The sequence below is a fragment of the Trichechus manatus genome, unplaced genomic scaffold (assembly GCF_000243295.1).
Source record: "Trichechus manatus latirostris isolate Lorelei unplaced genomic scaffold, TriManLat1.0 scaffold00098, whole genome shotgun sequence".
Taxonomy (NCBI): Eukaryota; Metazoa; Chordata; class Mammalia; order Sirenia; family Trichechidae; genus Trichechus; species Trichechus manatus.
This window is the reverse complement of record NW_004444034.1, coordinates 10,123,937-10,187,400: the sequence shown is the minus strand read 5'-3', so window position 1 is coordinate 10,187,400 and position 63,464 is coordinate 10,123,937. Positions and strand designations below refer to the sequence as shown.

Below are 63,464 nucleotides of genomic sequence, written 5' to 3'. Positions count from 1 at the left end.
GGGGCTCTTGTGATTGAGCACTACTACCTAGCCTCCATCAAAGATATTGAAAAACCCGGTTCTGTCACTGCCTCTCCTACTCTAAGTTCTGGACTGCAAAAGTGAGCCACCACCCCTTAGTTATGCTTGTGCCCCTCTCTCAGCAGCACTTCACATTCCTGATGGCCTTATAAATGGTGTGTCCTCTGAGCTCTACCAGGAAGGACAATCTTGGTGGGTCTTCTGGCCTTACAGTAAATGACCATTCCAGCAAGCCTACTTCCCTCAGCCATTTTATTAATTTCTGTATCATCTCTAACAAAATAACTCAGCCATTTCCAAAATCTGCATTGGTTTTCTATTGCTGCTTAACAAATTACTACAAACTTAGTGACTTTCAAATAACATCCATTATCAGTTTATAGTTCTGTAGGTCAGAAGTCCAGACATGGTATGAGTGGGTTCTCTACTCAGGGTCTCACAGGGCTAAAATCAAGGTTTTAGCATGGTTACAGTCTCATCTGCAGTTCAGGATCCTTCTCCAATCTCTCGTGCTTGTGGCAAAATTTAATTGTAGTAAGATCAAGGTTCCTGTTTCCTGGTTGACTGTCAGCCAAGGGCTACTCTCAGTTCCTAGAACCCATTCATGCCATGTCTGGACTTCTGACCTACAGAACTATAAGCACTAGATAACTAAGGCACATGGGGTTGCTGTGAATCTTAATTGACTCGTCAACACCTAACAACAATATGAAACTTTTCACCAAAATGACATTGTAAGAGAAATCACTAATTATTCTAGTTTATGACATTTTGGCAGTCATTTATTGTGCCACCAAGGCTTCTTTCAGGGAGACCCTAGTGACCTCTGTTTAACCACCATTAATGACCTCTTTATGGAGCTCTGGTTGTGTAGTGGTTAAGAGCTAAGCTGCTAACCAAAAGGTCAGCAGTTCAAATCCACCAGCCGCTCCTTGGAAGGCCTATGGGGCAGTTCTACTCTGTCTTATAGGGTCGCTATGAGTCGGAATCAACTTCATGGCAAAGGGTTTGGGTTTGGTTTAATGACCTTTTTTGGAGCACTGGTGGTGCAGTGGTTAAATGTTCAGCTTGTATAAGAGAAAATTTCCTGTACCTTTGACCAAAATAAATGCCTGAACTAAACCAATGTTTTTGCTGCATTTCGTAGAATTAAAACTGAAGTTAACAATGCCTGTTCTTTAGGCTCTTTATCTGGCTAGCAACTATGGGTGGCTAGAAGGATATTTTCTAAAGTCAGGAGGTAGAAAGAATGCACCCTGAAGAGGGGGGTTTTGACACAGACGCATTTATGTAACATGGCCTTAAGAAATATTCCTTTCGAGGCAAAGCCAACATGGCGCTATAGACAGAAGCACCATGCTGTCCCTCCACAGCAAAGACCCAAAAAACTAAGTAAAACAGATACAAACATCAATCCTGGAACCCTAAGTGCCAAATGAAGGGATAGAGACTAAAGAATAAAACAAAATAGTTCTCGCAATCTGCTTCCAAAAAGTCACAACCTTGAAAACCATATGGAGCAGTTCGACTGCACACATGGAGTCTGAATGAGTTGTAATCGACTCTACAGCAACTAACAACATGGGCCTCGCAGCCAAGAGGTTAGGTGGGGGCAGCTGTTGCTTTGGGGAGAAGTGGCCTCTGTAGCATCTTCCAGCACAGCAGAAGTACTAGATTTTACTACTTAAGAGTAGGCTACTTCTGCGAGATCAGGAGTTCCAGTAGGGTCTTCAAACTTCTCAGGGACATTCAGCCAGATGTCCCCATGGCCATGTTTCAAGGTACCAGGTTTTACCTACCAGGGCCCTGACTTTCACAAAATAAATAGGCCTTGGCTGAGCATTCTAGTCTCTATAGCTCTACAATTCTAACAGTTAGATCTTCAACTTTAAGCTCTGTTGCTTCAGTCTTTCTACTGTAGGAGATAAGCCCTCATTGTAAGCTACCCCAGAGGTCTTCTGGTTCTCAGATTTAGGCATTAACAGCTTGAAAACAGCCCTGTTTCTTGTTATCCTTTTGCAGGGCATCAATACAACCTAGCAGTAAACAGCCAACTCTATTGTTCCTTATAGGCATTGTTCTCCCCATATTTTTCAAATGCCTACATCACTGCATCTCCTAGAAGATTTTGCTCCACTGGTATATTTTCCTCTAGGACACCCTGGGTTCAGTTATTTCACTAGGACTCACAGGACTAATAGTTGTACTCACAGCTATGATTTATTACAGAGAAAGGACACAGGCAAAATCAGCAAAGGGAAAAGGCAGATGGGGCAAAGTCCATAATAAACCAGGTGCAAGGTCTAAGAGTCCTCTCCCAAGGGAGCCACACAGGATATGCTTCATTCCCCCATCAACAATGTGTAACAAAACGTGTGAAGTGTTGTCTACCAGGGAAGCTTGTCTGAACCTAGGAGTGCAGAGTTTTGATCAGGGGTCAGTCATGTAAGTATCCTTTGCTAGCATGTTCCAAAGTTCTATTCTTCCAGAAGGAAAGCAGATGTTCGGCATAAACCCTGCTGTTTGTACAAACATTTTAGGCACAATAAACCACCCTTATCAGTTAGAGAATGGTGGAAACACCCCCGAAATGCAAGCTGCCAGGTGCCAACCAAGAGCCAACCTTGCAAGCAGGCCTTTCTAAGGTACAGTTTCAGGCACACTATCTTAGTTTCTTAGTGTTGTAACAGAAATGCCACAAGTAGGTGGCTTTAACAACCATGAATTTATTTTCTCAGTTTCAGAGGCTAGAAGCCTGAATTCAGGGCACTGGCTCTAGGGAAAGGCTTTCTCTGTCAGCTCTGGAGTAAGGTCCTTGTCTCTTTTCAGCATCTTTTCCTCAGTTCCTTGGTGATCTTCATGCACCATGTATCTTCCCTTCCATTTGTGCTTGCTTCCTTGTGCATAGTATCTGTTCTTTTTCTGTATCGAAGGTGGCTGGCTTACCCTACACTGATATGACCTCATTAACATTAACAAAGTCCTATTCCCAAATGGGTTTACATCCATAGGTCTAGGGGTTTAGGATTTACAACACCTATTTTGGGAGGACAGAATTCAATCCATCACACACACCACCTGTGAAATATTTAGCAAATGAGCCATACCTTGTACTAAGGACTATATGTACTCCATGTAGCTGTCCTTTTCACCCTGTGAGTGAGAGATGAGCCAGTTCCCAATTCCCATTTTACCATGTGTTTCTTCAGATCCCTCTCCTGGTCCATTTGTGTTAGTCCGGGTCCTCCAAGAAGCAGACTCCAAGACTACAATAGGATTAGCTGTACAACAGATTTATTAGGGGCAATGCTGGTCAGGAGAAATAGGGAAGGAGTTAGGGTTGGCAGAAGGCTGGGAGGCAATGAGACCACGATGCAAGTCTGACCCGAGTGAATAAAAAGAGGAAGGAAAGTTGGGTGGAAGCATCTTAGACTACAATGCAATCCTAAGAGTTTGGCAAGGCCGTCAAGGACTCCTTGAGTCAAAGTTGAGAAGTCATTATATCCCTGTCATGATCAGTCACTGGCTGAGAGCAGCCTGTGGGAAGTGTAGCCTCGGTATGAACGCAGTGATGGATTTCAGAGCTCAGCAGCTGGAACCTGCAATCAACGACGCTCCCTGCAGTGGGAGATCTGAGAGATGCAGTCTCATGGCTGCCGCAGCAGTGATTATGGCTTTCAAAATACACCTGAAAAAGATTTATTACTTTATTATCAAACATTTAGCACCAAGAGCACACGGCAATTCGTAAGTTACCATTATAAAATCCTCTAAAATAAAACACTGATTAACAAAGAATATGCAAGTATTTTTTTAAATCATAAATTCAACAATATCCTATGCAGATAAATCGTGGGGAAAGAATTTTTTTCCAAATGACTTGGTGAATTGGAAGTTTAAACCAACACACAATAAGCATATAAGTATTAGCACTAACACAAGGTTATTTAATGACAAAAATTAAGTATTTCTAAATGTTCATAATTTAAGTAATTTCCTTTAATGCAATTTGTATTAATTCTTAAAGTACCATTTTGTAAGTTTATCTTCCTGATTGCAAAGAAAAGGCATTCCCACACGTTCTTAGGTTAACTATTTATGACCACAGGTAAAACTTCCTGAGGCAAAGAAACTTAAAAAATGGATTAATCAAATAGTTCTAAAAATTAATTTTAAGCATAATTTGGGAGCTTCTAAATTATACATGCTTAGATGTAAAATGGAAGGATATCCTCCCTTAGACAGTATCTAGGATTGGTTTGCTATTTATCAATGTTATCTTTAGAGACCATCGGTTGTCAACAACACAGAATGAAGGCAAGATGACTAGGGTTTTCTCCATCTGCTAAGATTCAACAGAAAATTGGTCCCATAGCTGCTCTGGCAGTTCCTTCCAACCAACATGTCTTTAACTAACATTAAACAGTTCCTAATATCAAACAGTTAATTCCTACACACACACACACATCTACCATAGTAACTGCGCTCAACCTTTGCATGGACTTTATGCATGTTGGTATAAATATGAGAAGCTATTAGAAAGAAATAATAAACCAAAGTATTCAATGTGAAAGAAACATAAAATGTTTATTTTTTTAAAAATGAGATCAGTATCATTTTAATGTAGAAGATGCAATCTTTATTTACAGGTTAATAAAAAAATATTAAACTCAACCTAAGCAGATATACATTTGTCATAAGTCCTATAGATTTGAGGCCAACCCTAAGTGGAAGACTAGACAGGTAGAATAGTCAACTACATAATAAAAAAGGATGTCAAATAATGTTCAAATACATGAGTCAATATACCTTTTTGTTTCTAAATATAAAAACAAAACAAAACAAAAAAAGTCCACTGTGGTTGGGAAAAAAAACAGCACCAAGGATAAGCTGTGGCAACTTTTGACAACTCTTCAGTTATAATTACCAAGAGTCACAAAATTTTCATCTCTCTTAAATCTACTTTAACAATATTCCCATAACCCAAATAACACTTTTTCATCAAATTCATAACAGAGATACTGTAGAAGAAAACTTTAGAGGTCAAGGTGTAAATATATACACACATACCTGCAACTCTTACATTCTATTGAAAATTTTTTCTCAACTATTCTGTTTGTGTGTGTGCATGTGTGTATTTTTCTTTTCTTTTCTTTTTTAATTGTAATGGCTTTGTAATAGTTTTCTCCTTACCTGTTTGGTTTTGTTCTAGAAGCCTGAGTGTTATATTTAAGTTTCTTTCTTACATGTGTGAAATATAAAAACTTCTTAACCCATCCTCTGGGGAAAAAGTCTACAACAGTTAGTTCATCCCCGAAAGGCCATACATTCTAAAATGAACTTTTAACCAGGTACTTTCTAAAACATCTGACAGAAAGCTCACAGCAGTACCTGACCAACAGTGCTCCAATATAGGCTGACAAGCCCAGGAGAAGCAGGAATGAAAAGGGATCTGACCTGTGGGATTTTAAGCGACTTGGAAAATTTTTCATTCTGTTTATCAGCCCCTGAAAGAAATTTGTATCACAAGCATTTCATACCATCTTTCAAATTACACAGCATTCTCACAAAAACGTCAATTCAAGCCTCCAAAAAAACTCTTCATAGACTCATTATATGGTTTTATTTCCTAAGGTTTCAGTCATAGTTCATAAAGAATATTCTCTGGAAAAAAATGTGATGGTCATCCCATCCCAGGCTATGTTTTTTGAACTTAAGAATACCATGGATTCACATCACAGCAAAAAAAGCTTTCAGATCTGCCACAACAGAAATTTTTTCTGTAAATGAATACACTAATATCCAATGTGAAGATCATGCATGGCAGTATGTGTAGGGGTAGGGAGAATGCATGAGGACAATTTTTTTCTTCTTTTAAGAGGCCTAGCCTGTCAGAGCAAACAATAACATGTGACTTGATATTCAGCTGTACAATTAAATACTAGCTTTTGCTTAGAGGCATTATGCTACAAAGTATTTTAATATCAGTAACAATATACACTATGAAGTGTACTTCTATTACAAATTAACATGGTGATATACAGATAAAACCACTCAAAACAAACCACAGATGAGCAATAGTTAAAACATAAAATTTATAAATAGCTAAATCACCAAATAAAGTATATACATTTTATAGATTTATCTATGAACAAATATATAGTGCATCTGGGAAAGACAAGAAAATGTGTTTTATATCACATAACATCTGAATATTAGAAATGGAAGATACTGATAATGCTCTAAAAGTCTTTTAGGCTTTTTCCCACTTAAAATCCCTTAAATGTATATCCTTTAAAACAGTGATACTGGCAAAACTATCACCTCTTTAAATGCAACACTGTGACTTTGCCCAGCAGGGTACAGTGGCCTGCAGAACAGTAAATAAGAGAGCAAGCACTCCATGCTTAATCCTGGGATAGGAAAACTAGCAAATTCGGAGAGTTTGCATATGAAGGGTGCTTTAGTCAACTATATAATGACATGAAAAGCCAACCAAAACAATTACTTTATCAAAATTTCCTCACCTCATCCTGCCCACTTTTGCCCCCAGCTTTTTAAATAATTGACAAATCAGTTACTTTAAGAGAAAACTGCTGTTGAATACAGTGTATTTGGGACGTAGTAATAAATCTGAGATTTCCTTGCCAGGAAAATTTATCTTTAAGTGCCAACAAGATAAACACAAGACAAACTTTACGAACAACCCAAAACGTACAAAACTTTCTTTCGCGGATCCCAGAAAATAGGCATCTGAGACTAAATATTAATAGTGTAATGCTCTAGTACCATGTATACAGATCAACATAATTGAGGACAGATATTTCACACTCGCCTGCATTTCTTTTAAAAAAGATCTAAAATGTAAAAGAACTTTTCAGAAACTATTTCTAGTGCAGCATTGATTGATATAGGATTGCTTAAAGAAAACTATTTGTACTGCAGTGAATACAGCTGAAAGGAAAACTCATTACAATAAACGACCGTAAAGAATTGATTTAGATATCAGGATGCACGGTAAATTAAAAAAAAAAAAGTTATTTCAGTTAAAAAAAATTAAGTCAAACCTATATTTTCTGCAATTCACACTGAGTCAATTTCTGCCCTCTGAAACATCACATTTAACGTTCTGTAATATATCATATGATCTCATTTACTCTCTTGTATTTAAAGGTTATTTCTTATAAAATTTCAGTTTACAGTGTCCTTCTACTCAATGGAAAAGGAACCAAATAAAACAGCAGTGCTTCATTGGGTACTTAAGAACCTAGTAATATCCTTTTGGGAAACACATGCTTTGGTGCTTACAATTTTAGGAAAATCAAAATTGCTTTACATGCAATAGTTGATTATGGTATACTACAGAAAACGGGGTTTTATGCATTTAGAATTAATTGTTCCCATGAAGCCCTGAGGTACCAGCTTTCTTTTAGGCAACAAACAGCCTCCCTTGAGCTTGTATAGTCTTTGCCACCATCTCCCCTAGTGCCCCCAATTCAGAACAGTCTGATTAACAATCTTGTTTGGAGATACAGTCAATTTAATAAGAATTTTTATGATACAGACTGTGCAGATCATCTAATTTAGAATCGCTGTCATCTAGGGGAGTTTCGCTTGAAGTTCCCAGGTCTCCATTTTCATGTGCATCAGTTACTGCCTTCTTATTAAATCCTGAAAGAAAAAAATAAATAAAAGCAGATACTTTCTAGTAAAAGGAAAATAAATAAATAAAGACTTAGTCTTACAATTTTATTGAACGAGAAACAAAGGAATGGCCACTGTAATTAATAATACTAATACGAGGCAAAATAATCAGGCACTAGTATAGGGTTGCTGTGAGTCAACTTGATGGCAACAGGTTTGTTTTTTTGACGTTAGTCAGTTTAGCAATTTCTGACAAGGGAACTCTTCCTCCTTATATCAGCTATCAAACATAGTACAATTTTTTTTTTTAAATACTATCCACTGTACTTACCTAAATATTGTATAAAATGTCCTACCAAGTATTCTATGAGACTTAGAACTGATACATACAATTGTAAAATCCATTAATTCTACATACACAAATTTCTATTGAACTGTGAATTCTATTTTTCTTTGACGTATTTGCATTCAGACTTATTTACCTTCAGTTCACTGGGGTACCTACTGATTGATCACTAAAAATTTAGTTTGTTGGCAAGATAACATCTAGCTAAAATTGAAACCTTATTTTGGATAATCTGTTGTTGTTAGGTGCCTTCGAGTTGGTTCTGACTCATAGCAACCTTATGTATAACAGAACGAAGTGTTACCAGTGTTATCCTCACAACTGTTGCTATGTTTGAGCCAACTGTACAGAATAGGTAACAGGCTTGCAAATAAATAAGAGTTGGCTGTGTCACCTATTTAGTGAGCTATGAAGTATGGATATGTGCTAAGCAATAACTAATGAACGTACTTTATATAAGTCAGTTAACAGTGATGTATCAAAGGAGCATACATTTTTGGTTATTTGAGTCACTCTTAAGTAGTCTGCAACTTGTACAGGTGACAGAGAAAAACTTGTAGCCTCAACTGCAAAAAAGGAAAGGACAAGCCTTCCAATCCTGGTAGAAAATAGTAGAAAGATTGAAAGAAAGTGAAACCATAAGAAGAGACCAACAATGTAAGCTTTTAACATACTGCTGCAGTAGTTTTGTTCAAGATGCATGGAGTGAACAATAATTGCTACTACAGTCTTTGTGTAGATAATTCACAATGCATAAGTTTACCAAAAGGGCAGCAGTTCATCAATTCACCATAAAACTCTTTATGTCGTAAGTTCTCAAAATTTTTGGTTTCAGGACGCCTTTACATTCTGTTATATAACATTTTACTGTGCTTTAGGTGGAAGTTTACATAGCAAATTAATTTTCCAGTCAATGATTCTTACACAAATTGTTTCATGACCTTGGTTGCAATCTCCGCAATGTGTTAGCACTCTCCCCATTTCCTCCATGGATACCGTGTTTCCATTAGTCTGGTTTCCCTGTCCCTCCATATCTTCTCATCCTTGGTTTTGGGCAAATGTCACCCTTTTGGTCTTGTATAGTCGACTGTTCTAAGGAGCACATTCTTTACGAATGTTAATGTTTAAAATATATCCCGTCTATTATTTGGTTGAAAGGTGGCCTCCGGGAATGTCTATAGTTTCAAGTTAGAAGACTGTCTTAGGGCAATAGTCTTGGGGGTAGGATGCCTTTACATTCTTAATAAGTATTAAGAACTCCAAAGAGCTTTTTTATGTGGATTATCATTACTGATGTTTACCATATTAGCAATTAAAACTGAGAAATTTTCAAAATATTTATTACTTTGCTAAAAATAACAATAAACCCAATAAATGTTAACATAAATAACACATTTTAATAAAAAATAACTCTATTTTTCATTATTCATACTTAAGTATATAATATTGTATTATGAGAGAAGAACTGGTATTAAGACAAAGAGACTACATTAAGATATATTTATTCTAGAAGTCATGTTGATCTTTGTTTTAGAATCTAAAAAACTTAAATTTTATTTATTCTTCAAGGATCATTTATAGTCCAGTAACTAGTAATGTATTTTTCTTAACAGTTCAAGATGAATCTAGAAAACCTTATATATAAATACAATTTTCACATAGCTACCGGTATACAATAAAATTTTAAGCAAGGGAAAGTTAATCATTCTTTTGGCTTCCCTATCATTAAAACAGTGTTAGTGGAGAACATCTGATAGTTTTATATTTAAAAAATTTATTAATAATACATTTTAGAGTGATTTTTTTACCTTGTAACACTTTGATTTCCCCACTTGTGTCTTTGCAACTAGCACCAGGATTACCACCTCCCTCTAACTCATCAAGGTACAAACGGTAACGATGTCCACTCTCATCTTCATACTCTACATTTTCATCATCAGAATCCACCTCAGGAGCCACATAAACTACTTCAAATTCAATCTCTCCTCTCTAAAATGGGGAAAGAAAATGAGGAAGTCAAATTACTGTAATTTAAAAAGTATCTTTAAATTCTTTGGGGTGGGGGAAAATGAGCTGCACCTCAGATATAGCTCCTTTTATGACAGTAAGTAATGGAATTCTAGACTTTCAAGAAGAAAAGATCCATCAGACTAGACCAACCCCGTGAATCCTCTTCAAATAATTTCCCTTTAACATTACAGTAACTCTTTCTACTGATCATATTTTTCCTATTTAAAATAAAAAAAAGATACCCAATTATTCAATTTATAGAATTTTAGAACAAGTGTTCAGTTTAAAACCATTTTGTCATTTTCCATTTTACACAGCAATTAAGCAAATCTACCTAAACAGTCAGATATTAAATGCAGATGCACCCAAGGGCATCAAACAAATTTTCCTTAACTAAATCAAGAAACTCCTACACAATGATTTCTTGTTTCTTATTGAATAGCTCTTGAAGCTTCTGTTAACTTTCACTAACTACCATATGTAGTACTACTCAAGGTTTTTTGTCTACTAATAACAGTAGTTACTTTATTTGGTGAACAAAATTATATACTTCAATCCTCAGAATAACCATATTGAAGTCTCTCTTACATGAACGAAAAGCCTGAATGAGTCTTAGAGAGAGCAGATAACTTTCCCAATACAATAAACAAGTAAATAGAAAAATAGAAATTTGACTCTAAAGCCTTTGTTCTCTCTAGTATGCTGAACTAAATGTGTAATATTTGTACTGTTATTCTTTAATAACAATTTTAAATGTTCAAGTAAAAAGTTAGATTCTTTTATGCTAAAAAAAATCCCAATTACAATTATCATTTAATAAGAGACTACAATCACTATACACAAGCCTGATGTTTGCAACTCTCTGAAAATTATCTCTGCTTGTTATGGATTGAATTCTGCCCCCCCAAAATGTTTGTTAACTTGGCTAGGCCATGATTCCCAGTATTGTGTGACTGTCCACCATTTTGTCAACTGATCTGATTTCCCTATGTGTTGTAAATCCCACCTGTATGATGTTAATGGGAGCTCTGGTGGCACAATGGTTAAGAGCTACGGCTGCTAACCAAAAGGTTGGCAGTTCGAATCTACCAGCCGCTCCTTGGAAACCCTACGAGGCAGTTCTACTCTGTCCTATAGGGTCACTGCGAGTTGGAATCCATTTGACAGCAATGGGTTTTTGTTTTTTTTTTTTTTAATGATATCAATGAGGCAAGATTAGAGGCAGTTATGTTAATGAGGCAAGACTCAATCTACAAGATTAGGTTATATCTTGAGTCAATCTCTTTTGAGATATAAAAGAGAGAAGGGAGCAGAGAGACAGGGGGACTTCATGTCACCGAGAATGAAGAACCAGGAGGGGAGTGCATCCTTTGGACCCAGGATTCCTGTACTGAGAAGCTCCCAGACCAGGGGCAGACTGATGCCAAGACCTTCCCCCAGACATGGCAGAGAGAGAACGCCTTCCCCTGGAGCTGGCATCCTGAACTTACACTTCTAGCCTCCTAGACTGTGAAAGAATAAACTTCTCTTTGTTAAAGCCATCCACTTGTGGTATTTCTGTTATAGTAGCACTAGATAACTAAGACTGCCTTTCCTCAAAAAAGCAAAACAAAACCCTGAGCCATTTTTGATTACTACTCACTAATTTAGTCTCTTTGGTGCTCCTCTTTCCCAGTAGTTCCAGGTTATGCCTCAGAATATGCACTTAGTGTTTACCAACTGCCTATCTGTAGTTCCTTCACCAGTTTCCATTCATCCCACTCTTGTGCTATTGCACGGCAGCCAAGTTGGGTCTGGAAAAACACTACCTTATAGAGGCTAGTATAGCATTCTTAGATCTCTCATCAGATAATGCTTTAAAAATACCATTTCTGGGGCAGATAAATGGATAATGCAGAGGTTGTTAATACACTTCTAGATGACAGAATTAGATCTGTGGGTGGCTATCACAGAGACACATATTTCAGGCTTAATACTGAGAAAGAGCTTTCAAAAAAAGAATCAGCACTGTACAACAACAGAATGGACTACTTGATCATCAGGCAAGTCTTCCTTTAATGCAATTATTTAAGTAGTGATGTTCACTAGAGTTGAACTAAATGAGCTGTAAATTTACTTTCAACTCTTCAGATTCAATTCTACTTGGCATACTATACTGATGATCCAACAAACATCTCAATATACTAACAACCTCTCAAAGGGAAAAACAAAACAAACACTTTAAGTATATTAGATAACAAATATGAGTCCTAGGTATTAATCCCAAATCTAAATTTATTTGCTCTGTGACCTTGAGCAAATCGTTTAATTTCTATAAACGTCAGTTTACTCATTTTAAATAAGAAGCCTGGGCTAGATAATTCCTAAAGACCTTTCAGTTCTAACAATTTATGACTGTAAAATCAATCCAATTCTAGCATTACCTTTGTACAATACGGGCAGTCCCTGGGTTACAAACGTCCAACTTATGTACAATCTGTAGTTCCGAACCAACCTCCATAAAGCTTATTATATTAAAAATTCGAGGTACATACAATGGATCGTAGTAATAAACGGGACATCAAAACATTACTATTACTGTATTATTATGCTAAAGATGTCTTAGTGTATCTGGAAGTGTTTCTTTAAATGTTTTTTATGCATAGAAAGGTACACTATATACTATATACTAAGACAAACATTTGACTGACGTTAGATACGAACCATACCTGTTATGACTTATGTACAAATTCGAATTAAAGACATATTTAGGAACAGAACTCGTTTGTAATCCCGGGACTGCCTGTACCTTACATTTGTATAGTGTTTTAGTCATTAATGATGTTCTGCTTTCTAAGTACTAGGTCCTATTCTTACCATACTTAATCCTCACAACTCTGTTTCAATCCCTACTGCACGGATGAGGACACTGAAGCACAGAGGACTTAAGTAACTTACTGGGAGTTATGCAGCTATAGAAAAAAGCAAACAAAATCTTTTTTGGTAAATTTGGCTGAATGTCTTTATAAAAGCTCCAAATCAAAGAGAACTACATACTGTATATATAAACACTTTACTATTTGAGAAACTTTCTAGGAAGTATAAAGTATTCAACAGATTAAAAAAGAACCACTTGAGAGACACAATTTTAATTATGTAAAGGGAATTTACCTGCTGGGAAAGAATGGTTACAGCTTCTTTGTGCTTTGTGTCTCTTAAGTTAACTCCATTGACTGCCAGAATAGCATCCCCAACGTGCAGACCTCCGCATCTATCAGCAGGTTGCCCTGGGTGGATCTCAGAGATGAGGATTGGAACACCATGTTCTTTCCCACCCTAACAATAACAACAAAGAGCAGTAAATTAATCTACTCTTTGAAAAATATAGTCAAAGACTATTCTAAATAGACATAAAACATTTTCTTAAAAATATCTTTCAATAACCACCTATACTGTCTCCATAAATATTGGGTGACATCTTATTTGCTACTTAAGTAACAGAAAATAAGTTATTACAAGCATCAAAGAGTTACCTCTGAGTAAAATGATTAATTACATGTGCTTTGCTAAAACACATTCCAGAGCCACCAAAAAAAGTCCCCACACAAAACAAAAATCAAAAAACTGTAATTGGCTAAACTCTTCCAGTAAAAACGAATATTTAAGTCTTAGTAGTCCACAACACTACTATAATTTATCAAACCTAAATCACTATCAGTGGGGTAAGACACACCATTACTTTATGTACCACAAAAACAATCAATTGACAGTAAGATGGACTTCAATTTCAGAGATGTTAAAATGTGAAAAAAAATGTGCAACGCAGAATTGAAGAAATACAGTATTTGGTACTTATCACTTTCTAGGTTGCATTATACAATAAAACCTGTAAAAGCCAGAACCTGTGTAAGGCAAAAACCAGTCAGAGAAGGAAAACTCAAATATTTTCCACTGATAGAGAGTGAAATAAAAGTGGTAAGCTATACCCTGTCAAAGGGGGAAAACTTGCAAGACCAGGAAAAACAAGGCAGTCCCATCGACTTCTGGTTCTCACAGGTTTCAGTGTAGTTACTTATGTATGTACATGTATATCTTATCTCTCCTAGTAGAATTTATGCTCTTTGAGGGCAGTGTATTAAAAAAGACAGGTTATTCCATAAATACCCACTAGATCAATTTTTATTATAAAAAACATTCCTACATTAAGCAATATAGAAGCAAATGAATTTATGCAGTGCTTACGTATTACCAAATGAAAATTAGAGTAAAGCCACCTTACTCGTTCATCTGGAACAATGCACTCAGAATACAGGCAAAATGACTCCAAATATATGTACTTTATAATAGATTGCTCTCAGGAATGTTGCCCAATGTTTGTGAACATATCAAATTAAAAAAAAAAAAGGAAGAAGAAGAATATATATCGAACAGTCAGTGAAACGCGATAGCAGAGAAATGAGAGAAGAGAAAGATTAACACACACTCTAAAAAGAGAAGCAATATAATTTGGAGCCATTTAACAGAGAAGAAAAGAGTTGTATTTATTCCCAAAGGCTCCTAGAGGCATGACAGTATATGGCACAGAACTCTGACCTGAGTCATAATGAAAATGTGAAATCTTGCTTATTAAAGGTTTATTTAGCAGTTGTTAGGAAGATTCACATGTGCAAAAAAAAAAAAAAAAAAGTCTACATAAAACATAAGTTATGGTACCATGAGTATAAACTTTGTTATTAGAGAAAATGTATCCAGAACATTTTGTTCCCCAATAATATCTAACAAAAGAGCATGCTTATACTAGATAACTGTAGAAAAAGAGACTGGAAGCACTACTTCTTACTGTAATTGAAATGCCAAGGCCTTCATGATCTTCCTTAAGGAGGAGAACTTTTCTAATTGGACCAACACCTTGGCTTTTCTTTAAGGAGTCTTGATCCTTAATTGGGGGAAAAAAAAGAAGAAAAATTAATATTACCGTATAATACACCAAATGGAGTAAAACCATACTATAAAATTTGCTTTTAGAAATGTTTGTTAATTTCCTGGATGGAGTCACAGTATAGAATTAAGAAAGTTATATCAAAAGACTAACAGATAAAATGGAAACGTGAAAATAGCTGTTCTGTTAATATAGTGAAATTTATGTATGATTTTCTCACCTTTTAATCAATAATCTCTTTAATATTGATACTCTTTTTAAATTGTAGAACACTATAGAAGAAATTATTACAAGGAATTAGTTGATGAACTAATAGGTTCAAAAAATAAAAGTAGATAATTGTCTATCTTCACTGAAAAATTTCTTAAAGATCTTTATTTCAATTGATCTGTATAACTGAAAAACAAATTTCCAATTGGAACATTAATTACTTCTTTTCTCTTTGGTGCTCTAGAGTCTACCTCTTAAATAAAGGGCCTTACTCCATTAATACTTGTTTCTCTGGTACCTTTACTTTTTCCCTCTCTATTAAATTCCTTCCCTATTCAGAATATAAACAAATTCCAAGCCTCTTCCAGCTTTAAAGTACTGACCATGTACAAACACGAAACAAAAAAATCCAAATCTCTTCCCTTCAATTACCCACAATCTTCTGTAGCTACTACCCTCCTCCACTTTTCTGAAACTTCACACAAAGTTTATCCTTACCATATCTCCCTCCTTACCTCCCACATACAATGACTATAATTGGGTTTTGCCCCTACCCACTCCACTGAAACCGTCTCCTCTATGTTCACTGACAACCAATAGTGCTACATCCAGTGAACGCTTTTTAGTCACAACTCTACTTAAACCCTACAGAAAGAAGTTGATACTACTGACTACCCCCGCCCCCTGCCCCGAAACCCTCTCTTTTCCCTGGTTTCTATAACACTACTTCCCTAGGTGGCCTATATCTTGACAGCTCCATCTCAGTTTCCTTTCTTTGGTGATCCATTTCTATCCTTCACTCCACAAAAGTTTTCATCCTTGGTCTCCTATTCTTTTCTCTTTATGTACACATTCACTAGGTGACCTTTATCAATTCCATGGTTTCAATTACAACAGACGGATGATTTCCTTAATATTTCTTCAATGTAGATTTTCTCTCCTGAATTTAAGAGTCATATGTTCAACCAGATATATCCTGGATATCCCACTGGCAGCTCAAGCACTACATGTCTAAAACCGAACTCATCATGCTTTCCTCAAAACCTTTCTTTTCCTCATTTCCTTTATCAGTGAATGCCATCATCTCATTCAGTTGCCCAAATCAATAACCTACACATTTCCTTCTCACTCACCTACTCAGCCAAAGCAGTTAGTCACCAACTCCTCTTGAACTCGAGTAATTCTCTCAAACCTGTCCTTCCTCTCAAATTCCACTTTCTCCTGCCCTCATCGTTTTCTCCTATTACTGTAGTATCTTTCTAATATATCTCCTTGACTCCAGTTTGGCCCTAATCCAATATATCTTTTTTTATTATACTAAAGTAAGAATCCAAAACTGTAAATCTCATTAAGTCCACTATTTTATTTAAAAGTTCTGAATGTCAGGTTAAAGTTCAGATTCTTTTATTTAGCACAGAAGAATTTTTGCCATCTGCCACTGCCTAAAACTCCAGCCTTCTATTTAGCCACTTTCACAAGACTCCTTTTATTACCCTGACACACTCAACACAAACTACTTTGTTTTCCTCCTAACCTCTCCATTTCCCAAATCTACTGATCCTAGAAGTTAATGAAGATCACTAATATCCCAGAGAAGACAATGGCATAAGTGCTTATTGCAATCCCCAGTCCTCTCCCACCGTCATGTACATATCAATTCGTCTTACATTTCAAAGAGGCAACACATTATTTTACTTTGTTAAGGCCATACTTTATCTGTACTAAGATATGAGAGCCACTGGGTGAAAGATAGACACGCTTTCATTATATTAAGGTTTGTATTATCAAGCAGCTGTCGTAAAGAAATTTAATAAAGATTTACCAAGATAGAAAACTTCTGTAAATGGCGGCGACAGAAGCAATCAGACACAAACCTCAAATTCCATCTTAATTCAAGACCAAGCAAGCATAAATCTTAGTTCAAAATCTGCATTTGGATTTGTTGTTGTTGTTGTTTATTGTGAGGCTTCCAGTAGATTCCAACTCATAGCGGCCCTATATGCCAGAGGAGAACTGCCCCAGAGGGTTTCCTAGGATGTAATCTTTACGGGAGCAGATGACCAGGTCTTTTCTCCTGCAGAGCTGCTGGTGGGTTCGAACTGCTGTCCTATCAGTTCACAGCCAAGTGCTTAACCACTGCACCACCAGGGCCCCTTTAGTTACCGAAATTACTGTTAAAGAACTACTCAAAAATATTTGGCAATTTATCAATATGACCACAAATTCTAGGCTCAGCTTAAAACAAATGTAAGCATACACAATCATGATTCAAAGTACTACCAATATGTTTGCTAGCAATGGCTCATTGTCTTCAGAAATATCATTCTCAGGGAATTAGTAAGTCTCTGAAGAGCTACTGAAATTTCTAAGGGTTACTGAAATTTTAAATATGTAACTGTTTCAAATAAATTTAATTCCATTTTCACTTTTTAAATAAAGGTTTTAAATACTACTAGAACAAAAAACTGAATAGAAAGAATTCTAAGTAAAGACAAAAGGAAGAGGTTGAGTGGGAAGCTGTATCAGAGCAAACATACGTGGCCTGGTGGTGCTTGTAGTGGTCGTTTCAGGTCATTACGTCCTCTGCAGGCTCGGATAACAGTTTTGTGACGATGCAAATGTATTTCAGCTTCTAATTGGTTCCAAAGCTTATCATGAGCAGGTCCTTTCATATCTCGTCCTAGTAACTGTATTTGTTGGACCCTTCATAATGGGAAAAAAATTAATAGAGTTAGTTTCTCATTATGCTCACCAAAGAGATAATTCAACAGAATTACTGAGCATCAGCAGCTCTTGCATAAATCTCAATTAGTAATAAAACTAATACTCAGGATCCTCCTGATGTCTCTCAGATTTACAACAATATGAAAACTCCGAAAAGGACACGTCTTCAAGGGAAAACCAGTTTAAAAAACAAAAAAACAAAAACAAAAAAAAAGAATGAGACTTCATTTAGTCATATACTTAATTCAAATACATCTAAAAAATTATGAGATTAATATCAATTAATATGTGTTTCATGTCTGTACGTAATCAAAGTAGGTCACTGAACTCAGCCAGATACTATTAAAGACTAGTCTTTAGGTAAGGTTAACTATACAAAAACATTTCTTCTAATGACAGTTTCTTTTTACAAAATGATTATTATAAATATGGTAAAAAAGTTATTAGAAAATGTGTACTTCAAGATGATATAAATTGTTTTTACTTGCTCCACATCAGTTCTTAATGTGACATTAAAACAATGGGTAGAAAATGATTTAGTACTAATAATAAATCACCAAAGTTTATGAATAACTTATTTTAAAAAATTAAAGCAAGTAGAACCTGTGTATTATTATGATAAAATTACTGTCATTAACTTAATTACAATATGTTTTCTTGAGGGGCAAGAAAGATCAGGTTTTAGCGATCACAGAAAGAATCCCTTATGAAAGTTCTAATGTACATGTAAACGTCATCTATCATGGTGTCTAGGCAAGAAATGGCTAAAAAATGCCACTCTAAAGACTTGCCAGTATTTCAAGTTACTCTGTGTGTGTGTGTGTGTGTGTGTGTGTGTCTGTGTGTGTCTGTGTCTGTGTGTGTGAGTAAACCCAGTCATACTTATTTAATATGGATAAGCAAATCTGCAATATATAATGCTATCAATATTAATTTAACAACAGTAAACTATAACCAATTTTAAAATAATTCTTAGGAAAAAGATTAATGTTTCGTTTAACACAAAAGATTAAAATATAAGAGCCAATTTGTCACCTAATAGTCCAAGGGTACCCTTTTTTTAACATACCTTCCTGCCAGTTCCTTATCCAAGTACTTGGCAGCCAGTCTAGCCCCATAAACTTCAGCCTGGAGAACAGCTATATGTCTACGAAGGGCTTCATTCTCTTTTCTCAACAATTTTACTTCAGCTTCAAGTTGAGCTTCTTTCATTTTTTCTTTTTTGTTTGCTTCAAGCTCCCTCTCCTATTATGATTGTTCAAAAAATACGATTTAATGAAAATATTTTTAAGACTCTTCAGCAGTAGTTCATGTTCTTTAAAATACACAAAACCACACAATCTATAATACTGACAATGAAAGCATATAGTGAAATTGCCACTTCATTGTTATAAAATGGAACACAAAGATTTGGATCCTCTTCTTTTTAACCAGTACCGAAAAGTCTTCTAGACAACTGCATGCCTTGGGGCACCCTGATACTGAGGACAGAAAGAGAAGCAGTCTTCTCTAAGCTGATGTTATATTAATATGAGTGGTTTCAATGCATATTTGAATCTGTTGTTTACATTACTTTCTAAAAATGACTCAAGAAACTAGACTAAACTAAAAATCACTTATTTTATAAAATAAGTCAAAATCATTCAGTTACAGATAAATTTTATAGCTAATTTATCTCAGAGGAGTACAAGAAACTTACAATGCTTAAATTAGAAGAGACATTTCTCATTCTATGTAGAAATGTTATGATTATAGAGAAATACTGGTAACAGTTACGTTGAAACATTTACACATTGAGAAACTTCTATAGAGAAGCATATCTACAGTGTAGATTATGAGTAAACTTTGGGATGTGGCTCAACCAATTGTCCATATGTTAAAGCGGATGCAGAACTGTTTTCTCAGGAAAATACTGGCCTCCCTCACCTCCACAGAGGGAGGATGGTCATCCATTCTTAACTTTCACAAGACAATTCTATCCTATGCACAACTTGATGGACAGTCCATGTATGTGAATCTATAGGTGTTAGTCAGAGAAAATAATCTCAAGATCTTTCCCATCAAATTTTTATCACAAATTTACATGTGAGAAATGATGTTCAATTTACCCTAAAAGTATAGTCTGTCTATTCCTATAGATCAAGTGTTAGACATGTAAATGCCTTCAGGATCCAAGCACAGAACAGATAGGCAAGCACAAAACAAAGTAGAGTGGAAAATGGAAGGCACAAAATACTGTTTAAAGGTAGTCAAATTCAAATACACACACACACAAACACACACACAAACGGTATGGCCAAACAAAACCCTTCTAAGAGTTGAATAAGGGGTCAGGCTCTAACAGATATCTTAGGTGTTATTTTTGGATCAAGAAAACCATCCAAACACTACAAACTTGCATTTATCCTGAGTAGAACTGCTTTTACTGACTTACAAAATAAACAGCCCTGTAAAAATATGGTTATATATGTTGACGAGATGTGGAAGACATTGTTCACTACACCACAATGTCCCCTTTAAGAGCACTTAAATAAAAATATACCTTAGCACCAGGAAATAATGTTTCTCAGAAGCCAATGATATTCTATTGCATGGGCATTGATTATTTTAATAATTATTTCCCTTTTTATTCTGAATACTGAGACGCTGAGAAAGAAATTTAAGCACATTCCTAGCAATCCATGGAATATATTTTGATACTACTTTAACCTTCTGCCTTGGGCTACTGTTTTGTCCAACGTCAATATATAATATATTCAAATATGAGTCAATGAATGCCATAATCTTAAACACCCACACACACACAAGTAATAGTATACAAGGTAAAGCTAAGGACAACTACCAAACGCTGGATATATTTACCACTTCTTTGACTAAAAATACTTGTTATTATGAATGTGGCAAATAGAAGGATGATTAACAAGTGTTTTCCACTTCTGTAAAAAATACAACCACTAGAACACTATTTCTAGATACTGTTTTTAAAGGATTTGAAGAATAACCTAGAATCCTCCTTTTACAAGTTTGGAATTATAAAAATCTCAATTTACTTCAGAACTATTTCCTAAAAGGGCTGGACTGGTATCAGTTTCAAAAGAAATCACAGTTTGTTTACATAAACAAAAATCCTTTTTTATGACATTTATTGAGATTAATGTTGTTTGATTTAGAAAAGAGTTTCTAGAAGCCAAAGATTTCTTTGGTTTATTGGCTAAATAAATTTTACACTGAGTAGTATCTACTTTCAATTGCTTTAATGAGCTATTTATAGTATATTTATGAAATCTGAGAAACACATTAAGCTACCACTTCATTTTAATGATTCAAACTCCTAACAAGTCTGACAAGCTCTCCTGCCTAAACTTAACAGAGGCAAGCAAGGATAGGATTAAAAAAATGGAACGTAATCACTTCTAAATTTAAAGAAAAAAAAAATGTTTTTCTTAGTTAATCTGTTTCGTATTAGGTAACAACCAAGAGGTTCACTTTGTATTTAGATAGCAAACAGTATATTTTCAAAAGAAATAAAGCCATAAAACAAATCAGAAACTGATTAGGTTGAGGTAGTGACAGAAAATACTAATAATTTATATCTTGCTATTTTCTAAAGTAAAATCTGGCAAAGCGTTTCAAAATTCAGTTATTTCAAAGACCACACAATTATTCTCAAGACTGCTGAAAAGCTGTAATACATGCAGTGGATAAATAAGAAACCAACATGCACATTCTTTCTCTGGGAATAAATTCAAATAGAAACTCGGGGTGGATGTAGCTAGGCCTGTTGAGTACATCTTCAGTATACTCAAAAGCGGGAAAGCCAATGCTTCTTCTGAGCAGAAGTGTGAGGAAGTTACAGGACTCAGAAGTTGCCAAAAATTGATGGGCTTTGCAAATAACGGCTACAAATCACAAACAAAAGAAAAACTGTTAAAACATGCAGTGAGAAAAGAGCAATGGACCACCCACTGAACTTCTCAGGTGTTTGCACCCTAAAAAAATGGCCATCATTAACACCATTTTCAAATACAAAGAGTGACAACATGTATTATGCAGATAAAACACTAAGAACACTTCAGCACGACATATTAAAGCAAAGCTGAAACGGCATACTTACCAGCTCCTCCACAGAGGGGACAGACTTAAGATATAAGAAAAAAGTTTTACAATTAGAAAGATGTCAAACAAATGAATTTAACTAGTGGTATAATCATTACAAGGAAAACCCTTACATACTGAATATCGTTTGGTTGTAAAGTTCACTAGAATAAATGTATTTTTAAATCCATAAACAACAGTAACTATATTTATTGTATTAGACAAAAATGTTTATCAAGATTAGTCAATACACCGACTTCAGTGTTCTTACCTCAAGGCTAATGTTAAAATTTCAGATAAATTCTTTTCTAATGAAAATGCAGACTTTTTCTCAATGTTAACATCAAATATCCAAAAGAAGCAGTTACCATCTGACTTTTATTTCCATTAAATAAAACAACACTTGTAACTTAGATTCATAGAGTTCCAGAATTTAAGATGACTTTAGAGATTATGTAGTCCAATCCTTTGATTTACACATGAGGAAACTGATATACAAAGATCAAGGTAACTGTCTTAATTCACATTCTGGCAGAGAATAAAAGCCAGGTCTCCAGACTCACAGTTCATTGCAAATATGTTATATTACAACATATTCACAACATTATACACTTAACACATAGCTCTAGGAGACTGTAAATAGTCGTTTAAATAAATTCTAACATATCTGTATTAGAATTAATTAAGTATTCAAACAGGATGAACTAAAAACAGATAAAACTGAAAACTGAAGTATGCACTTCTCTCATCATCAACATCATTTCACCTCCTGCCTCTCCCAAGCTATGTGAGGGCAGGAACACTGTCTTATTTATTGCTGCGTTCTCCATAGTTAACAATGTGCCTAGTGCACAGTATACACTCAGTACACACAAGATTAAACTGAAGTGAAACTTAAAAAAAAAAACCAAAACATTTCTATTTAAGCACCTTACATTAACAGGACAATGGTTAATTACAGAAAATTCATACAATGAACATTATGCAGATACTACGAACAGTGGCAGGGAAAATGCTTACAATATATTAACAGAAAAAGAAAGAATGTGCTGTTGGTTGGCACCCAACTCCACTTCCTGTCTTCCTTATTAACAGAACTCCGATTTTATTGGAGGTAGTCATGTGCCCAAGATAGCGCCATTCAGATCAGGATAGTTAATAAGATTTCAGCAGCAACTGTTGAGGAGGATTTCATAAAAAGTTCTTTAAAGAAGGCTAACACAGCTAGGAAGCATCCTTTTAACCTTCTCTTAGATTCTTCCTTCTCCCTGCCTGGAATTTAGACATGAAGAAATCATGAGGATAGAACCCATGAGCTAAAGATGGTGGAACACAAAGATAGAAGAAACCAGGATACCTAATATCGGTAGAGTCACCATGTATCAGCTCGGATTGCTTGTTTCAGGGCTTCTTTCATTGAGAAAAAAACAACTTCCAGTACTGTGCAAAAATAACCCCAATGTTAACTTGGTATCTCTGTTATATGAGGCTGAACTTAATCCTAACAGAGTAAAGTAAAAAATTGTTTACACATTATAATCACAATATCTTTTAAATACATTTATACATGTTTTTAAAAAGGAAAAAAATTCTAAATATCAGCTGGTTATTTATATTATCAGTGATCATCTTAGGTAATGAGATTGTGGATGATCATGATAATCTTTACCTTTTCTGTATTTTCTAAATTTGCCACCATGAGCACATATTACCTTTTACAATTAAAAAAGCCTCATTAAAAATTGTCCTATACATCCTCTTAAATAGATGCAAGTATATGTCACCCTCTAAACTACTTACCAATTTCGCCTTAATGGTACCAGAGTCCACACTTTGACCAGTTTTAGCATGAAGCTGAAGCTGAACAGAATGCAACTGTAAAAGCTGCTCATGTACTTCTTTTTCCAACACAACTTTCTCCGCTTGGGTCTCTGTCAGTTCAGATTTCAGATCTACCAACTGTGCCTTATAAAACACAACAATGAAAAAATTAAGTATTTTGAATTCTCTTTATTTTGACTATAATAATTATGATTCAAGAATGACACAGAGCCTATATTTGAAATGAACAGATGAACACTGGGAGGTTATTATCTGACCAAGATATAGGTCATCTGTCTAAACTGACATAACATCAATAGTACAAGTGAGACACTTGAGACGCAAGAGAACTCTACTAAAGAGTATTTTCTAATGACTTAGAGTGCTAGTTCCATTTTACTTTGCTTACTACTCTTATGCCTCTTCACTGCTTCACCTTTTTCTAGAAAGCTTATGAAAATATACAGGTACAGGATGGTTCACCAACTTGTAAAGACAACATGTGCTACAGTGGTCCACTAACATTAAGAGCGTATTAGAGGAGAGGCAAAGATGGTAACTTTAAGGACTAAGGTGAGCCTGACCCAAGCCATGGTGTTTTCAATTGCCTCGTATGCATGAGAAAGCTGGACAATGAATAAAGAAGACTGAAGAATTGATATATTTGAATTATGGTGTTGGCAAAGAATACTGAATATACCATGGACTGCCAGAAGAGCGAATAAATCTGTAAGTACAGCCAGAATGCTCCTTAGAAGCAAGAATGGCAAGACTTCGTCTCACATACTTTGAATACGTTATCAGGAGGGACCAGTCCCTGGAGAAGAACATCATGCTTGGTAAAATAGAAGGTCAGCTTTTAAAAAAGAGAAGGACCCTCCACAAGATGGACTGACACTGTGGCTGCAACAATGGGCTCAGGCATAACAACGATTGTGAGGACGGCACAGGACTGGGCAGTGTTTCGTTCTGCTGTACACAGGGTCGCCGTGAGTCGGAATCAACTTGACAGCCCTTAACAACAACAAAGGAAAGGCCAGTAAGTGGTATTCTGTCCTCATTCCAGAAAATACTAGGCCCCAATCAGCCTAATCACTACCTATCAAACGGCTAACTAAAGGTGCTAAAAAAAGGTGTCAGCTACCAAGGCTACAGGGGGGCCTAAAGGTCAGAGTTAACTGCAAGCTTTCAGTTACAGTGTAGCTGAACAACTCATCAGGATCACTTATGCATTCAATTTGAAGTTTTTAACTTTTGCACAGTTGATACATTGTTTTACAGTTGTGCACAGATGTGTCCCTTGTGTGTGATTGGTCTTCCAAACTAGACATTAAAGATCAAGACAAGGCCTTTGTTTCCTATTCAATTCAACATAATTTTACTAAGTATCAAAGGGCCCAGAACTATGCTAAGCACCAGCAGAAAAAAACTGTAGATAACATTTTTAAAATTTGTAGATGAGAATCATTTATGCCTTTGAGAAACTTTCGTATCAGTTAGAGTGGTAAATTTGCATGCAACCAAATAAAGAAAAGAGATGTGGCAACTCTGGCACTGTCTACAGATCACTCTGTATCAGAAGAGGTTCCTCAGTCCCTTTTTTGTTTTTATTCATGTATAACTTCTTGTTGTTTGCTGTTGAGGCGATTCAGACTCATAGCAACCCTAAAGGACAAGAGTAGAACTGCCCCATAGTGATTGCTAGGCTGCAGTCTTTACGGGAACAGATCGTCAGGTCTTTTCCCTGCCCCACAGTGATTCCTAGGCTGAAATCTTTATGGGAACAGATTGGCACGTCTTTTCCCCTGTGGAGCGAATGGTGAGCTCGAATCGCTAACCTTTTGTTTAGTAGCTGAGTATTAAACATTGAACCAACAGGGCTTCATATGCTTGTGTGTGTATATATATATATATATAATATAAAGTATATATACAATGAAACCTGTGAGAGTCAGAGCTCGACAGGACTGCCTTGTTTTTCCGGGTCTTGCAAGTTTTCCGCCTTTGACAGGGTACAGTCTTACCACTTTTCTATTGCTAGTTTTAGTGGAAAATATTTGACAGGTTTCTTCCTTACACAGGTTCTGGCTTTTGCAAGTTTTACTGTATATAACTGGCCCAGTCCCAAGGAATTCAAAGTAAAAGAAGGTTTAGAGAAAGTTAGTGAGGAAAAGATTCATACTAAGAGTTTGGACGGGCTTTGAAGGAAACAACAACACGAACAAAATAAAAGCAGCAAAGCAGTCTAGGGATGGGAAGAAGACTAGCAAAGGCAAAGATGCAGAGAGAGACCAGAAGTCGTAAAATAAGTATCTTAGGTAAATTCTCTGAGTAAAGGGGCCAGAGGATTGGAATATATCTTTATATCCTAACTGTACCACCCAGTGCCTAGTACATAAAACATGCTCAATAAATGTTTAATTGAAATAATTCTAATACCAGCTCTGCCACTGACTAGCCTTGTAACTCTTGATAAATCATTCTGTATCCAATCAAGTTTCCTCAGTTTTAAAATAGTGATAACATCCTTGGCTTTGACTATTCTCATAAGATTATTACCTTATATAGAAAAGCATTTACTAGAATATGAAGATGTTTTCATCAGGGAGATAAGACTACCTACTGACACACTGGATAAGACTGGATAGGACAAACGAAGCCGGATATAACCAAAAGTGAGATTTAATCTGATATGAAATCACTACACGCTCTCAATAACATTTTTGTTTTTAATAACAGCTTTACCACAGATTCACCTTTTAAGTGTACAATTCAGTGGCTTAGTATAGAGTTGCACCACCATCATCACTATATAATTTTAGAATATTTTCTCTAAGTAACATTTTAGCAACATGATATTTGCTGGTAAGGGTGAAGTCAGGGACACTAGCAAGCACCCCACTGTAGCTTTCCAAATGAGATAGTATCACGGTAATTTTGTAAAAGGAAATAAAACATTTTAAAATGCTGAAAAGAAATTATCAGCAACAGTTAGTTACAGACTGACTAGTAGAAGATTAAGTCATACAATAACTCAAATATTTTAAGTTTGGAGAACAGTGAAACCATCGAATAGTAAGATTAGAATGGTAGTTTATTAGACATGAGAAAAAGAGATGAGTTCAAGTTTTAGACAAGATGATTTTGTGTCAACCATGATATAATCAACAAGAACTATCCCCCAGAATGTTGGAAATAGAGAAACAAGTGAAAAGTTGGAGCTGGGGTGGGAACTAGGAGCACAGAAATGAAAAATTAATATCCTAAAATTGAGTTACAGGGAGAACAGAGGGTCAAGGGCTGGGGCTTGGGTAATAACCAGTCAGGGATGGCCTGAAAGGTAGAAGAGAGGTGCCATGCTCTAAACCAAACAAAAATGTGGCATAATATAAACACTGTGCTGCAGCCTGCTTTTTTTCCCCGTCTACAGATAACTCCATTATCCACAGAGCTTCCACATTCCCTTTTTTATAACGTTTTTATTCATGTATAACTTACATCTGAGAAGTAGACAAATCATAATGAATTGCAGAAAGTAAACACACTCATGTAACTACCACCCAGATACAGAAATAGGCAGTACGAGGACCCCAGGATCCTCCTTGTGACCCCCTCCCAAGTACTACCTCCACTTTCCTCCACGTAAGTAATCATTACCCTGACTTCTAACACTATAGATAGGTTCACTTGTTTTTGAAAGTTATATAACTGGAATCATATTGTATGCATTCATTTATACCTAGCTTTCTGGCTCAAGAGTATGTTTATGAGAGTCATTCCAGTTGTCTTTGTAGCTATAGTTCACTCATTTTCATTGCTATACAGCATTATATGAACATACTATTAATTCTACTTTCTGCATCTCATTTGGGCTGTTTCTAGTTTTGACTATTAAAATGATGTTGTTATCAACCTGTCTTTTTGTGCTTACATGAATACATTCCTGTTGAGTAAACACCCAGGAGGGGAACTTCTGGATTATAGAGCATGCATATGTTGAAGCTCAGGAGAAAAGGCAAAACAGTTTTCCAAGTAATTGTAGCAACTGATATGGCCACCAGGTATATGAACTCAATAGTTTCACATCCTAGCCTTCACTTGGCATTGCCAGTCTTTTTAATTTTAGCCATTCTAGCAGGAATGTGGTGGCACTTCATTGTGGTTTTAATTAAACTTCCCTGATTGCTAATAAGATTGATTACCATTTCATGTTTATTGACCATTTGGATATCCTCTTTTGTGAACTGCCTGTTCAAGTCTCTTGCATATTTCTCAATAGGGCTGTCTACACTTTTCTTATTGATTTGTGGGAGTTCTCTCTCTCTCTACACACACACACACACACACACACACACACACACACACACACACTCTGAATATGAACCTCTATATTGGGCATGAGTTACAAATACCTTTTCCCATTCTGTGGCTTGTCTTTTCACTTTTTAAAAGGTGATTTTGATGAACAGAGTGCTTAACTTTAATGTAGTTCAATATATCAATATCCCAGGGTTATGAGATATTCTATGTGATCTTCTAGTTGTCATTTAGAGCCACACTGAATCTGGAATCAATTTTTGTGTACTGTGTGAGAAGTTAAGCTCCATATTTTTCATTATGGCTATCCAATTGACCCAGCATCACTTATCAAAAGTATCTTTTTCCCATTTCTCTGCAATGCCACCTTTGTCATAAATCAAGCATTCATATATTTGAGGATCTGTTTCTGGACTTCTGTCTCCTATTCTGCCAGTCCATTTATCTGTATTTGCATCAATACTATTCCTTCCTCCATTTTACAACTGAGTAGCACTTCATTATATGGCCATTCCTTGGTTTATTCAACTACGTCCTTATTGATGGACATTTGGGTGGCTTTTGCCAGTGAATCTTTGGGACAGATTCCTAGACATGTTCTTGCTATTGCAAAGAGTAAATAACCATATGTAATTTTACTAGATATTGTCAAATTCCCCTCCATAGAGGGTTTTACCATTTTCCATGCACACTAGCAATGTATAAGAATGCCTGTTTCCCCACAAGTCTTGACTATAAGAGTTCGTCAACTTTTGGATTTTTGCCCATCTTGATGGATGAGACGTATGCTATCTCAAGGTACTTTAAATTTTATTTCTCTTGGTAAGTGCAACGATGAGAATCATTTGCAATTCTTTTTCTTTGTGAAGTGTCTGCACTTATCTTTCAGTCATTTTTCTATCAGCCTTCTGATCTTTTTATTCTCAATCAGTGGCAGCTCTACCTATTAAGCATATTAGCTCTTTGTGATGTAAGTTGCAAATTTTTTTTCCACAGGTTTTCATTTGTCTTTTCTGTGTGCAGGAAGCCTATAAGATGGTTCCCAATGATCCCTGCTTCCTGATATTCACACCCTTGTGTAATCACCTTCCCTGGGCTGTGGACTGGATCTACTGACTTGTTTCCAACAAATAAAATGCCATTTCTGAGATTTGGTTACAAAGAGACAATGGCTTACATTTTATGCATTCGTGCTTGTTTGCTCTGATGGAAGCCTGATGCTAAGTTGTGAGCTGCCCTATGGAGAGGGCTAGGTGACAAGGATTGGAGGTCTCCAGCCAACAGCTAGAAAGGAATGCTGGCCCTCAGTTCAACAGCCTGTGAGGTAATGAACCTTGCCAACAACTATGTGAATGAGCTTGGAAGCAGATCATTCTCCAGTCAAGCCTTCTGATAAGACTGTAGCCCCGGCCAACACCTTGATGACCTGAGGTGTGTGAGACTGAGGCAAAAGCACCCAGCTAAGCTATGCTTAGATTTCTGACTCACAGAAACTGTGAGATAATAAATGTCTGTTTTTTGAAGCTGCTAAGTTTTGGCGGCAATCTGTTACACAGCAATAGATAATTAATATACTCAACGGTATTTTCTGCTTTGCAGTCAATTTTTTTTTAATGCAGTCAAATTTACCATCTTTACTTCTATTGCTTCTAGACTTTGAGTCATGTTTAAAAAAAAATCTCCATTCCCAGGTTATAAGGGATTCACTTATGTTTTTTCTTAGTGCTTGTAGTTTCATATTTTACTTTTAAAGTGCTTGTCCATTTTGCATTTATCCTGGTATACAGTGTGAAAATGGATCCAATTTTATCATTCTCCATATGGCTCTCCAGTTGTCTCAATACCAATTGTTTAAAAGTTCGTATTTTCCCAAATAATTTGAAAATCTGCCTTTATTTCACTTTATCTCTAGACTTGCTACTCTATTTCATTAGTCTATCTATTCATGTACCAATACTCTACTCTTTTATAGTGTCAAGAACACAGGATAAGGCAAGACCAGGGTCAAAGCATGACTGATTCAGCCATTAAACATACAAGGCACTTTTAGATTCATACAGTTTATTACTTACATAAGCAGTGAAAGGAACAGTAGCCAAAAATACTTGTCCTTCTACCACATACCAAAAACAACAGCACCAAAACAAAAGAAACAGATGATTAGAACACAAGTTGTAGGGAACACAATTCCACTGCTGAAGAGTCAATTCTAGACTGCAGTTAAATGGTTTTAAAATCTGCAGCTCTATTCTGAACGAGGCAAAGCAGAAGTCTCATACCTCACCAGAACCCAGGAAGCTATAAGAATCTCATGAGAGCCTTCCAGGGGAAATTAGAGGAGAGTGGAATATGGCCTTAAGGTAGTGCCACACAGGCCTTCCATCTTTTCATGTTCTGGAAGGATCGCAAGGCAGTCTGCCAAGACGCAGATTAGCTGTGTGGCTTATGTAGATACATGCAAGTTTGCCAGGGCACCACAGTGCAGCCATTCCCCTACACAGATGCTTTATGTTTTAGTATTTGGTAAAGCTAACCCTTCCGCACATTAAATACTTTTTGGCCTGAATTCTACCTTATCTGGTATCCCATTTGCAACTCTTGCTTTCATTTTACTTGTATTTACCTGCTATAATCTTGTCTGTTCTTTAATTTTTAACCTTTCTGAATCCTTTTGCTTTAGGTGTCTCTTGTATTAATCAAACTGAAAACGTTTTTCTTTCAGGATACATTAAGCCTGTTGACATTTACTGATGACACTGATATGTTTGGTCCAATTTTGTCATATTTTTCATGTTATATTTGTATATATCACACACAGAGACACAAAGTTTTCACTGTTCTTTTTGCTGGATTTAAAAATACATATTTTAATATTCAGGAAGCTTTGCATCTTTGTTCTAAAGATTATTTTTACATAATATCCTTAATTTCCTCTTTAGATACTACTTAAGATATCATCCCTTCTATGAGTAAGGAGCTCTGGTGGCGAAGTGGTTAAAGCCATTAACTACAAACTGAAAGGTCAGCGGTTTGAAACCAGCAGCAGCTCCATGGGAGAAAGATGTGACAGTCTGCTTCCGTAGAGATTTACAGCCTTGGAAACCCTATGAGGTCACTATGAGTTGGAATAGACTCGATGGCAGTGGGTTTTCTATGAGCAGTAAATAAAGTCAGCTGGTAATCTCTTCTCCCTTCCTTCACTCTTCTCCAGCATTTAGTGTTGTCCTTCTACTCCCAACTAATACCCATGACCAATTATCAAGTTTATGCTACTTTCAAATACGCTCTCTTTTCTCCATTTTTGGTAGTTGCACTATGTCTATATTGCAGAGTATAACATTTAAATATTATTCTATCACCTTTAATTCCATCATTTAATCTTAGTTCTACTCTTAAAAATATATCCTATGCTCACCACCAGACCTATGATTTCAGCTCATTCTCAAGTAGATTTCTCAGAAAGGTCTCATAAAAATATTCTGTGAGTTCTAGTATGTTCATGACTATTTATTTGTAGTCTTTATGCTCAAAGTCAGTTTGGCTGGATATAAAATCTTCGGCTCACATACTCTTTCAGTATTTTAAATATGTTGCTCCATTGTCTTCTGGTATGAAATACTGTTGTTAAAAAGTTTAATCCTAATCTTTTTTCCTCTCTCTTATAAGTGGCTTAGTCTGTATTTGGCAGATCCCTGGATGGCATGAACAGTAAAGCACTCCACTACTAGCCAAAAGATTGGTGGTTCTAAATGACCCAGAAGTGCCTTAGAAGACAGGCCTGGTGATCTGCTTCCAAAAGGTCACAGCCTTGAAAATCCTATGGAACAGTTCTACTCTGCACACATGGAGTCACTACAAGTTGGACTGGAATCAGCTCCATGGCAACTAGCAACAACAAGTTTTTATTTTACTAGAATACAGTTTGGTATTAATCATTCCAGGTCCATGTGTTCTCTCTCAATATGCAGATTAATCTGCTGTTATTTCAGGAAAATTTTGTGATGCTTCTACAGGAACTCAAATTATACTAATATTAATTACTCTTTTCCTTTTAAATTTATAATTTTCTCTCAAATCTTTTATTTTTGTTATTTATATCCTTTCTTTTTCTTGCTTTACTTACAGTACTATTTTTTGTACTCTTCTAGTTTAGTTTTTATTCTGAAATAATTTTTTCTAATTTTTTCCAGAGCTCTACAAGCATTCTTTTGATTTTATTTCTTATGCTGTTTTATTCACAGTTGAATAATATTATTAATTTATTTTATTTTACAACATAGTTTAGAGTTTTCATGTGCTTTGTGGCCATATTTTCCTGATATGCTTTCATATTTGTTATTTTATTAATTTTTATCTTATTTGTTGCAGTACATTTTTACAAGGTTCAAATGTAATCCTTTAACGTTACTAATGTTTAAATGATAGGGGCTTTCATGTACATTTAGAAGAAAGCCTCCCTGGAGGAGGAGGATGTGAGCCTGGGTAGCTTTCCTAGCTTCATGGCTTGAGGGCTCCCTCCTCTGGCCTTAAAGTAAACTAAAACCATAGCCTCTTTGTGTAGCCATAACCAGTTTTAAAATCTACCTATGTTTCCCCCTCTATCTTGAATACAAACTTTCTCTTCCCTTCAAACTTTCTGTTTCTGTCCTGCTCAATTAGATTCTACTTTTAGCAATGTTTCTTCAAAATTGGCCTCTATCCTTTTATAAAGGAGTTTTTGTTGGAAATTTCTGAGATTCTCAAAGTACACCCCAGTACTCTCTAATCTTCTTGCAGCATTTTAGTGTGCCACCATGGTCTGTTTTTCATTCATCCACAACCTGGAGGCAGTTTTGCCAGTTGTTCTCAAATTTGCTTGCTCAAATTTCCCACTCAAAGTGATATCCTCTCTTTTGGAGATTTGTTGGTGATTTCTGTGTTTCTTGGCTCCTTTTTCTGTAACTTCTACCATGCAGTTGCTCTTCCACATGAGATTTACGTGGGTCCTGCTATACCCATTTAAAAAACCCATTGCCATTGGGTTGATTCTTACTCATAGCAACCCTATAGGACAGAGTAGAACTGCCCCACTGGGTTTCCAAGGCTGTAATCTTTATGGAGGCAGACGGCCACATCTTTCTCTGAAGGAGTAGCTGGTGGTTTTGAACCTTTAACCTTTCGGTTAGCAGCCTAGTGCTTAACCACTGCACCATGAGGGCTCCTTCCTGCTACAACACCTACCCACATTTTGGAGTTTATGAGAATACCTCATCTACTTTTACTGAAGAAGCTGTCATTAAGTCTTCTTTTTGGTGATTTTAAGTGCTCTACCTGCTTTTACAAAAATACATTTTTTTAAATTAAAAAGTATGCCTTTATCATGACTTTCCTCAAACCAGAAGTCCTCAGCTCACATGTTTTCACTGTAACAGGAAGGCTGTGATATTCTAACTCAGCGCTGTCCAACAGAAACATAGTACCATTTACATATGCGATTTTAAATATTCTAGTAGTTACATTTAAAAAGTAAAATAAAGCAGGTGAAATTAATAACATTATATTTAGCCCAATACATCCAAATTATCATTTAAACGTATAATCAGTATAAAACAATTATTAATGGGATATTATATTCTTTTCTTCATGCTAAGTCTTCAAAATCTATTGTGTATTTTACACAGACAGTACATTCTCAATTTGGACAGCCACATTGCAAGTACTCAATAGCCATAGGGGGCTAGTGGCTACTGTACTGGACAGTGCAGGTCCAGGCCTTTTATTACGAATCTGAAGCTTTAAAATTTAAATGCTAGAAGAAATAATAGGTAGTTGAAGCTGTTCTTTAAATATAATAAATTTAAATACAAGAGATTAAATACAACAGAACTTTATTTCCATTGCTTTCTACAACAGTATATAAGCAAATTCTTATATACCTTTCACAAATCCTCTTAACCAAAACACATAAGGGGGAGGAAGAGAAAAAACTTACCCGTACGGTAAACATGTCTTACAGACTTTTATTCATTTAACAAATTGTCTACCAAGAAAAATAACATTTTAAATCACCTATCACTAGAAGATGTTCAGTACACCTTGAAGATTGCTCCTTTAGAGTCCAAATAAGCCTGTTCTAGAAATTCCCTGGCAAAAACAAAAACCACCTAGAGGGTTTTATGGTCATTGAAACAAAATAAATGCAAAAGGGAAATAAATGATTACATAATATGCACAGTCTTTTTGATTACTATGTAGCTTATGCTAAAGTCAACATACCCAGAAATAGTTTAAATTCGGCAATTTAATCTGTAACAAGCTTTGTAGCCCCCAGGACACTCACACTTAAGACCAACTGGCTCAAATTCAGGGGTTCCCACTACCCCTTCAAGACACCAGCTGCAAGCTCATGGGTCCCTAGGACTTCTGCATTTCTGACCTGTCAGCTACAAACCTGGGGGTTTCCTCTACTCCATCAGGGTTGATAATTCGCTAGAATGACAGAACTCAGGAAAGCACTCTACTTATGAACAGGGGTCTAATTAGATAAGCAGACTGATTGACTTATTGCCCATGTGGCTGAACTCAATCTCCAGGCCCCCTTCTTACTGAGCCCCACATTCTGAGTCTTGTTAGCAGAAACTATCAGGTGCGGTCTGAAGTCCTCCATGGATAACAAAGACACCCAATCACTCTGGAAATTACAGGGGTTTAGAGGTTACCTCCCAGGAATCAAGGACAAAGACGAAATTATTTGGGTAAAGTACTTTTTACCTTATAGTGCAGATCTTTTAAAAGTGATCTATTATAAACATGAACTCTTCACTATATCAAATATAATTTCTCAAGAGGTTGCTCAACTTTGAAAAATAATTCTTTAGAAAGAGAGGATACAGATATCAAAATTCAAAACCCAATTTTATTTTTTTGGAACAAAACAAGTCTTTCAAATTTAGTATAAATTGAGTAATATTTAACTTACTCTCTATTGATCTATGATGTAAGCAATTTTTGCTGCTCAGAAATCTGTCATTGGTAAATTCTATGTCAAATTAGAGATTTCTGTTTTTTAAATGCCTACCCTTCTAATACCCAGGGTTTTAGAACTAAAAAGGATCTTAGAGAACACAGATACTATAACTATGGTAATTAATACATGGATAATGAAACCAAGGACCAAAGAGGCTGCTTTTATTTCTAGGGTCACCCACTAGTCAGTGGCAGAACACTTGACTGATTCCAGAAGCAAGGTAGTAGAAGTATTATCAAGCAGGCAGGCATAAGGAAAAACTGGTTACTACAGCTACAGTGGCATAGTGGTTAACAGCTCGGCTGCTAACTAAAAGGTGGGCAGTTTAAGTCCACCAGTCACTCCTTGGAAACTGTATGGAGCAGGTCTACTCTGTCCTATAGGGTCGCTATGAGTCGGAATTGACTCTATGGCAATGGGTTTGGTTTTTTTGTTTTGTTTTGGTAGAGCTACAGTGAAGCCCTGGTGGTGAAGTGGTTAAGAAAGTGGCTGCTAACCAGAAGGTTAGCAGTTCGAATTCACCAGCCACTCCTTGGAAACCCTATGAGGCAGTTCTGTTTTACCCTATAGGGTTACTATGAGTCAGAATTGACTAGATGGCAACAGGATTTTTATAGGTACAGTAAGGAGCCCTGGTGGCACAATGTTTAAGAGCTCAGCTGCTAACTGAGAGGTTAGTGGTTCAAACCTACCAGCTGCTTCGCAGGAGAAAAGACCTGGCAATCTGCTCCCATAAAGATTACAGCCTAGGGAATCCACTCTGTCATACAGGGTTGCTGAGTCAGAATTCACTTGATGGCACACAACACACACACATAGCTACAGTACATATGCTTAACTTTCTACCAATACTCACAGCTACCCAGAGCAAGCATCTACCTACCAAATGGCAGGCATACATGCTCCATATGTTATCTTTAATTCTTATCATAACCCCTCCAACTTCTTTTTTAATAATTAAGGAAACTGGAAATCAGAGCTTAAGGAATTTGCACAAGACCATACAGCTAGTAAGTACAGACTCAAAACCATAAAAAAAAAGTCTGGGCACTTCCACTTCACTGTCTTACCCAGGTCATACTATATAACTACTTAAGAGTGAAAGCTAAAACAAAACAGCTGATTTCAACCTTCAAACCTAAGTTTTTAAGTAATATCCAAAAAATGTTAAGAAATACAAAATGAGACTCTATTACATATAGATTTTATTTGGTATACACTTTTTCATTTTTCTACATTTTATCATGAACTTTTGTTATAATATTTATAGGAACTATATTATCATACACATTTCATTTACAGAAAAATAAAACAAAATCGGCCACCAAGACATTCTTTCCCTAGAACTCATTAAGGATAAAACTATCTCATTTTAGGAGGGTCTCTGGGCCTTAAGACCATGGCCTTCACTTCACCCAAACCATTAAATCAACTAGGTGACAATAGTCTAAAGCAGTGATTGCCCAAGCGTGGTCCCCGGACCACTAGTATCAGCTGGAATCAAGTTAGGAGATAAGATAAAAATTCTGGGCATAATGGACAAAGTAGGAATGACATACCCCAAGAATGGAAAAGAGAAACAGAGAAGCAGTTTACCCAAATAACATTATAGGATTATCAACACCATTTAAAAAAAAATATTTAATGTAGTCTTTACTATTCTATTTCTCATCTCATACTCTTCAAAACATTCAAACTTCTGCACCAAGGTAATTCCATTCTAATATAATTCCTAACTACTGGATTTTTACTCTGTGGCACAAAAATTAATTTTTTAATTCAGAATTTCCTATTATTCCACTTTGTCTAGACGACCTTAATCCTCTGCCTATGTAATCTTCCAAAAATACACAGCAGCTGCAATGTTTTTGTTGTTTCTAGATGTAAGCTAGTTTTTCTTTCTTTCATTATTTTGTGGACAAAAATGCCAATTACTTTACTTTACGCATTCCTCAAAAACCTCTTATTTTTGGGTGAGGATCAAACTAAGGCAAGAAATTAGAGGGCATTAAGTTTCGTAACAGGGAACTTGGACCCATTAGTTTCATCATGCCATGCAGCTCTTTTAATAAAATTTTAGGTCTGCACCAAGAACCTAAAAAAATACAATAAAACATCTTATTTGCACATAAAAAATTGAGGCTCAAAAAGGTTTTTGTGCAATGTGTAAGTAGGAGGGAGGTGTAAACGGGAACTCTGTGCACTTTCTGCACAATTTTTCTGTAAACCTAAAACTGCTGTAAAAAAAAGTCTATTACAGAAAAAGATCATGTGAATATCCCCAAATTTTGTAATTTTGTAAACTGGATGGGATTAAAACTCAGATCTCCTAACATACTTTGTAATTGTGGCAAGAAATAGAAACAAATGGTAAGGAAGCAGTCCATGAGCTCTAAATTTCAGAAGCAGACCATGCTTGAAGCAAGAGATTCCAAACACAAATACTACCAACCACCCAAAACACACACAGACGTGCACAAGCACCGAACTCATGTACCTACACAGGCACGAACACACACAGACACACATGCAGGCATGTGAGCAGGAACATATGCAGGGCACAGTCACACTTGCACGGCACAGTCACACTTGCACACACAAGCACACATTGCCCAAGCCATTTAGGAATGCAAAGAAAATAAGTGATTCCAAATAGCAGTGTAACTGTAATGAACCACAACATAGAAAGCTACTAAAAAAGATGTCAATATCACTTACAAATGCTCCTACACCTTTTATAAAGTATGTGTACAAAAGGTAATCACTTCACTAAAGAGAAACTATCACACTTTTAAACATCTGTCTAGTCTTTCTGTTTGAATATGCAATTTAAGATGAAAAGTACAGGTTGGAATTAAAATCTCTAGCAGTCATATCATTTAATGCCAATATCTAAAATTTATCATCTATACCCACCTACTTCCCAAAAGGCTTTAAAGCTCAAATGGTCAATAAAACAAATGTTAAAAAATAGAAACCATACAGAGATGACAGGATATCATTATAAAAAATACTGACCTATTACAGTTTATTGAGTATTAAATTTAATACTGAGGTTCCTATTAGTAGGAGAATGTTAACTGTTATATAATTCTCCTTGTCTTATAAAAGGAAGCAATGCCCTTCTATTTTGCAAGTCTGTCTTTTTTCCTGGAACCAAACTTTTAAAAGAATGTATCATAGAGATTCTTATACAAGGCTTCCTAAACTACCCGACAGACAGGAGGGGCAAAACCATTCTTCACATGATCTTTTCTCCTATAACAGGGATAATGTAACTATAATGAAAGCGTTTTTACTATCCTCTTCCGTTTCTTCGCTGCCTTCAAAATATCACAACAAAGTCTTAAAAATCATTTAACTTAACGCACTCATTTTAAAAGAATCTTCTTCTATTTTCCCTATGCCTGAGGTCTTTAGCACTGCTCACGATATCCAAGACTGCACAAGGCCAATGTGCCCCTTTCTAAAACTTAAGACTGTGGCCAAACAGAGAATAAATATACTCAGAGGCAAAATCTGAAAATCTCTGGCATCTCTCAAGATAGAAAATAATGTTCGTACTTACTCTAAGTCAACTCTTGAAACAGTCTGCTCATTTGGCTTGTGAAAGTTCTATGAGAAAACACCACCTATTCAATTTTCTCTATCCAACCATAATGACCACTAACCTCATCTGTCATTATTCTTCCCCAAATTGTTCTGGCAGTCTGGGAAAATGGCATGGTGGCAGCATCTGACCTCCTCTAACTTCACAAGGAAGGAGAATCACCATTAGCACCAGCCCAAGGCTAATTCCCACGAGGTAGACGGCAAACATACCTCCTCTCTCCAACCTTTTTACCAAGACTGACACCAGCTGTCTTAGTTATCTAGTGCTGCTATAACAGGAATAACACAAGTGGATGGCTTTAACAAAGAGAAATTTATTCTCTCATCGTCTAGTAGGCTAGGAGTCCAAATTCAGAGCGTCAGCTCCAAGGGAAGGCTTGCTTTCTCTGTCAGCTCTGGAGGAAGGTCCTTGTCATCAATCTTCCCCTGGTCGAGGAGCTTCTCAGCTCAGGGACCCCAGGTCCAAAGGACACACTATTCTCCTGGCTCTTGTTTCTTGGTGGTATGAGGTCCCCATGTCTCTGTCCCTTTTCTCTTTTATATCTCAAAACAGATTGGCTTAAGACACAATATAATCTTGTAGATCTTATCAATGTAACTGCCACTAATCCATCTCATTAACATCACAGATACGATTTACAACACATAGGAAAATCATATCAGATGACAAAATGGTGGACAATCACATGATACTGGGAATCACAGCCTAGCAAAGCTGACAGATATTTTTGGGGGACACAGTTCAATCCATAACACCAGCCGTCCTTCCCATGGCACTCTCTACTTCTCTGTTGGCTTCAATAACTTGTTGCAATGGCCACACAAAACTCATAGACCATATTCACAGTTATGGGGCTTATTAGGGAAGTAAGAGGTCCAACTCAGAATACAGTTCTTTGATCAGGAAAGCTTCTTATCCAGCCACGCCCGCAGGCAGACCTCTGCCACCGGTTCCCACTGGAACCCATGTGGGGTCCTCTTGCTTGGCCTCCAGAGAACAGGCTCCTCTTGGCCCCCCGAGGACAGGGTCCTCTCGGCCCTGAGGACAGGCTCTCCTTGGCCCTCAGCCCTCAGCCTCGCCTGTGCCTTGCTTGCGTAAGTGTTACAAAGCTCTTTTAGCTCTGCCGATAAGTGCCCGGAGGCACCCCACTCGGCCAGCAAGCCTCTTGCCTGGAGGTACTCAGCTCTCTTGCTTCATGGGTTGATATGCCCATTGTAGTCGCCTCGCTCCGCTGGCTGGGAAACTCACATCACATGACATCTCGTGCCAGTCTCCTGATTCTGTTGCTGCCCGTTTCTCTGCTGAGCTTGCCACCACTTCTCACCGTCTTGAGCTTTCTCCAATATTACAGCTCTCTGTCTCCTGGGTCTAGGAGGTTCTCAGCACAGGGACCCTGGTCCAAAGGACATGCTCTACTCCTGGCTCTTCTTCTTCATTCAACAAGTATTTATTGAGCACCAACTCTATGCCAAGCACTGAATTAGGTTCTGGGGATATAATGATGAACAAAACAAATGTGGATCCTGCCCTGGTAAAGCTTATAGTGGCCTGCTGCATGAGGCAGTCCATAAAGAAAACAAATGACATGTAACAGTAGCATTAAGTGTGTGCCACACACTTTTTATACACATATTCATATTTTAATTCTCTTAATCCTCACAACAACCCTCTAAGAGATGTACTTGTAGTACAGATAAGGAAACTGAAGCAGAAGAGGTTAGGGAGCTTGTCCAAGGTACAAAGCTAGTAAAATATATAATTACAAACTGTAATAAACTGTTTGAAAGAAAAGAATTAGTGGGGTAAGGGTGTGTCATGGATTGAATTGTGTCCCCCAAAAATATGTATATCAATCTGGCTAGGCCATGATTCCCAGTATTGTGTGACTATCCACCCTTTTGGCAAATGATGTGATTTTCCTATGTGTTGTAAATGCTATCTTTATGATGTTGATGTAGCTAAAGCAAAAGGAAGAAATGATGAAGTAAAAGAATTGAACAGAAGATTTCAAAGGGCAGCTCGAGAATACAAAGTAAAGTATTATAATGACATGTGCAAAGAGCTGGAGATTGAAAACCAAAGGGGAAGAACGTGCTCGGCATTTCTCGAGCTCAAAGAACTGAAAGAAAAAATTCAAGCCTCTAGTTGCAATAGTGACGGATTCTATGGGGAAAATATTAAACAATGCAGGAAGCATCAAAAGAAGATGGAAGGAATACACAGTCATTATATCAAGAAGAACTGGTTGACGTTCAACCATTTCAAGAGGTGGCATATGATCAGGAACTGATGGTACTGAAGGAAGAAGTCCAAGCTCCACTAAAGGCACTGGCAAAAAACAAGGCTCCATGAACTGACAGAATACCAACTGAGATGTTTCAACAAACAGAAGCAGTACTGGAAGCGCTCAGTTATCTATGCCAAGAAATTTGGAAGACAGCTACCTGGCCAACTAACTGGAAGAGATCCATATTTATGCCTATTACCAAGAAAGGTGATCCAAGCGAATGTGAAAACTATCGAACAATATCATTAATATCACACACAAGTAAAATTTTGCTGAAGATCATTCAAAAGTGGCTGCAGCAGTATGTCAACAGGGAACTGCCAGAAATTCAGGCCCGATTCAGAAGAGGATGTGAAACCAGGGATATCACTGCTGAGGTAGGATGGATCCTGGCTGAAAGCAGAGTATACAGGAAAGATGTTTACCTGTATTTTATTGACTATGCAAAGGCATTCAACTGTGTGGATCATAACAAATTATGGATAACATTGCCAAGAATGGGAATTCCAGAACACTTAATTGTGCTGATGAGGAACCTGTACATAGATCAAGAGGCAGTTGTTTGGACAGAACAAGGGGATACTGCATGGTTTAAAGTCAGGAAAGGTGTGCGTCAGGGTTGCATCCTTTCACCATACCTATTCAATCTCTATGCTGAGCAAATAATTCGAGAAGGTGGACTATATGAAGAAGAACAGCGCATCAGGATTGGAGGAAGACTCATTAACAACCTGCATTATGCAGATGACACACCTTGCTTGCTGAAAGTGAAGAGGACTTGAAGCCACTTACTGATGAAGATCAAAGACTACAGCCTTCAGTATGGATTACGCCTCAACACAAAGAAAACAAAAACCCTCACAACTGGACCAATAAGCAACATTGTGATAAACAGAGAAAAGATTAAAGTTGTCAAGGATTTCATTTTACTTGGATCCACAATCAACACCCATGTAAGCAGAAGTCAAGAAATCAAATGACCCACTGCATTGGGCAAATCTGCTACAAAAGACCTCTTTAAAGTGTTGAAAAGCAAAGATGTCACCTTGAAGACTAAGGTGCACCTGACCCAAGCCATGGTGTTTTCAATCACCTCATATGCATGTGAAAGCTGGACAATGAATAAGGAAGACCAAAGAACTGATGCCTTTGAATTGTGGTGCTGGCCAACAATATTGAATATACCATGAACTGCCAAAAGAACGAACAAATCTGTCTTGGAAGAAGTACAACCAGTATGGCCAACATACTTTGGACATGCTGTCAGGAGGGATCAGTCCCTGGAGAAGGACATCATGCTTGGTAAAGTACATGGTCAGCAAAAAAGAGGAAGACCCTCTCACCAAGATGGACTGACACAGTGGCTGCAACAATGGGCTCGAGCATAACAACGATTGTGAGCATGGCACAGGACCTGGCAGTGTTTCGTTCTGTGGTGCATAGGGTCGCTGTGAGTTGGAATCAACTCGATGGCACCTAACAACAACAAGATGTTGATTAGATGAGATTAGTGGCAGTTATCTTAATGAGGCAGGACTAAATCTACAAGATTAGATTGTGTCTTGAGCCAATCTCTTTAGAGATATAAAAGAGAGAAGCGAATGGAGAGACATGGAGACCTCATACCACCAAGAAAGCAGTGCCAGGAGCAGAGTGCGTCCTTTGGACCTAAGGTTCCTGCATGGAGAAGCTACTAGACCAAGCGAAGACTGATGACAAGGACCTTCCTCTAGAACTGACAGAGAGAGAAAGCCTTCCCCTGGAGTTGGCACCCTGAATTTGGACTTCTAGCCTCCTAGATTGAGAGAGAATAAATCTCTTTGTTAAAGACATGCACTTGTGGTATTTCTGTTATAGCAGCACTAGATAACTAAGACAGAGTGTATGGCTATCCTTCTAGAAGAGTTTCAGTTACTATTAGAGCAGCAGTTCTCAAAGGTCTGATGGACCTTTTAATATAATCCACAAGGTCGAAACTATTTTCAGAATAATTGTATTTGCCTTTTTCATTGTGTTGACATTTACACTGAAGGTGCAAAAGCAATGGTGAGTAAAACTGCGGGCACCAAAGTACAAGTCAATGCACTGGCCTCAAACTATACCAGTAGTCACTGTATATTCTTCACTGCCATGTGCTTGCAGTTTCAAAAAAAAAGAAAAAGTCATTTAAGAATGTCCTTGATGAAGTAGTAAAAATTAAGAGTTGCTTAAAATTTCAACCCTTGAATACATGTCCTTTTAGTATTCTGTGTGACAAAATGGAAAGTATGCATAAAGCACTCCTGCTGTATACAAAGTTACGCTATTTCAAGGAAAAGAATTTATGAAACTGCTTTGAGTTATAAGATAAACATTTTTTTCATGAACACCATTTTTACTTGAAAGAAGGACAAACCATGGTTATTCAGATAAAGATATTTGGCAGACGTGTTCTTTTTTTTTTTTTTTAACATAATATTTATTGAGTTTTCGGTGAGTTTACGCAGTAAATTGGGTTCCTGTTATGGACTGAAATGTGTCCCCCAAAAATGTGTGTCAACTTGGCTAGGCCATGATTCCCAGTATTGTCTGGTTGTCCACCATTCTGTGATCTGATGTCATTATCCTATGTGTTGTAAATCCTAACCTCTATGATGTTAATGAGGTAGGATTAGAGGCAGTTATGTCAATGAGGCAAGGAACAATCTACAGGATTAGGTTATATCTTGAGTGAATCTCTTTCGAGATATAAAAGAGAGAAGTGAGCAGAGAGGAAAGGGACCTCCTTACCACCAAGCAAGAAGAGCCAGGAGTGGAGCATGTCCTTTGAATGCAGAATCCCTGTGCTGAGAAGCTCTTAGACCCAGGGGAAGACTGATGAAGACGACCTTCCTCCAGAGCCGACAGAGAGAGAAAGCCTTCCCCTGGCAGCGACACCCTGAATTCGGACTTCTAGCCTCTCACACTGTGAGAGAATAAATTTGTTTGTTAAAACCACCCACTTGTGCTATTTCTGTTATAGCAGCACTAGATAACTAAGGCAGCTCCCATTTGACAATTTCCATACAAATTGTTCAGTGCCACTAGTTACATTTATCACAATATGTCAATATTCTCTGTGTGGTCTGTTCCCTTTCCAGTACTCTAGTTTCCCTGCCCCTTATCTTCTCATCTTTGCTTCTGAGTAATTGTTGACCTTTTGGTCTCATACTGATGGTTTTTAAGCAGGGAGCTGACAGGGAGCTGATCTTACAAGTATTATCCTTTATTTTGTGTGCCACTCTGCTATTTCACTAAAAGCTGATCTCAGGGGATAAGCTCAGTTCTAGGTTTAAAGAGTGTCTCAGGGCATCATCTGTTCTCTACTGTTAGGATTTGAGTTCTGCTCCACATTTTTCTCCCATTCTATCTGGGACTAACTACTGTGACCCTGGTCAGAACGGTCAGTGGTGGCCAGGCACCATCACCATCTAGTTCTTCAAGTCTCAGGGCAGATGAGGTTGTGGCTCATGCAGACTTGTTTCTTCTCTGAGCTTTTGGTTACCTTCTTACTGTTTTGCTCTTCTTGAACAGAGACTGACAGTGTGTCTCAGATGGTCACTCGCAAGCTTTTAAGACCCAGATGCTACTCACTTCATTAGGATGCAGATCATGACTTCTGTGAACTATGTTACACAAACTCACTGAGTTGTCCCATGAGACTATGGTCCTAAGCCTTCAAACCCAGAAAACCAACCTTGGAAGGTCTTTGGTTATGTCTGAGGAGTATACATAATTGTGTCTTCAATGAAGCTGTGTGCCTGCACCTACATTTTACACATATCTATAGATACTTCTACCTGTTCAGACATGTTCTTGAAAAGGAGCAAAGTAAACCTGTTTCTTCAATGAAATCAACAGATAATATTTCTTGTCAATAATAAAAATTTGATCTTTCAAGTGGAAATTAGAATTTTAGAAAACTTGAATCCATCACCATGAGCTTGAGAGCTTCCCAAGACTTAAATACTTTTCTAATGAGATTGGTAACACAAACAAATGTAATTTTTTGATACTGTATAATAAGGTATCAACATTTGGAAGATCTGTATAACTTCATGAACTATTATTTTCAAAATGGATGATGTTATAAAATCATGCCTGGATAAAAAACCCATTCAAAGTGCTATAGAGATCAATGTGTTTCAATGTAACCGTGTACGAAAAGTTCACCGGTAATAGTTTCAGATTCCACATTGCAACTAACCTTTAAGAAACTACCACTTGACAATTTTTACTATCAAGGAAGAGTATCAACAATTATCTGAAAAGGCTATTAAAATACTCCTCCATGAACCACCTAGATGTCTCTGCTAAGTCATATTTCTTCATATACTTTAACCAAAACAACTTATCACAACAGATTGAAGGCAGCAGATGTAAGAATCCATCTGTATTCTATTATCAGACAATCAAGAGTTTTTAAATGTAAAACAATGCTACTCTTCTCACTAAATTTTTTTTCCACTTTGGAAAATAGTTGTTTTTTCATTTGAAAAACTGTTATTTGTATTAATATGGAATAACATAGTATTTTAAATTTTCTGAATTTTGATTTCAAATTTAGTAAATATCAATAGATATAACCTACATGAAAAAGCTCTTTGGGGTCCTAAATAATTTTTAAGACTGGAAGGTGGTCGGGAGACCAAAAGAGTTTGAGATTCACTTTTAGTTTCTGAGAAGAGGGCATATCAGAGTAAAGAGAAAGAACAGTAGCATATCCAGGGATCAGATCATGCAGAGCTTTGTGGGCCATAATAAAGAGTTTAAACTTTATTCAAAGTGCAAGTGAGGAATTTTAAGCAGAATATCATGATTAAAGTTATGTTTTTAAAAAGGCAGCTGTGTGTAATATGAGAGATCATGGTGACTGAACTAGAGCTGGGGGGCTTGAAATGGAAACTAGCAGATATAAACAATACAAAATGTTTCTGTTGTAATGTCAAAGAACTCCATTGCTGTGTGATCAAACTGGAAGTGGGGTAGGAAAGAGAATAAATCTACCCAATCTTTTAGGAATGTCACAAATATATTAAACCCACACTCAGTACTCTTATACAATGATGTTTAAAAGTTATTTTTAAACACAGTTTCAAGTTTTTCTTAAAATGGAATACCATGAAATATCAACTCACCGATCATATTTAGGGAAATAAATAAACCCAAAACGTTAAGTCATTCCATCCTGTGGCAGGCACTGTGGATACAGAGCTAACAAGATAGACACCATCCAAACTCTCATGACGCTTTTATTACAGATCAATTGTTGGTGATCTTTGAGGATTCATGGCAGAACACTGGAGATATTTTGAATCATTTATTCATTTAAATAAGCAATTACTGATTGTACATTGTGTACCAGGATCTAGGGACAAAAACTTGAGTAAGACATGGATTCTGCCTGTAAGAAGCTGACAGACATGTAGAGAGGACAGAGATAAAAACACATTTCCAATTTATTGCAGAGTGTGGTAAACATTCTAATGGAGGCATGGGTGATGAACCAATTAAAAAAGAAGTGAAGGGGGGCAGTTAGAAAGGAGTTTACCTAAGTGTTGAACAGCAACCTACTAACATGTAGAGTGAGAAAAGGGAAAAAGTAAAGGGAAAGGTTTGAGATATGAAAACCCCTCGAAGGTGAAGTAGGGATGAAAAATCAAAACGAAACCAAACCTACTGCCATCATGACCCTATAGGACAGAGTAGAACTGCCCCATAGGGTATCCAAGGCTATAAATCTTTATAGAAGCAGACTGCCACATCATTCTTCTGAACCTCCAACCTTTCAGTTAGCAGCCAAGTGCTTTAACCACTGTGCCACCAGGGCTCCTTGTAGGGATGCAAGTAGGTCAGAAAGGCTAATGTTTAACGTATGGGTTCCAAATTTTCATTTTTAAAAAGGGAGCAAACATCAACCCTGAAATTTATATATCAACCAGCCTGACAGCTATACTCCAAAGAATTTACACTCAATGTTGTTTGTGAGCACTGAAAAGAAAAACAAAACAAACAAAAAAAACTCCTAGAAAAAACGAGCTCACGAAGAGATAATGCTACCCTCTAAGGTTGGCTTTTAAGAAAGCATTTGACAGCACAAAGTATTTGACCTAAGAGATAATTTTGACCCTCAAAGAGCTTACACTGCAGAGATAGAAAGATGTGGCAACCACTAATTACAGTACAATGTAACAAGTCTAATTGTATAAGTGAGTTGAAGGCGTTATGGTAGCCTCAGCCTATAGAGGGCAAAGGGAAGAGTGGGGGGACTGATGTCTTCACCAAGAAGGTGATGTAAGTGAAGTCTTGAAAGATGAGTGGGCATTTGATACTGCAGACAAAGAGGACAGTGTGTGTGCATTACACACAAAAGCCTATTCCAAAGTAGAGATGCCATTAAACAGCAAAACCTATTTGGAGAACTATAAATAGAGCAGTTTTATTGAAGCAAAAACAGCTAAGAACAGGCAACAGGAGATAAGGACAGACAGGTACCTGGGCACTGATCACCATGCTAAAGAGCCTGAATTTTAGGAAGTTGAATAGGAAGGTACAGACAGAATTAAATTTGTCTTTTTTGTATGAACCACTAAAATTAATCCATTTCAATGATTTTGCTAACAAAAGGATGATTTGAAGGGGGGGAAGGTAAGAAGCAATTAGGAGACAATGTTAGGAATCTGCAAAAGAGAAGACCTTAACTACGGACAATTATCCTAAACTATTACCTCTCCTGTCTGATCTGTTCCTTTTCTCTAATTCCTTACTTCAATAAATTGTATGGTATTAATTTCCCAGGGCTACCATAACAAATTACCACAAATTGAGTGGCTTAAAATAACAGTTTAGGAGTCCAGAAGTCAAAATCAAGGTGTTGGCAGGGTTGGTTCCTTTGGGAGGCCCCAAAGCAGAAACCATCCCGTGTCTCCCTCCAGATGGTAGTTGCTGGCACTCCCTGGTGTAGCTTGGCTCGTAGACACACCACTCCAATCTCTGCCTCTATCTTCACCTCTCCTTCTTCTCTGTGTCCTTTTCTGTTTCTTATCAGGGAGTTGTCATTGGATTTGGGGCCCACTCTAACACAGTATGATGTCATCTTGAGCCTTATCTTTAATTATATCTGCAAAGGTCCTATATCCAAATAAGGTGACATTCTGAGGTGCTGGGTGGACATGAATTTTGGGGGGACATTATCCAGCTCAGTATAGGTATCAACCAACACATTTTCTAAACAGAAACCTGGTGTCATTTAACCCTCCTTCTTCCTCACCTTGCATGTAACTAATTATCAAATCCTGTCATTTTTTCTTCCATAATCTTCAGTTGATCTCCTTTTCTTCACCTTATTACCATTTTCATTTCATTAACACTCATCTATATAGCAAAGTCCTTTGATATTAGCACTGAATGAACCCAATTATTACTCTCATTACTGTGCCTGTATCTAAACAGGTAACTACTGCTGAAGAAAGTCATGCAACAGGGCAGACTGGTTGCACCATGAAATTATAATAACTAACTCCAAACAGGTCCTGGACACTGCCTGGCAGTTGTATTTCCCTGGCCAACTGGCTCTCCCTACTCTTTCATAACTCAAGCTCTCATGCTCACCCACGTTCAGCAGTCAACCTTGGCTCCTATTTCTCCTGTATCTATGTTACAGTCTTGAGGCAGAATTCCTTCTCCCTTTGGACACCTGTTTTGTTGCTCTTAAGGCCTGGCACTGGTTGGATGAGACTCACCCATATTATCAAAGGTAATCTTCTTTACTCAAAAAGAAACCATCACACGAAACACCCTTAACCTCCCACTATCTGCTCTTACCATCTTTCCCTTCCCTTTAAACCCAATTGCTGTCCTTCTTTCAATATAAGTCCAGTCTATCTTCTATCTGTTAACCGGAAGGTTGGTGGTTCAAATTCACCCAGAAGTGACTTGGAAGAAATGCCTTGCAATCTACTTACAAAAGACCTGTTCCCATTGCCGTTGAATCGATTCCAACTCATAGCGACCCTATAAGACAGAATTGTCCCACAAGGTTTCCAAGGAGCAGCTGGTGGATTCAGACTACTGACCGAACGCTTAACCATGATCACAGCCACCGAAAACCCTAACAAGCTCAATTTTACTCTGACACACGTGGAGTTGTCATCAGTTGGAATCGACTCAACAGTAACTGGTTTTTCTGACTACCTGTACTTTGGATCTCATCTTCACTCAGAAATCTTACTAATATAAAGTATCCTTCTCTAGCACATTCAACTTTTCCCTCAGCTAGATGCTTTTCACTGGCATATAAACAAGTCCAACTTTATTTTTTTATTTAAAAACAAAAGTAAAACAGTACCTCCGTTGAGCTCCACAATCCCCCATTCTAACTACAGTCACTTTCTCTGCCTGCTTTTCTTTCTACCTCTTCCCTCCTGCACCAGACATAAATGTGTGTTTGTTGAGAGATTGATTTCCTTTGCTCTGTAGCCTTGGCTCCTTACTTAATCCCTGTAAAATGGGAATAACAATATTGAACCTATCTCACAGAACTATTGTGAGAATTAAATGAATCGATACATGCACAAGACTTAGGGCAGAGGTTGGCACATATCAACTGATCGCTAAGGTTAGCATTATCATTATTAGTAATACTATCTCACATTTATTCTGCCAGCCAGCCAGGTGCACTAGACTGACACCTTGGAGTCATCCTGAATTCCCTCATCCTTCCATTCCAACCCATCCCTAGACTGTGTTGATTCTTACCACTCAAGTCTGTCTTGTTCTGAACACCTTCCTCCCTTTCCACTAACAGATTCCAAGCTATCATTATCTTGCCTCGTTAATTCCCTGCATTCACTTGTCATTCTCCCAGACTTTCTCTGTACAATAGTCACAGTGAACTATTTTAACCTCATATCTGAGGTTACCATCAGGTTTAAAACACTTCAATAGTTTCCCATTTTCGTGCAAATATATTATACTGACTACAAAATCATGTAGATATGGCCCCTGCCTACCTCTCGAAACATATCTAGCATCTCATTTAGTTTGCCCTCTCTCTCCATAGCCATATACCAATGACCTTTCAGTTCTTCAATTTCGCTATGCTCTTGCTTGTCACAGGCGCTTTACACCTCCTGTTCCCTCTACTGGAATGCTGAATAATATTCCCATTTCTCTTAGTCTAATTAATTCCTGTTGTTAGGTGCCACTGAGTTGATTCCGGCTCAAGAGACCCCATGTGACAGAGTAGAACTGCCCCATAGAGTTTTCTAGGCTATAATCTTCATAGAAAGGAGCCCTGGTGGCGTAATTGTTAAAGCACTGGTCTGCTAACCAAGAGGTTGGCGACTCGAACCCACCAGCAGCTCCACAGGAGAAAGGACATGGCAATCTGCTCCCATAAAGATTTACAGCCTAGCAAACCGTATGGGGCAATTCTACTCTATCTTATAGGGTCGTTATGAGTAGGAATCGACTTGCCTGCACACAACAACAATCTTTATGGGAGCAGATTGCGGGTCTTTCTCCCGCAGAACCGCTAGATGGGTCTGAACCGCCAGCCTTTTGGTTAGCAGTCAAGTACGTAAACATTGTGCCACCAGGGTTCTTCATCCTTTATGTCCTAGCTCAATGGTCAAGGCTCATTTGATTCCCCTAAAATAGTCTCTTATTACTTGATGTACCTTTCCTTCAAAGCACTCATCAAAGTTGTAATTTCACAGTATGGGATTATTCCACCAACAAATTTTCCCAGTGGAATCCAAGCTCCATAACAGCAAGGACTATGTCTGTTTTTTGGTCTGCATTGTATCCCCAGTGCCTAATACAGCATCTGGCACGTAAATGGAACTCAATAAATATATACTGGATCAACATAAACTTTCAAGTTCAGTGCTGCAAAAATAACCTCACTGCCTGTTTAAAAAGAGGGCAGATTTAAACAGTACAAGGTTAGTACGTCATCAGTTCATTATCAGTGTGGCTCAGACCAAAGTTAAGTTTCTCCACTGATGGTCGTGAACAGTAAATCACTTTAAAAAGATATACTGATTCAGCAACTGCTAAGGGAAAGGAGGATGTGATAGAAGGTGTATTGTTTTAAAGGAGGGTAAAGTGGCAGAAAACTGTATTTCAATACAGGGAGGTGAGTTTTTCTAAAGTACTGGTTCCAACCACTGTTCTATTCCAACACAAACCTACCACTGCTACTACTACTACCACTTCTACTATCCCAATCAGTCCCTGTGACTCCAGCACAGTCATTACCAACTGGCTCACCATACTTGGGGTTCTCAGGCAGGTAGGAAGTATGAGAGAGACGTGAGTAATTTGAAATAGCATCCTCTCAAAATATTCTGATATTCTCTGCCCTCCCCTTCCCCCTTATAGATACCCTTCTTCCCAAATACAATTTATAGAAAATAGTAGTCACGTGAACGTCATTCATATTTAACTTAGAAATGTAATCTATGATTTTTTTTTTACAACAAAATTGTTTTCCTAACTACTAGATTAATATGGAGCCCTGGTGGCTCAGTGCTTAAGAGCTCAGCTGCTAATCAAAAACATCAGCAGTTCAAATACGCCAGCTGCTCCTTGGTAACACTATAGGGCAGTTCTACTCTGTTCTATAGGGTCGCCATGAGTTGGAATCAACTCAGCGGCAATGGGTCTAGATTAATATTAAACCTGATGTCACCTAAAGACACAATGACTAGGCAGTAGAAGGCACAATCTGGAAGGTTACTCAAGATCTATTTAACTGTATTATAAATTACCCACATGGGAGGTATCTGTATCTTGATTATATATAAATTTTTTATTATGGTAACATGGTTTGAGGTATTAATTTCTAAAACCACTAGACTATGGTGCACATTTGTTATATCAAATGATAAGCACCCTCAAACAGTATGTCTTCAAGGCCATATACTTAAATCAATATAACTACTTAAATGTGGCAAAAAGTTATAGAAATATTTTCTAAGAATCTAGATATCTGAGGATTGATGACACTATATGGAGCAACCCCTGAAATTATGCAGATGGATACAGTAGATGTACTATGAAAGGCAATTCTGGCGTTGAACCTCTCTCCTCAGCAGTACACAACTGATTCCATATAAGTTGTAAAAAATCACTAAATTAGGAAAGATTAACACTACAGACAGACAAGTCAATTATAACTGAAAAAGCAAGTAAATAAAAAAAACAAATCAAGTAAGTCTCTCTCTCCACATTTTCTGAGACTTTAAATCAAGGGTTTCAAACATGTTGAAAAAACATGCTCACATTGTGATTCCCAAGTATTTCTTATTTTGAGAAATAACACCACCTCTAAGCCACGACATGAAGTCAGAATATGTAATTATAATTTCTGAGAAAAAGAACATGCATAATTTATTACAGCTTTGAATACTCATCTAAAACTTTTAAAGATGAAAAAAAATTGAGCACCATCTCCTACTCACAGAATGATCCTTTCTCCAAAATTAGATTTTAAACCTGACATCAGAATATCACTAATTAATGTTTCCACAAGTCATTTAAAAAGCTGTTTATCCTAAGTAGATCCCTACAGCTGTAAACGATATAAAAGTTCTCATGTGACAAAAGCTACTCTTGCTCTTTGTTATTCAAAGCTAAAATACCATTTCTAAGTACCATCAGATGCAATTTCACTACCTGAAAAAATAACTACCTTCTAGAAATTACCACTAATCAAGAAATCAAGAAACATTTTCATTTTACCTAGAAGAAGTGATTATTACCTTCACATCAACACTTTCATTCTTACTCTTTCAAACAGGGTGGAAGAAATTAACAGTCCATTCAGTGGAGAAAAGGCAGAAAATCTTAGATATGCAAACAAGTGTTAATCAGAGATTATATCACTTTTATCATGACTGACAGAAAAGCGAAAAAATGCTGACCACTAAGCAAAGAGAAGATGTGTATCTTATAGTCATATCGATTTAGATCCAACAGGTAGTCTCAAGTATTATAACTAGTAGCAACGATGATTTCTTAGGAAATCTAATGTTCAAAGAATTCTGCACATCACTGATTATCGTATTTTTAATATATTTTTAAAAGATTCATTCTCATTTAAATTGCCTAATTAGAAAATGCTCTTTATGTAATTATTTAATAACATTAATCTATCATGATTTCTAAATATTTTAATAATGCCCTAATTTCATTTTCTGCACAGTGTGGTAGGGTTTTTCGCTTCATTGTTGTTGTTGTGTTTGGGGGGCGGAAAAACCACCACTCACCCATGCCTACCCCAAGATTACAGACTAAAACAAATAATCATTCTTTACACACTCAAAAATAAATTCAGACTTTGGGAAACACAGTAAAGTAAAAATACACAAAGTTCAACGTTATAAGTCACTTGAATAACTGCAGGGAGCTCTGGAGCTGTCTGCCTGTAATTTAAGGACCAACTGTGGATGTAAACCGAGAAAGGCAATGATACTATTGTATTTATCCCACCAAATTTTCCTAAGAGCTTTGATCAAATTCCCCTAAATAGTTCATGCATGCAGAGAATAGTATGTCTCTGAAACGACAGACGCTGATCCGGAATAGTTCAAAAAAACTAACCAAGACTGTATCTGTCTGGTGATGTGCAAACCTGTTTTATCAATGTCTCAAATGTCAAAAGGTGCGCTAAGGTATTCATTCTTATGACAGAAAATCTTTGAACTTAAGTCTTAGCTGGTGTAATTAGTTCCTGTTTCTTCCTCCTTGCGCTAGGAAGGTGGATGACAGCATCCCGGGACACCCATACTTCGGTCTACACCCCTTTTTCTTCCCCCACCTTACCTAACTCCTTTCTTTACACACATACACACGCACGCTCCCATCACATTCACAGCCCAAGTGCCCCAGGAGGCAGTTTTCTGGGGTCGTTTCACTGGTGCATCTAAATGAGATCTGACGCCACCAGGCAGCCTAGGCTTGAATGTGACCCCGCCAGCGCCCGCTGCTCACCTCTAGCTTGTGGTTGATTTGGGACACAGTCTGGGCTTTATGGCAAAGCTGCGCAAAGCAGGAGCTCAGGCTGGTCATCTTCTGTCGCCCCTCATAAGTGATGTCCGCCTGGTCCGGATCGATCTCGCCCAGGAGCAGATCCACATCCACGAAGGCCTTATCGAACTCCTTCTCCAGCACCTCTAGCCACCGGAACATGGATACTCCACCGGGGGAGACTCCCACCGCGCAGGAGGCGCCTCCCGAACCTCCACCGGCCCCCGCCGGGCATGGGCCGCCTGCCGACATGGCGCCGCCTAGGGCCTCCCCTGCCTGCTGCTGACCCCCGCCACCTACCCCGCGCGAGGGGAACTGCTGGGACTATGGGGACCCCCGTGCACGCACGTTCCTCGTACCCCGTCTTCCCCTCGCGCGGCTAACGCCGGCAATGCAGCCCCGGAGTGGCAGAAGCAGCAAGGCCGAGGCGGCGACGGTGGCACACGGAACACCCGGGACCGTCCCACCTCCGTCCCGCTCCCGCTGCGCATGCGTAGCAAGGAGCCAGGCGGGCGCGGCTAGCCGAAACGAAATGGGCGGGGCTAGGATGAGACTTTGGCCTATGAAAGGCCTTTCCTCGGGACCGACTGTCAGCGGCCATCTTGACAACTGGCAAACTCCAACTTGGATTTCGGAGAAACAGAGGCGCGTGATGTCTCCTTCCAGTTTGGAAAGATCCGCGGGAGAGAGGATATCCACGTCGCAGAAAGGAACAGCTTCCGCCCGTTTGACTTCACAGTGGGCGGGAACTGTTCTAAAGTCCGGCAAAGTTGCTGCAGTAGAGTCCGGGGGCAGGGAATGAAGAACTTGGAAGGGTGGTGTGAGCATGCGCAATAGCCACGTTTTACTTTTTTTTCTTTCCAGTTCCTGTTTAGGGTGGGATGTTGGACACACTGGCTCTTTTTGGTAAACCAGGCCCTAACTTCTGGGTGGGAAGTGCTTACAGCTGCAGGTTGAGGAGAGCGCCTGACCAGGTTTTGCTGAATTAATAGAAGACCTTTTGTCTCATGATTAACAGTCAGGCAGGCCTGGGTTCAAGTGTTACCCGTTTCCCACCCTAGATGTACCCCCTTGGTTGTGTTACTTAACCTTGGAGCCTCAAAATTTACTTCATTCAGTAATAAGGTAAAATGCTTAGCATGGTTCCTTGCCACGTGGCATTAGCTCCTATCATTACACCATATATCATACATTCCTAAAGCCACTATTTGAAAAATGCAAGTGTTGAAGGAATCACTCTTAATTATTTAAAAATGGTAGTGTTCCCACATGTGACATTTCAGAAAAATAAAACAAGTGGCTATCCCCAAAGAATGGCTTGTTTTCCCCTACCATGATAGCGCTCATGCTGATTTCTTTTTGAAACCATATATTGGAATGCAAAATGATTATATATGTATGTATTAAAAAAAAAAAAACACGTTGCCGTCAATTCCGATTCAGCGTTCCTGTGTATACACACACACACACACACACCAGTCTCAGTGCTTTTGCTGTCAGATCTTAATCTGAAAGGGAAAGAAGCACTCAAAGGCATTATAGTAAGTCTTTATGAAGATTCACATATTCATAAATATATTAAATGCTGAGTCCTGCACTAAGGACACAAAACAAACAAGAAATGACCCTCATTCAAGCAGGGCTCATAGGTTAGTGAGGTTACTAGCCTTCACACCCACAACTTTAATTTGGTTTTTGCAGTACACCTGGTTCTTTACCATTCCGCCTACCTACTCTCAACCCTCTCTCACTGCAAGAGTAGCCCATTCCCGGAAAGGGCAGGACAAACCAGTCTGATTAGAGTAGGCTAGTAGGAACTTTCGTACATTGCCTGAGGGAATATTTTACTGGCTGACTACAGACGTTTCTGCCACCTGTTTAGGGGCCAGACCCTTCCAGGTAATCACTATCCAAAGCCTGCACTATGTGCCCCTCGCCAACACCAATGACGAGGAAGAAATCACATCTTTAGTTTGCTCTTTGGGTACTGCAGGGCAGACTAATTAGCATAAGTCAGTAAAGTCCTTTGGCTCTGGCAAACTTAGCTAAGCAGAACTAAACATAAGATCCTTGCCCTGAGCTTATATAGGCACCTTCATGCAAATTATATAAAACTAAGATTTGCATTCTTCCCGCTCCCTTCCAAAACTAACTGCGTTTATCTACAATATTCACAAGAACATGATTACTACAGCTACCGAGGTCCCAGCCACTTTCTCTATACGTAATATAGTTAGCAATAAATTTTCAGGAATTTCAAGTAAATAATTTGAAATTGGAGAGGGGCATATACATGAAACCATAATAACAACAATAATAATAGCTATCAATTATTGAGTACTTAGTATGTGGTAGGCATTGTGCAATTTGCTTAACTTCTTTGATCCTCACAAAATCCTGTGAGGTAGGTATTAGCATTCTTTTCTAGATGAGTAACAGCTTAAGTAGTGTCTTGGTAAGGTCACACAGCTAGAAAGTGACTGAGCTGGGTGCCAGTCCAGGTGTCTTTTTTTCTCCAAAGCTTTTGATGTTAACCAGGAGACATAGGAGGATGGGAAAAGCCATTTCTTCTTGTGTAAGTTATCAGTATAAAATAGCAAATCAGTCCAAAAGTAGTAACCTTTAAAAAAAAAATTCTTCCCAGTAAATAGGTGAATACAAATCTATTACCATTTAACAAATATTACAAAAATAGTAATTGTAATACTATTTTTTATTACTTATAACTCCCTTTAGTTTATATGGCCCACCCACACTTGCAAATAAATTTCATTTCTTTTAAATAACATCATTCAACTTCTGGCTGTATCGTGTAAGTGTGGCTGAAGTGCATTTCAAGTGCGTATATGTGTCCAGTGTTCTAATTGTTGATGTATAGCCCCATTTTCAGGATTGTAGAACCCAGTTGAATTTCTCTTACAAACTTTATAACTCCAAGTCACACTCTGTGCCTCATCTCACATTGTCCCTTCACCTTACCACACTATGGCTACATCCCTATGTGCTTGCCATTTCAATAACTATGTGACTATTTCAAGTGCTCATGAGAAGCCCTTTATGTAGATGTATAATCTGCCCACCTCAATTGGGTTGTTGTGATTTTACAAGTCACAGCCAAACATGGGCAAGGAAAGCAGGGTTAGTTTGATGTTCAAGTGCTGCCATCTGTTGTCAGTATACTAGATCTACATTTATTGCCTTCTCTACCTACTCTGGAATTTAGAATTGTAATCTCAGAACTTGTGGGATTTATTTTCCCAGAGCTAATAAAATCATGATAGTTGCATTTGCAGTTGGATTGGCAGAAATCTTCAGTAATTGTTTAATGAATCATGCTTATGTGATTTTTAGAAAGTCTGATATAACTTAAATATGACAATCTTGTTTTAGAAACTTATCCCTACAGAGTTCTACCTCAAGATATTATTAGGAATAAATAGAGTGGGAAACTTTAAACCAAAAATATCCCCCTGGAGTCTTCTTAAAACCAAATGATAGTTTAGCATAGCTAGTAAAGAATGTCTGCCTTGAGCATAGTGCTCTTCTAAGATCTATCTATATAGGATCAAATTGACAACAGGAACTCGAAAGATTAGATAGGAAACCTAGAGGGCAGTGATTTTATGTTAATTGGGGAGGAACAACTCTGAAAAGGAGGGTGTGAATTGTTGCCCAACTCGAAGAAAGTAATCAATGTCATTGAATTGTACATGTAGAAGTTGTTGAATTGGTGTATGTTCTGCTGTGTATATTCTCCACAACAACAATAATAAAATAAATTATTATTAAGAAAAGAATAAATAGAGTGAGAACTGAAGAAATTGGGGGAAGGAGAGAGGATGCTAAAAATTTCTCTGTTAGATATTAGTAATTAGCTGTGGGGTTAGTGTATAGTTCAAACATTTCTAGGGCACCGTTTAATGCAAAGGTACTATAAGGAATGTTGTTGTTAGTTGCCATTGAGTCAGCACCAGCTCATGGGGACCCCACGTACAATTGCCCAGTCCTGTGCCATCTTCATGATCATTGGTAATGAATAGAGACATGTAAGATTCACCTAGGACTAGGGAGAGAAACTATCGTTTATTGAACTCTACTTGGTACCAGGCCCTGTACTAAGCTTCACATGTTTCATTTAATCACTAATAACCCTACCAGGAGAAAGGAAAAGGGATCCAAAGGTCAGAAATTAACATGTGTTGAGTGCCTACCATGTATCGGTACCTTTGCTAAGCCAATTTATATTCATTATCTCATTAGCAACACTGTAAGGAAGGTATTATTATTTGTATTTCACAAATGGGGCAATTAGGCCTCAGAGAAGTGTATATTAGTTGTTCAAGTTTCAAGTTCACCCAGTGTTATGGATTGAATTGCATCCCCCCAAAAAGTTACGTCAAAGACCTAATCTCTGGTACCTGTGAATGTGACCTTCTTTGGAAATAGGGTCTTTGAAAATGTTATCAGTTAACATGAGGTCATACTGGAGTAGGGTGCATCCTAATCCCATCAGAGTGGTGTCCTTATAAAAAAGGCAGAGAGACACAGAGAGACAGAGGGACGGTCATGTGAAGATGCATCTACAAGCCAAGGAATGCCTGGGCCTACCAGAAGCTAGAAAAGGCAAGAAAGGAGACTTTGGAAGGAGCATGGCCCGACAACACATTGATTTGGACTCCTAGTGTCCAGAACTGTGAGACAATAAATTTCTGTTCTTATAAACCACCCAGTTGGTGGTATTTTAGTACTGTAGCCCTAGGAAACTAATACACCTGGCTTGTAATTGGCAGACTCAGTACTCAGTATTGGCTGACTGCAAAGCTGACTTCTAGCACCGCCATTTCCTAGAGAGGTAAACTTGAGCATATTGTTTAACCACCCTAGCTTCTGTTTCCTTATCTGTAAAACAGAGAATGTAATAGTAATAGTGTCTTACAGGACTGATGTGAGGGTTAAATGACATAATGCATACAAAGCACTTAGCTCAGTGCCTGGCACAGAACAAGTGTTCAGTTGGTATTGGCTGTTATTATTGGGAAGTATTTTTGGCAACTACCCTAAAAGTACCATAAAATAGGCACATTGTTATATGATCCATTTTATATATGTAATCTTTGTGTATCTATATGTCCCAGCTTTGAGTCTCTGTCCTTTGTGGGAGTATGTTTCAAGGTCCTCATCTTTCTTTCCTGGGACTGTGTGTGTCTCTCTTGACAATTCTATTTTCCCGTTTGCCCTTCTCTCTTCTTTCTCTGACTCTCTTCCTTAATTAATCACTGAATAGAAATATATTTTTATCTGTTGCAAGTATCAAATATTGTTACTTTTTCTTTGTTCTCAGTTTTAAAATCATGAAAATGGGACGGAATACTTTTTACCCATATTTCATCTATTTGATTTTTACTTATACTACCACCTTGATTTCTTTCCTCCTGTTTTAAGGAACTGGATAAATGTTTTTTCACTCTTACGATAAAACAAACCCAAACCCACTACTGTAGAGTCAATTTCTGTTCATAGCGACTCTATAGGACAGGGTAGAACTTCCCCTTAAGGTTTTCAAGGCTGTAATTCTTTATGGACGCAGACTGCCACATCTTTCTCCTGCAGAGCTGGTGGGTTCGAACTGCTGAACTTTTGGTTAGCAGCCAAGTGCTTTAACCACTGCACCACCAGGGCTCCTTACTTTTATGATAGACAGTACTCGTTAAAGAGGAAAAAATGAATGTGATTCTTTTTACCATAAAAATAAGTTTTGCTTCTGAAAGTTCAGTGTAAATTAGATTTTTTTAGTTAAAAAAAAAAGTACTAATATCTCTATTTTAAGGAGCCTTACAATTCCTACTTCTATGTAAAAAAATATCTTTGGCAAATGTGTAAAATTATTATATTTAATAAGGGGGAAAATTAAAGAGATGAAAGATGAAGGGAAAATAGGAAGGGAGGGGAGGGGGCACCAAGATGAAGCTAACGAGAGAAGAGAACCAAGAAAAGTTATGGAAATGGGAGAAGGAAGACAGAAGTAAGCAAGAGCATGGGACCTTGAACTGCCAGGCAGAGGCCTTCTTGTGACTTAAATGTTTACGAGAAACAAAAGTTATATATATGCTTTGCAATAACAGGTGATGATAAGGGGTGAAGATAAAGTGCATAGGCCTCTGAGTTCTTATCCTAGCATCCTGACACCATCTAGATTTTCTACTTTCTGTGTCTCCCATGAAATTATGTGCCAATGTGTGGGTGTATTAAGTTTTTCTGGGGAAATACTCCATGCTTCCATCAAATTTTGAAAAGTGCCCACAACACCAAAATGGTTTAGAAACAGCTGTATATTTGAGAAACTGCAAAAAGATAATGTTCCTACCTTTCTTTAATCCTCTCTATCTCTACAACACATCATTTCCTCCTCCCACCCAAGTCCATTATGTAGGCCACAAAAGGAGGAAGATCTCCTTCCTCAAGGGCTTAGTATTAAAATTTCTGCCATTAAATAAGTGCATTTGGTCACTATTAACTGTTGCATGATGAATGGAAAAAGTCAAGGAAAATCTACTACTGTCATGGACTGAAGTGTGTCCCCGCAAAATATGTGTCAACTTGGTTAGGCCATGATTCCCAGTATTGTGTGGTTGTCCTCTATTTTGTGATTGTAATTTTCCTATATGTTGTAAATCCTAATCTCTGCCTGTGGTTAATGGGGCAAGATTGGATGACGTTAAAGAGGATTAGGGTGGGACTGTAACACCCTTACTAAAGTCACATCCCTGATCCAATGTAAAGGAAGTTTCCCTGGGGGGTGGACCTGAGGTTCCGGCGCTGAGATGCTCCCAGACCAAGGGAAGACTGATGACAAGGACCTTCCTCCAGAGCTGACAGAGAGAGAAAGCCTTTCCCTGGAGCCGGTGTCCTGAATTCAGACTTTTAGCCTACTAGACTGTGAAAGAATAAACTTCTCTTTGTTAAAGCCAACCACTTGTGGTATCTCTGTTATAGCAGCACTAGATGACCAAGACAACTACCATTTTACTTGAGCAATGTGGAAAAAGTCTTGAAATATTGTGTTTATATTTATTATTTGAGATCTCTGGGTTGTGCAAACGGTTAACGTGTGTGGCTGCTAACCAGAAGGTTGGCAGTTCAATTGCACACAGAGGCACCTTAGAAGAAAGGCCTGGCAATCTACTTCTGAAAAATCAGTCATTGAAAATCTTATGGAGCACAATTCTACTCTGACACACATGGGGTCTTCATAAGTTGGAATTGATTCAACGACAACTGGCTTTATTTATTATTTACATTTATTGTATTTATTATTCATATTGACTAACAGTTTAAAATTTCAGATAGACATGCTAAAGAAATAATTTTGGGGATTCCAAAGTGATTTATTAGCCTCCCTGTCCTTTAGATAATTTCTTTTAAATATATAAATCAGACATTGCTTTGCTGCCTGGCTCTTACAACTTCAGAAATTTGGTACAGTGATTTAGGATTAGCTCCAACACCTCCTCTTCCAGAAAGCCTTCCTTCTTTCTCCTCATGTAGAGCTGTGGACTCCATCTCCTTCTAGTTTCCTGTAAATATCTGTGATATCATTTAGCATATTATTTTGGAGGCCTTTAGATCGTGAGCTCCTTGACAGCAATGATTATATCCTGCTTATCTTTGAATCCTCAGGTCCTTAACACAGGACCTAAATAGAGGAGGAGTCCTATAAATAGTTGTTGGGTCGGTTCAAGAATTAACATATGTCAATATTCTACTTAGAAAATTAAAAAATTCACCTTTCAAGTACATACCTTTGATATCTGCAAAAGAATATAGATAAACATATTTTTATATTGGCTCAGGGGTGAAGGATATCTATATTACACATGTTAACATTTAAAATTCAGGGAATATGTTCCTCAACCTAAAGAGAAAGATTTACTTAACAATGATATGGTTAATTTAATTACTAAATCCAGTATAATTTAGGCTTTAGTAATTATTTTACATATTCCATAGTTAAATTTGACTAGATAACTACAAAGTCATTCCTACATTTTGTATGGTGTTCCCAAACCTAAAAACAAAGCATAACAAAAGATAATTTAAAAAATCCCTGCTGCTCTACTCTATTTGTACTCCCTTACACTCTCCAGGAGTGACTGTAATTGCTTTTCCACTGTTACTTGATCTACATTCCGCATTCACCCTTTCCCACAGCTCCAGCTTTGGTTCAGCACTATCTAAAACCAGCATTTATCAACAACAGTATCAGAGTTTACTAGTCATTAATTCCTCCTCTTTCATCCCCTGTCAAAGCACTATTTGTTTCTCAGATTGTCAGACTTTACAAGTCAAACATAGACTACCCCTCCCCATCCTCTTTCATTTATGTTTCTTATAGATTAGTTTTGCAATGGGACCCGAAACAGTTGCATTCCAAATGCCCTTCAACATTAATTATCCTTTCTATGCACATAGATTAAAAAGCATAAAACCAAATCTGTTGCTACTAAGTCGATTCTGACTCTTGGCAGCCCCATGTGTTATAGCACAGAATTGCTCCATCGGGTCTTCTTGCCTGTGATCTTTATGGAAGCAGATCACCATGGAAGCAGATCACCAGGCTTTTCTTCTGTGGTGCTGCTGGGTGGGTTCCTTTGAATCACCAATCTTTTGGTTAGTAGTTGAGTGCAAACCATTTGTGCCACCCAGGGAAGTGCCTAAGAAGTATAAGAATCCTTCAAATTATTTAACTAGAATGTTCATAGTATTTTAACTAAGAAGTCAGAAAAGTATAGTGAAACAGTTACTCCAAAGCTATGTTACAACAGTCGAGAAAAAAAAAATTGTTTTGTCCCCAGTCGACTGTAACTCATTCAAAACTTATTTGGCTTTTGTGGCCATGGTGAGCGGAGGGAGTGAGGGTAAGAAGACTTCTATAGTAAGCATTTGTCATTTCAAATGGGGGACTTTCCATATTTGAACCCTCTTCCTCTGGTTAGGAAATTCCCCTTATATGACTTGGTGGAAGATCGTGTTCTTTTCCCATACTGAACTGAAAGTGTCAGATAATTGCATTCCCAGTTCTGTGACAGTCTGGGCATGGGCATATGACCTAAGCTCAGCTAACCAGAATCACTCACTTGAAATTGTTAACCAGGAGATAGCGAGACAAAGAGATAGGGATCAGGAGAGTGGAGATGGGAGTTGGGGTAGCATCACCCATTTTCAGCAGTAGCAGTGCCAGTGGTGGTATCCAATTTCTCATTCAGTGGTGGAGGCCAGGGTATCCATGTTCTGAGACGGCAGTAGCAATAGTATCTTCACTAGATGGGGGTGTGATTTTGCTTGTGTTTCTGGCAATATAGCCGTCCTTTATTTTTGCCTATTTCCAAACCTGGATCTCCA

The 63,464-nt window shown here is 37.6% G+C and overlaps 1 protein-coding gene across 6 annotated transcripts; it reads right to left on the bottom strand.

Moving 5' to 3' along the window:
* Positions 1 to 2,840: 2,840 nt before the first annotated feature.
* On the bottom strand, positions 2,841 to 54,534 carry GOPC (golgi associated PDZ and coiled-coil motif containing). 6 transcript variants are annotated; one of them, XM_023737191.1, is made up of 10 exons: positions 54,030 to 54,529; positions 23,769 to 23,933; positions 21,988 to 22,011; positions 18,943 to 19,118; positions 17,687 to 17,852; positions 14,841 to 14,936; positions 13,172 to 13,336; positions 9,820 to 10,000; positions 7,588 to 7,692; positions 2,841 to 3,709 (listed from the first exon to the last, which is right to left on the bottom strand). In XM_023737191.1, exons 1-10 carry the CDS (start codon positions 54,315 to 54,317, stop codon positions 3,699 to 3,701), a joined length of 1,377 nt encoding a protein of 458 aa, XP_023592959.1. In that variant the 5' UTR covers positions 54,318 to 54,529; the 3' UTR covers positions 2,841 to 3,698. The 6 variants fall into 6 exon arrangements, with proteins under 6 accessions (XP_023592959.1, XP_004382801.1, XP_012412838.1 ...); XM_023737194.1 differs by lacking the exon at positions 2,841 to 3,709 and adding an exon at positions 8,504 to 8,609 and having other exon boundaries at positions 7,678 to 7,692; positions 54,030 to 54,531; XM_004382744.2 differs by lacking the exon at positions 2,841 to 3,709 and having other exon boundaries at positions 4,590 to 7,692; positions 54,030 to 54,528.
* Positions 54,535 to 63,464: the final 8,930 nt, after the last annotated feature.

Excerpts from the sequence above, each read along its gene's own strand:
- GOPC (XM_004382744.2), bottom strand. The coding sequence starts at position 54,317 with ATGTCGGCAGGCGGCCCATGCCCGGCGGGGGCCGGTGGAGGTTCGGGA. Across the intron at positions 23,934-54,029 it reads AAATCAACCACAAGCTAGAG|GCACAGTTGGTAGATCTGAA; the intron begins GTGAGCAGCGGG and ends GTGTTTTATAAG. Across the intron at positions 14,937-17,686 it reads TACAAGCACCACCAGGCCAC|GATCAAGACTCCTTAAAGAA; the intron begins GTATGTTTGCTC and ends CCCCCAATTAAG.